Source organism: Erithacus rubecula (assembly GCF_903797595.1).
Source record: "Erithacus rubecula genome assembly, chromosome: 1".
Lineage (NCBI taxonomy): Eukaryota > Metazoa > Chordata > Aves > Passeriformes > Muscicapidae > Erithacus > Erithacus rubecula.
Window position 1 is genome coordinate 99,401,653 of NC_136658.1, and position 58,924 is coordinate 99,460,576.

Below are 58,924 nucleotides of genomic sequence, written 5' to 3' on the forward strand. Positions count from 1 at the left end.
GAGATCACAGGATCAGTCTTTCCCAATCAGGTTGGGAAAGACCTCTGAGGCTGTCAAATCCACCCCGTGACCGAACCCGTATCAACGAGACCGTGGCACTGAGTGCCATGTCCAGTCTTTCTTTAAACAGCTCCTAGGACGGTGACTCCACCAGCAGCCCATTCCAATGTCTACTCACTCTTTCTGTGAAGAACTTCTTCCTAATGTCCAACCTAAACCGTCCCTGGCACATCTTGTGTCCTCTCACCCTGTGGCTGGCGGAACAGGCTGGTCCTGCCCGTGAGCTGCGCAGTGTAAGGGCACCGAGCCTCCTTGTTCCCGGCTGGCCGCCCCGCTCCCTGGCTGCTCCACACGGGAATGGTGCTCCGGACCCTGCCCCACCTGCATTGCTCTGTCTCACTGTTGGGATAGTTAATTCTCCTCACATTGGCTGGTAAGGGGCTGTGTATTGGGTTAGTGCTGAACACAGAGTTGCTAACACAGAAATGTTTCTGTTATTCATGTGTTGAAGACAGAATATGCCTTTCCTCAGCTGGAGTCACCTGTCCCAGCTGTGCCTCCTCCCACACACTCACAGCCCCCTCGCCAGCGTGGCTGTAGGAAAAGCAGAAAAGGCCTTGGCTCTTTGTAAACCCTGCTCAGCAATAACACAAAACATTTCTGTATTATCAACTCTGTGTTCAGCACTAAGCCAATACATAGCAATGTGAAAAGAATTAACTCCACCCCAACCAAACCAGCACAATGGGGCTAGTGTATGGATAGGGTTCTGTGCCTTTCTAATCTCATTATATTAAAAAACAACAACAAACCAAACACCCTTTTCTCAGTATTTTTACACTCTTTGGTCTCTGCATCCCCTGTGGCATCTCCCAGCTCTCATGAGTGAGTTGGACAGTTCAAGTTTTTTCTGCTGACATCTGCAGCAAGTGAGGGTCTGTGTACATCCCACAGAGACTGACTTGTAACTCCTTGGGAGATGAATATCAGAAATGAGGAGTGCTACATTTCTGTCAGAAAATGCACTTGGAACAGGCTGCCCAGGGAGGTGGTAGAATCACCATCCCTGGAGATGTTCAAGAAACATAGTTTTTTGAAAAAAGTTAATATTTATTTTAGAATATGAATAGCAGCATGTTAGTCCTAGAAAGCATTAGTAGAAGAATTTTAATGCAAAAAGGGAATCACCTGAAGAATATGTAGCAAACAGTTCATCAGGAACAGTACTGTGGAAAGACAAAGTATGCACCCTTGTACTATTTTCCTTATGATGATAATTTTTCTTGCTCCCTCCTAAAATTCCTACATTTCTTTACTGCAGATTCTTTATAGACTTAACAGAAGCAGCTATAGCAGGAAGAAGTTTAACCACTGCACTGCTGAACTGGGCAATGCTCCTTAACAGGCAAATTAATGGGACAGCAGATATACCATGAACAAATGGTACACTAATTTCCAGCACCCACAGAAAATACTGATATTTTATTATGGACTTGGTTATAAAGATTATAGCATGGAAGAGTTAAACCTAAAATGTACCTAAGTGACCAATGAATGAAGAACACTAATTGTCCTTTTTCTCCACTGCACCATGCTTTGCACCATGAGTTATATTTGCAGAATATAAGCAGCCAGAGTGAGGTAAATGCTTATGGAAAACTGATTTTTCAGCATTTTGGGAAGGTTTTTTCAGGATGTAGAGTGATGGTGTAGTTTGCAAAGTAATTGCATTTCTTGATGCATTTCATTAATAAATCTCAAGGAGTTTGAGAAAGAAAATGTTCAAAGCTCAAAATTATAGGTGAACCCATAAGAGGAGTGATGACATCAAGGTGAATAATAGTGAATAACTTGCTCTGTTTAGTTCTCAACCAAAGGTAAGTCCATACCATGGGTAGCATCAGCTGTTCCTCAATTCTTGCAGGGGACAGACATAAAAATATTTCAAATATGTTGTCTTTCTTTTTACGTTTGGTACATGAACAGTAAAGAAAATTGCATTTTTTTCTGGACGCAAAATGGTACAAATGTTGCAAATATGTATTTTTGTCATCAATTTAGAGGTATGTTTATATAGCAATTATTAATACAATTATGTAACACAGATATAAATATCTGAAGATGTTTTTTTAAAAAAATGTAATCCAAATAATTATATTAGCATCTTCAGTGCACTTTTCCCATTAATGTGGAAGTTAACCTTTAAAACTATTTATATGACTGATTAAAATAAATAGGAAAACCTTTGTAGATAAGAATACAAATATATTTGCTTTCATGTGAGTGTATTCTTCTCGTATGCTGGAGGAGGTTGTCCCTGCAAAAGGGATAATATATGGATTATATTACAAGGACAAGGATAATAGATGCCATAATAGACAATGCACAGTTCAAAACAGACAGCTTTAAAAAGGAGCTGAATTTTCTGCTGCTGAGGCCACAGAAAAAAGAGATTTGGCATGATTGACTCCTGGCTGTTTCTAACATAAGGACCTCTAGCAAATTTCAGTTTGATTTTGCATGCTTGGTAATTGGCTTTTCTAAATACTTGTGAAAGACACATTTCCTTCAGAAAACTGCAGCTCAGAGAAGCTTGAAAGTGTTGCTACAGTTCATAAACTATGTCATCACAGGCAGAAATAAAATTTAAGAAACTTGATCTCTAATCCTCTGTCTTAGCCATTATGGTCTGAGCTTTCATAATGTTGTATTAGATTGCTTGTTTATTTTTTGATCAGGAAAATAAGATCAGTCCTTTACTACTAATACAATTACAGTTCTTTGCCATAGATTTATAATTGTAGGGGGAAAAATGGATTTGTTGCACATTAATATTAAAATATGAGTGTGTAACATCTGCCCATTAAATACCAATTAAGTTTCCTGCTCACACTGATCACTGGAAAACATAATTCTGGAAGGCTGGTTTATTTTGATATTGTCCTTCATGTCAAATCTTCTTTTCTATTAAAACAAACAACCCCAACACCCCCCATGTTTTTCTATTGTTTTCATTAAAACAATTTTTTTTAAATACCATGACTTGTCACTACAGTTTTGCCAGCCTGTTTAGAATTAGGTTTTGATGTCTTTATAAAATAAACTGCAATTCCACCTCTTAGAGCTTTTTGTTTACGTTGTGTTTTAAGTGGAAAGAATGCTGTTTGGCAGATCTCTTCAAGTTCATTGCAAAGATGTAGTTAATAGGAAATACACAACCACAAGGGCTCCGGTAAATTCAGCCTTGGGCTGTTAAGCAGCTTCACGCAATGCTGTGAGCCTGTTGCTCTAAATGCCCACAAGGCACAGTGGGAGGGGGCATTCGGGCACACAGCTTTGCTGGGTGGGTCTGCAGAGCACATCATCAATTTCCCAGGTTCCTGTCACTTTGAGCACGTATTTGTTAGGCAGCGAATTGAACTGGCTTTTATTGGGTGCAGGATGACAGACTCTCACAATTCCTTTGTGAAGGGGGAGTAGTTTGCATGTCCATAAGAATACTCCTTCATCCTTTCTACTTTATTCACTTCCTAAATAAAAACAAAACAAAATTGAACAGATTTTTGTATTTAATGATACTGTCATATTTAGAGTGAAACTTACCTTGTGCTCTTTCTTTTCATGCTTTAGGTGGGTCGTTCTTTGACGTTTGTCAGAGGGACTTTATTGGCACCTACGAGGTCTGAAGTCATACATTCAGAAAGTAAATTGGGTGTTGAGAACAGATGCCATTGCAGAGCTATTTGTGCTTTCCCACTGACCTACCTTTAATTGCAACAAAGTCTTTACTGCACTCACATGTGAGGTAAACCAGGACTTGAATTTCAGCACCTGTTGTCTCACCAGCTTTGTCACCTTTTGACAGCATCCAAAATACACTCTGTGCTTTCCAAATAAAGATTCTATAATCTAAGACAAGGGACAGGTAGAAGAGAGACATATATAATGCAAAACCCCCAGTGTAATTCAACTGCATCTATTTGACTTTGTATTACTATGGTTAAAAATCCAAACGTTCCTTGCCTAATTCAAATCCTTGGCTTCTCGCTGCAGCCACCTGTAGCTCTGGTTCCACATTTTTCAGCTACTCCTTCAGCTACTGAATAATTCTTCTGTCATTCGATCAACAAGTTGTTGATATCACCAACAGAGATGTGTGGATTGGCTAGTCAAGCACAGATAACAGGCTACCAGTAGCAGTGAGAACACAAAGAGAGCTTTTTGATGCCCTTAAGCACCCATCACAAAAAAGCCCAACTCCTTTCAAAATTCAAATGTACCTTAGATTTCAGTTGAGAAGGACACATTCTGGAAATCAACTGAGGCTAAAAAATTACAGGTCCCGCATCTGTTGCCAATTATTATATATTTTGTGCATTATTTATTTTCCTTAAAAAATTGTTTTCACAGTAATCCCTAATTTCTTAGCAAGATGATGTGAAAAGCTTTATCTCATTTGCTGCAAACTTATTGATTTACATATCTTCATAAATATCTATGTATGCATATTAAATGTAGTACATTATTTATCTAAACGAGTTTCTAGGTCTACTGAATAATTTTCAATTAAAGGCACACATTCCTTCTGGAAGCAAAACACCCTTTTTTGGACATAGTCCAGTTTCTGTGCAGAGTACTCATTAGTCCTTCTGCAGTTCCTTGCTCTCTGGTACCGTGGCATTTGTTAAGGCCGGGTTTGCACCTTTGCTTTCCTTTGCCTCATATTTATTAAAACCCATCATATCTGGTACCTTCCACTACTGCTTTCTTTCTTGGAAGGAGGAGGAAGCATTTGCCACAAAGGAGCAACACCCAACCTTACATAAGCTTAATCCTAAAGTGCATTTAGGAAACTCTAGGACTCCTTCTCCCATCATTAATGAAAATGGTCATTCAGATGGTTTCCCCTAAAGATCCCTTATCTGTTTCACACACATTATCCCCTACTACTTCTCCCAGTGTGATGCTGTTGATGTCAACCCCCACTCTCTCTGGAGAAGGGCTGTGGCTGGCATGATGCAGCTCATGGTGTAGGAACCGAGGGGCACAGAGTAGTGGGGCACAGCCTGACAAGAGTTATTACTTTTATCTGCTTCCATCGAGCACAGCATTTTAAACTATCCCCTCGGGCTCATAAATTAGTACAATATGGTGCTGGCACACCAAAAAAACAATGCCTTAGCTTGCTTTGGCTGTTGTATAGATGAAAAAATGTCACATTTGTCAAGTGTGATTAAATAGGTTCTCCTTCCTCTCTGCATGTAACAATGCAGGGTATTACACAGCCCCAGCAACCGGGTGTTACAAATGGAAGCAACTTCGCTGAACATCAAGAGTGGTAATTTCATGAATTGAAAAGCCTGAGGGATCAATCCATTGTTACAGAAAATGGGAATATGAAACAGGTAAATTGTATGTCTGGTTCCAGACATTCTCTGAAGGATATTGGATGATTTCCATCCACAGCAGATGCATATATCATCAAAAGTTAAAGCACTGGAAAATTGCTAACCCATCCAGTCACTTTAATGTGTTCTGCCTTGCTTTGAACAAGGCTGCAGATCTGAGAGCAGATCTCTCTATGGGTTTCCAACCCAGTTTAACAAGCTTAGCAAAAAATACATTATTGTAATTATGTTTTACCATGGGAAAAATAAAAATCTCTGCACAGCAAAGCTAAGACAAAACTAAAATTGAGAAACTCTGATCACTTTTTAAGGAGCATAAGTTCTGCAGAGTAGCACTGGTTATTATTAGGGTGCTAACAATTTTGTACTGAGATTTCCTTGGCTAAGATAATGAGTTTATTTAACTTGCATAGAGGTCACTCTCACTCCCCTTGTTTTCAGATTTTGGCACTAAGCCAAAATCCACCTCTTTCAGAAAACAGCTAAAACATTTCCAAGAAGGTTGTTAATTGGATCAGTTCCCAACTTTAAGACCATGAAAAGTCATTCAACTAAAAGCTAAGGTTCAGTTAATTATCATCACAATTATTTTCCCTTCAGACTACATAATGCTTCACAGTGCTTTGGATAATCTGTCAGGAGAAAGATTAGGAAAAGTTATTCCTTGACAGTAACTTCTTGATTGCAATAAATGAACTCCAAATCAGGAGGAGAAGAAATATACAGATTTTTTAAAAATACCCAACCCAACACCCCCCCCCAAAAAAAAAACACAAAAAGAAAAAACCCCACCAAAACAAAAACAACAAAACCCACAACTTTTGCCCTCTGAAACATTTTCTTCTGAAAATTTGGTATTTTGGATTTCATTATAGTAAGTTAAAATTCAGTTCTTGGTATCAAGCTGCCACCTGTGTTAGATGAAAAAATCCTTGCAGAACTACCTGTAAGAGCCAGGGAAGAAGTGAGAGCATGTGCGACACAAGGCAAATCCTAAGGAACATCCTCAGCTGACCAAGGACACCTAAGTAACTTGGACTCTTTCTTGGGCATAGATTTGCCAAGAGGGCTTTCAGAGAGGTGGATGATGATAGCAGAGCAATTCCTTGCTTTCTAGGTGTGAAAATAAAGGTCATCACTATACCAGCATAGGGGAAGCATTTAAGCTGTGCCTTCCATTGACATCAGAAGCACAATCCCATGCATTTTGTATGACTTTGGCAATCTGGAAAGGTAAACACAAGAACCCACTGACAACCTTAAAATTTTTACCCTGAAATGACAGAACTTAAACACAGAGAAAATAAATACTTGGTTTCTGTTGGCATTATGTAATTCCTCTGACAAAGAAAGAATGGGAAAGTCAGAAAGTCTCATCAATAGTACTTAAGTACATATAAACATATAAACAGATCCATACTATGAACCACATTCACCATTCATCACAGGAAAGAAAAGATTCTTGCACAGAAAAAATAATTACATGGTGTAACTTAAACTTGTGAGATGAAACGCACAAAAAACTCCAGACAAGCCAATGTTTAGAACATGCCTGAGGACATATTGAAAAGGCTGTGGGAAAGGAAGCTGCCAGTTTAAGCCAAAGACAGACACAGCTGTCTGGTAAAACTAAATAGTGCAATAAAAGGGTTAACCATTAAAGCCTTCTACCTCATTAGAAAAAAGATATTTTATTTAGCACCACTTATTGAACATTTATTTGTAATACAGGAGGAATGCTACCAAGGGTGACACCACCAGGAGGTATTTGAAGACATCAGATATACAGCAGAGAGTATTTTTTTAGTTCCTTTAAATACCACATACCATCAAATGTTTGGTGCACATACCTAAAATGTTTGGTGCTCAGTATATGATGCTTACTGTTGGCTTTAATTGCAATGGATAGATGACTGACCAGTCACTGCAGGCCTAAACAGACACCATGATGAGGTTTATTCTTACCTGTAAATATTGCCCAAAGCATCTGTGCCAATAAACATTGCCCAATAGCACAACTATAGAACTGAACATAGAAGTGGAAGGTGTTAATGAAAACAAAAAACTGAAGCTGCCACATATTCCCAACCTTGTTCCTTGGATGAAGGTGTGGCACATGCCGGAGTACAAGGTGGTTCTTCAGTTAAGGGATGACACTGAACCATCAGCAAGATTTGACAGGCTGGAGGCTGGGTAGGGGATCATGAATGAACTCAGAAGGTACAGAACTGATACACAATCTGTGTAACATCCAAAGCCAACACTCTGCCCTTCTGTATTATGAAGCTAACGGATTAAATAAACAAATAAACAAACAAGAAACCCCAAACACAAAACCCAGATCCCCAAAACCCCAATCTACAAAGGGGCAACAGCTGTTGAAATTAAGAATTTCATGTCAACAAGGATAATTTATAGCAAAGACTACAGAAGGCATTCACCAAATAAGCTCTTTGCCAAAATAACATTTTCATACCATACAAAACAAGTGAACACAGATTACTAACTACTGCCAAAAAATGAGGCCACATAATTTAAAAAAAAAAAAAAAAAAAAAAGTGAAGAATTTGGTATGAATCAGTCAAAATGTGAGAGCTTTTAGTGAAATGAAACAATGGGAACTTTGTTGGAGATGCCTGATGAACTACAGAGGTGCTAGCAAGTAAAGTCAGGCATTGTGACATCTTGGATAAAAGGCATTGCCAAAAATTCAACCTGGCCCACTGACAAGGGAAATTATAAAGGCAAATAAAAAGAAACGTAAGTAATATATACAGTGTGAAAAGATTGTCATCTTCTCTTCAATTGTATCAGTCCAATGCATTTGGTCTCCTTTTGAACTCAAAATGGGGACATATTTCAATTAAAGGTGGCCCTTCCTCCCTTTAATTCATTCACAGCATTCTCTCACTAAACGGTACATTGTGTAGAATGAAGAAAAGTTACTAAAAAGGGAGAGGAAGGAGGGGGGAATAGGGAAAGTTACTTTATTCAAATGAAGTTTAAAATAATTTGAATTATTAAAATAAAATTAAAATGCTATTTTAGAATTCAATATGGGAAAAAAGAAATAAAGACACCACAGTCATTTTCAAACATTCTTGACAGCAGACTTTTAAACCAAGGGCTTTGATCTGAGAGAGACTTGACAAAATAGTGACGAAGAAAGGAAAAGTGTGGCAGTGGACTGACAAGGAAGGCTTTCATTGGACTGCTTGAGAAAATAGGATTATAACCCATTTTACCTGCCCTCCCACCCTGCTCCCCTCCCTGGCACTGAACGCTGATCTCACTTTAAGCCTGCCATGAAGTTTCCCGTTCCTGGCACAGGAAATGATGAGAAGCACAAGCTGGCCCTGTGGCTCTGAGGTGCAGGTGAGTGATGAGCACACTGTTCCGTGTACCCCACAGCAGGGAATGGTCTCTCCCATCTGCTGAGCAGCACCAAGGGCTGCCCTGGTGTTCAGCCGGGGCACTTTCGATTCCCAACTGCACACAGGGGACAAATGCAACAACCGCGTCAACTCCAAACATTCCTTCAAGCTTGACATGCAGAGTAAACAGATAAACACACTACAGCAATTGAGATTGGGAAAACTGCAAAATACTGCTAAAGAGAAGAGCTTGAAGTTGTTTATATAAGCACATCCAACTTGATGGGATAACTTTAACGAGATCTTACATAAATATTGCAGCAAGACAGTTTTGAAGAGCTGTTTAACTGAGTCATTTCTGAAGTCCTAGAGAAAATAATCCAGAACCACTACATTTTTGAGTATTACAAAGTTTACACAAGAGTATTTAAAGATTAAAAATATTTTATTTACACTTTTCTTTATACACATTTTATACATTTTTTCAGCTTGAAACCCAAACAGAGCACAAATGCAAGTCTGAGCATACTGCATCCATAGCAAGGGAAAATTACCTTCTGGGGAAAAAAAAAAAGACAAGAAGAAATGCTTTAAAACAGTTACAAAGAGGCAATTCTTAAATTATTTAGAGAAGTTTATAGCAGCCCTAGAGTAATCGTTAGACAGTTAATCCAAATGTATATATGAGGTCATATACATATAATTTTAATTTTCTATAGGAAAAGTTTTTCCAATAGCTAGACACACAGTACAGTTTGAAAATAACTTTTCCTGTTAACTTATCAAATACATTCTTTTCAATACAAACAATGATATTGTACACTGGAATTGTGGGATATTATAGTGGAATTGCAATCTCCAGCATATAATTTATTTTCAAAAGATCTACAAAAATAACAATATATAGGGAAAAATATTCAAAATAAAAACATAATTCACTTTTCCCTTTACGTGCTCCAACACTGACATAAAAGTTAGGTGGGTCCCACTGAGGTAATAAAAGCCCCCCTAATATAGCCAACTTTACAGTCCTACAGAGCACTTCATTTTCTAAACTTACAGTAAGATTCTTCTACCAGAGCCATAAATAAAAACTATCTGCAAATAGAAATTATTTTTCCTTAGCTACCAATTTAATATTAATCCAAAGGTATTTAAAATTGATTTCTGAAAGTTATTTTTAAAAGATTACATAAATTGAACTTAGAGAAGTGTAAAAAAAATTAGTAGAGGGTCACACAGGAAAGCTGTGCTCAAAAATGAATTAGTTTTTCTGCCACCTGCCACATACAACTATGTTTTAGGAAGTTTACCCATACAAAGGGAAATTTTCAAGTTACTTACCACCTTTCAAAAATAGAATACAGATGCAAAAGTAGTCATTAGTATTTATTCTAAGCAGCTTTAAGTTGTTTAACAAACATGACAATCTCAGAATGTTAGCTACAAGACACCAGCAAGCTCTGTTTAAATAGATGATGTGTTTTCCAGTTATGTTCTTTCCCACTCTCCTTCAGTAAACCCCTTCACTTGTGACAGATGCTTATTCAAGTAACTTCACCATCTATATATATTTTTATTAGCAGGAGGGATATTTTCTCTGATGGCCCCAACCCTATAAACTCTTAAGCACAGGCTTAGTGGTATTTGTGCTTACATGTTTTCCTTTTAAGTACCATACAGTTACCTGTTTCTTTGTATTGGACTATTCACATGTGAAGTCCAGATCTGAAATGTTAAAGGAACCTGGGGGCAAAAAAAATTCACTTTCTTTTTTTTTTTTTTTTTTTAAAGAAAAAAGGCAAAATACCTCTACAAATTCAACTATTCTAAAAAGACTTTGACATATGCAGGCTGACACAAACTAGAAATATATTTTTAAAAACTGTTAGTCTCCCCACAATGCTTACCCTCCCTTTGCTAAAGAATGGACATAATGAGTTAAGCAATGGGGTTTTATAGATTAGTTTGAATGCAGCACTTGGGATTCTAAGGCAGGAGGGCCTCAAGAATACATAGCTGCAAATCTCAGAAATCAGGGAAATACTACAGTCAAACCCTCAGAGCTGGTTCTAACAGGACTGTGATCATACTGCAGGAAGTAGGGCATCCACATTTTTCAAAAGAAATACCATAAAAGTAAGGTTGCCAGACTGCCACTTGCTAGCTGTGCTTTCTGAATCAGCAGGACCTCTGTAAAAGCAACCTCTGCCTTCTACCAGCTGAGTTAAGGGGAAAAAGATTCCTAATATTTCCTTTTGCCAGCTGATGCCTCCCACTTATAAAAAACAATTTGCCCCATAAAAACAGACCTAGGATCATGTGAAATGGGAACCTGCAGTATCCAGTCCCCTTACAGGAACACTGTGCTTTTTGTCCATTGTCTCATTTGAAAAGAAAATTTCCTCCTGAAGTTGGTTGCTAAATTAAGAAATGAAGCTGATAGCTTTTTTCTAGAGATGTAAAAAAAACCCCTAGATTGTAACTCACTATGTCCACCATTCTAAAAAAAGGCAAGTACACTTGCTTTTCAAAGTAAGTCATATGTTGAATTTTAAATATGTGAGTAACATTAGATTTGCTGGTATTCCATTATGGGATGGGAATAGTAGAACCTCCTGCAATCTAATAACCAAAGATCATAACTCAGCTTTTTTTGACAAATGAGAGGGGTTTAAATGTTTTAAATTAAGATTAAACATCTTAATCTGACCATAATGCTCAGAATTTGATAGTAGTAGGCAATTCTCATTAGCCATCTTAACTTGTTTCTATTAAAGTACTAAATTATCTGGAGCTAAATATGAAGAGTAAACATTTTTTTAAAAATTAAATTAAAAAATCCCTCCAAGTAACCAAAGTAACTGTCTCAAAAGTTCCATTGCATATAAAAAAGAAGATAAACTAATTTTTATATTTCAGGTCTGAAACAATGAAAGCACTGTAGATATGTAAATTGACAAAACATTCTCACATATCCCCACCATTCTATTCCCAAGCAAATTCCAACCATTCCCAATGCTGGAAAGGTTACAGCCAGCCTCTCAATGGAGACACAGGTTCAGGGAAACTGAAACCAACAGGTCAATTATAATTTCACAGAACAATTACTACTACAATCCTGAACAAGGTCTTTCAGAACTGTGCACCTTAAGATAAATACAAGTTTAAAAGCAGAGCACCAAAACTGATCTGGTTCTTCATTTTTCAAGTGTCAGCACTCATCAGTGACTTTAGTGGCAGTTGCTGAGTGCACAGAGCTTCAGAAGGCGCTTGAATGCAGACTCAAAAATGTAACTTGAGACACCCCTATCCTGACCATTACTTTTAATAAAGCCTTGGCCAAGTCTCTGAGATATCTGACTCCTGAACACCAGATATCCAGAGCCAGGGCTTCCCCCTACACAGGCACTGGCCCCACACAAAGTCAAGTACTCTATTCTATGTAACATGCCCTTGACAGCTGCCTTACACAGGATTAGCTTGCTGCCCCATTAACTTATTGAGAACTGAACTGGTGACAAAAAAAAATTAAAAAACCAAAAAAACAAAAAAAAACCCCACCCTCATCCCCAATCTTGTTTTTTTTTCATCTTGTGCCCCAATATTCCATAAACTATATACAGTCAGCACAGAGCCAGCACCTACCAGTCAGTTTATCTGTCCCCACATAGGCTGATGTACAAACAAGCCTCACAATGAAACTGAGGTTTTAGTGTAAGCCATATTTGCTTTAAGTTAGGCTATCAAGAAAGTAAATTAGATTTTTAAATCAGTAAACTGTATTCTTAACAAAAAAGACAAATTTAGCTGCAAACTAGTCTGCATCAGAAGGCTGAATAACTATATTTGGTCCAGTCTCTTCTGGTGTAAATAACTTACCACTACAGCTATGATGGCAAACATTCCCTCTTTCTTTTAAAAGATATGAAAATACTCAATTAATAAATCATTTATAACAATAAACAAACCCTAAAAATCTGCTGACTTGCCATATAGCTCCAAATACTCACATTTCAACCCAGAACATAATTCCTGCAAAGATACCGGAACACAATATGAGAAGTTTTACACATTGTTTTAACTTCTATTATTTCAAACTTCATTTACACAAATAGGTGTTATTTTCAACACAGAAAATGTAGGGTGATTTTGGTCCCTTTGTAAGTGCATTCTTTTGAACTCCCTGAGTACTGTACATTCCTTTTCTACAGTGAATTCTGACTGGAAGATGCTGAATAAAGTGGTTTTGCATTGCTGCATATAAAGTAAGCTCTATTGCTTAAAATGAAACACAGCAGCATAAGATTTTACAAAATATGCAGCTCATGTTTCAGCATCTGAACTACGTGTGAGCCTTCAGCTTCCCCAGATCTCTCCTTTGGGTTCTAGAAGTGGCTAATTTACATCCACAAAGACAGTCAAAATGCAGTTACTGTTATTATTTATGTCTTGGCAGATAATTCTTACCAATCTGCTGTCATTTATACCTGCAAGTTAACACAATGGAATAGACAAAGCCCTCTTGGACCAGCCATCTATATTCAGGCACTCCAAGGTCAGTAGCTATAGTCGTGTAGGATTTTATAAAAGAAACAGAAATTATACTAACAAACCAATCACCTAACTCCACATTTTCAACACACAGTAGTTCTTACATTGCTAATAATTAAATAATAATAATAAAAAGATTATACCACTTCAATATGAGTACTCATATTGAAATGTGAGCATAAGCAAAGTATTGTCAATAAACTGTAGCATATCCAGTATCCAGTTCCAAAAATAACTGTGGGTCACAGCAGTGCTGAGCATTTGCTTATCGACGTTTTCTATTTTAACAAGAAAAGAAAACTGGGCAGCACATTGAAAATAAAAAGAAACTCAGGTAAAATGAGTTTACTTTTTAAAAAATAATGTATAAGTTCATTATGTAGCAACAATATAAAGAGTTTAATGTTACTGAATCAATCAGTATATACTAAAAGATACTTTGATACCAAATGAGGCTTCCAGTTTCACTTAAGAACTTTGAATTATTTAGCTCATGAAAGAATACCTTAAATTCAACAGATATGGCTGAATCTGTGCACTAGTTAAAATATTGTAACTGCACATAAAAAGATGCATTTATATACAGTTTTTACAGTGTATGCACATGTGTGAATCCATTTTTTTACTCACCAACTAACACAACACAAACAATAGAAGGCAGCATAGAAATAGTGTTTTGAATATAAAAATGCTTTGTTTTCAATTTAGTAGAAAATGTGTAATTTGCGTTTTGGCAGACTTACTGGTACAACTATACAAAATCAGGAAAAGGGTCATGCAATAGGAATAAAATTATTCTCCAAAGTAAATAAGGGAAAACAAAAATACCTAGTAGATTTGAGACTACTTTGCAGTTAAGGGGAAAAACATCTAAAAGACAACATAAAACACAGGAATGGTTTTGTTACTTTATACCTGGTTGTAGCCAAGTACTGGTGATGAACTGTATTTTGATGCTTAATAAAAAATTAAAATAACATCTTTCTTCTCTTCCTTTCACAAGTATTTTACCAAACTCAACTTATTTCAAAAGTGTAGTGGTATTATGGCCATTAAAATAAAAGAGAACACATTGTGGACATAAACTGCTATAAAAAAAAGCAGACTCAAAAATATATTTTTTTTCCTCATACTTACAATTATGTTTGTTAAAAATAAAAACCAACAAAGCTTTCACAAGGTCAGACCAACTATCACCTTTTCTAACAAACTTGGTAAGTACACTCCCTGTACATCCTGTTTCTCTTGAGCATTTAGCTGTTGTTCTTATACACAAGGAAATGTCTCTGCAGGAATTCAATTGGTTTGCAATTTTTTTCAGCATAGCTCTTTTGTATTTGATTGGGTTGTTCATTCTCTTTTAGCTGCAACGTCTAACATGCTCCAAAACATACTCAGGAAAGTGCAGGCTGCAGACCTGTAAGCCATCCAGCTTGCATGGCATCCTTGGATATTCATCTTCTTTCCATTTGTTTTCCTCTGGATCAAAAGTGAGAATTGAATCACTGTAATGACCATTGTAACAAAGGCCTCCAAGAACCATTATCTGTTTGTCCAGAACAGCTACACCATGACCACTCCTACCTATTGGCATAGAAGCCAATATAGTCCATTGATCAGTATCAGGGTCATAAACCTCTGTAGATGGACATCCTTGAGATTCAAAGGAGGCTCTCAGGATCACACAGACACCACCAAAGACATAAAGCTTACCATTATAAGAAATCATTTTGTGAAAGCATCTCGCATAATTCATTTTGCATTTGTTCTCCCAACAGTTAGTGACCACTTGAGTTCTCCGTGTTCGCTGCTCTACTGTTCCTTCTTTACTGGGATCAAACACACACACTTGTTTAGAAGTTGAAGATGATGTAATTCCACCAGTGATATACAGCTTGTTACCAAGCACAGTTCCTTCGTGTCCATACTTATTGACTGGGTAGGGATCCACAAACTCCCATTTATCTTCAGTGATATCATACCGTTCAGTTGAGTAAAACGTTTCATCCCTGGTTCTCCCAGCCACCGCATAAACATACCTGCCAATCACGCCAACAGCAAACTCAGAACGTGGCACAGACATGTCTGCCATTCGTAACCAAGTGTTCTGCCTTGGGTCATATCTAAACACTTTGGATGAAGCATGGAACTCACCATCTGGCCCCAGTTCTTCCCCACCTAATAAGAACACGAAGTTATTTACAATGGCAAGGCAGTCTGGTCGTAAAGGTACTTGAGGACCCTCTAGTTCCCACCAGACCCTTGGTTTGTGCAAGAGAAGAATTTTACTGTTTACCATACTGTGTCCTATCATTCCTCTAAACACTGCAGTCTGGGGTTTGGCAGAACGAATTTTGTTCGATTTCATTTCCATCAAAGGCTGTTGGTGAACGCTATGAAAGTAATTCATGGCTTGGTCAACCTCATGTCGCAGCTGCCGGGAGTAGCGATAAAACTCTGATGTTTTTACCTATGAATACATTTAAAATATATTAAAATTCTGACCAAGAGAAACAACCCAGAAAATCTAAATCACTATGTGTCATTAGAAGATTATTTTACTTTGTTTCATTCAGGCAATCTTGAGAGCAATTGCATTTATGCATGAAGGTTTAAACTGATGTATTGTTATCCAAAATCCAGAAGGCAATGTAGTGATTAAGAGCAGTGACTAACATTTTCAGCAGAATAATCACATGCAGATTTTATGCTGCAATTAGGTACAAATGAAAACCTCAAGTCTAAAAATCATTATTCCTTCTCACAAAAAAACCTTCTGTTCATCTTGTGCTTAATCCATAAAGTACCCAAATTAAAAAAATCCATCTTTTCCTGGGTTTCTACACACCCATTCTGTGGTTAGCAAGGTCTACTCTAGTCTGTTTTTTTTCCTGAATTCTCACAAATGAAGCCTGAGCTCTCAAATGCTAGGCTCTGCTCACAGGACTATTTAATTGCCATAGGGTGGGAAGGGAAGGTACCCAACCACCTTCCTTCTGAATACGTGCTTGCACCAACCACTCATCATGATAATGACATTATGGTTTCCCCACTTGAGTCTCCACATATTTACACATGCTTTTAACACAAGAAAGAAACATCTCTGCCTATAATCCTTCAGGTGTGCATTTCTTTGGCAAACTGCAGAGGTAGGTTGAACTCCCACTTCCCAGGTGAAAGTTAAAACCTAAGAGCCATCACTGATCAGTTTTCTTGGAGTTGTAGGCAAAGGGGAAAAATAAGAATTCCTTTCTGGGACCCTTCCTAGTATCTAATCCAATTTAAGAGCCTGAGGCTGGTCCTGAGACCATTCCAAAACACATCCCTGTCTTGAATATTTTAATTGATCTAGCCCAAGGCTGTCCTCAGCTCACCGTGGGAACAGTCTGGTATAACACAGCATTTTGAATCACACTTCTAAAACAAATAAAAACCTGCTAGATCTTGCCAAACACACAAATCCTCCATCAGATTTGATCCTGAATCCCAGTTTCTTTCACATGAAATTGGATTGCTTTCAAACAGTCTAAAAGCCTTTAGAACCCATCAGCTCCAAACAAGAAGCAATGCTCTGAAAAAAATCCGAGGTCACTCTGAAATTTCAAGTGATCACAAGGTAACACCAGGAGCTACTATTTTTAAGTATCTTTTACCCCACCTCCTCCTATCCTCTGTCCCAAAGAACAAATGCCTCAGGGGTGGTGATATGAATTTTGACATATATGGAAAGAAATTTATAAACTAATGTTCTTTATGTCTTGTGAATAAAGTAGCTGCTTGTTCCATAAATACATTCCATTAAAATTTTGTTACCCATCTGTTAATCATCTCTTCCTTGTGTAGTAATTAAGATATTCTGCTGTCAAAGAATTTTTTTTTAAATCTTTTGAACTGTTATTATTGAACACAATTTTCACAGTTTTTGAGACAGTTTGAAACACCAGATTTAAAAAAAAAAAAGTCAAATAGTAACCTACCATTTTAAAGCAATGTATAGCTCAAGAGTGACAGTGACTTGATGGTTTTATTTACACTTTTTCTTTCTTCCACTTTAATTTTGACAAGTTCAACTTATCTTTGTTTACAAAAAAAAAAAGGAAGATGCTCACATGCATTATTCTTGCAGCAAGGTCCAGCTTCTTTCTACTGTTTTTACCAGAAGTGACATTGGAGCAAAAAGCTTTACTCAGGTATGGTACTTACAGAAAACCCAGAGTAAGCCCAGCTCTTCTGGGAATAACAGCTCTATTTTCTTGTTGCAAATAAAGAATATATCATACAAAGACAGATCTGCTCATATGGCATTTGTGAGAATAAACCATATACCTTGTCTGACTATAAAGACTGAATATAAATTACAGAAAATATGCTGGCAGAAAAATAGTAACATATAAAGGTTACAAAAAACGAAAAAATATGTTAAAATAACAAAGACTCATGGCTGGGCTACTTTATCCTTAAAAAGAACTTTCAAATTCTAAACCAGTAGGACTACTTCAGTTGTTCTCAAACTGGAGCTACACTCCTTGGAATTCAATAAAAATCTAAATTATCTTTGTTACACCTATATGCAGTTCAGGTTTTCTTGGATAATTATGGAAGACAACAGGATCAACATGCTTACAATGTGAAGCATACCAGTAAAGCCTGGCAGAGACAGAAAATGTTTTTCTTTCTCTCTCAACACTTACAACTCTGTTATTAGATCTAGAAATTAGAATGCCAGCCAGAAAATAGAATTAAAATAAGCCTACAACCTCATCACTCTGCTCCTTCACATAGCTTGAATCTCACCCCATGCTGAAGGAAACAAGAAGTATCTCCAATTCCAAGAGAGACCCTCAAGACTAGGGAATGAATCTATTAGTTTACTACTGCTTATCTCAACAAAGGCACTCATGTCAAAGCAAAGCCTCAACCTCTTACCTTAAATGAAAAAGGCATCAAGGAGCAAATGCAACTCCCAGTTATTAACACCCCTCTGTGACTGAAGTTCACAGGGAAGCTTTGACAAACACAACTTTGAAGAGTTGAACATGAAAATGCACTAGCAATTCTTACAATATGCAGAAATAAAATCCCACAAAACAAGAGTGATCCACTACCTCACTTCTGGTAAGAAAAGGTAATTGGAGCATTCCTAGACTTGGCTGTCAAGGAAAAATATCCCTGTTTTAGCCATCCACCTTTCACCAGCATAGCCTCTGCCATACAGGAGCAGTACCTCTCCTGAGGCTCAAATGACAGTCTAAGGTGAATGTTAGGTTCTGCCTATAGGAAAGTACAGACTGCTCACACTCGTTTGATGCAAATGAAAACAAAGCAAATGTAGGTCACTTGGCCCACTTTCAGTCACACATTATGAAATGTTCCAGAACTATTTGAAAGCCCCGTTCAGCCCCTAGTAAAAAAAGCCCTCTGCCTACACTTTCAAATAACTTTAGAGTCATTTTCATTATTTGTATATATAATCAAAAAAAGAGAAGCATTAAAATTGAGGTAGCCTGGTATTTAAAACAGCTGTAAGTTGTGAATATCAGCAGATGAAAGCCCATGGGCTTTTGTAGGAATTTCTATCTGACACCCAAAACACCCAGAAGGAAAGCCCTCAGCTTTCAAAAGTAGGCTCTGCCACTACCTGTAAGCAGCAACAGGAAGTTAATAAGCAAATATCAAATATCAACAGACCAATTTTCCAGTTATGTTCAAATGGAGAAGCTCTGGAAGAAATAAGTCCATAATTACCAACACTCAAACAGAACACAGGGATTTTGGCAAAACAGATGGAAATGTACAGGAATTGTCACGAACCCTGAAGTAAAACAAATGTGCATTCCTAAAGAGTACATCACTAACTCTGAATTGATAAAAATATATAAATGCTTCAAAGCATTTTCAAAGTTTTTCTTTAAACTGTTCTGTCACCTTGCTGAAGGGTCTCAAAGGCAATTTAAGTTGGACTTCCTTATCAACCCCAGTCATACTGGAAAGGAATTTAATCCAAGTGCTAAAGCTTTGCTCATGTGATTTTTTATTTTTTTTTTACATTTCTTACATGCTTTCCAATTCTTTCTTTAATCTTCTGAAGAAAACCTCCTTAAAGAGGTTATGCTGGGACACAGCCTAATGTAAGATCTCCAGAGATGGAGAATGGAACTATCTCAATGTATGAAGTACCAGTGGTTCACAATCAGACTTTCAGCTACACAGCTACTGAGAACAGCATAAACAAAATCAAATGTGTTATTCCATAATAAAAGATGTAAAATTAATTAAAACATCCACCCCACTACTCGCCTCCTAGGGCATCCCTCCAGTCACAGTAAATTTCAGCTTTAATGCATTTTCTCTTCTTCACTTCAAATCAGTGAAACACAGCATAAAAAATGCTGGCTTTCCAAATTAATGCATTGATTATTCATTGTCCATTTTTCTGCTATATTGAATGCATACTTTCCTAGTTGTAGCAGCTATGGAAATCTCCAGATCTTCCATTTATATTATATGAAGAAGTAAAACAAAATATTAAGTTATTAATTTCTAATTTGAAAAGTCATCCCCACAAAAGACCAGCTGTGTCCCATGTTATGTTCATCAACCTTCCCCCTCCCCAAAAAACAATTATTCTATTTAATAAGAGGCAGGGAGAGCAATGAAATGCAAGGTAAATGTTCTGTAACATATTTGACTTCAGTATACAGCCTTTTAAAAAAAATTTCCTCATAAAACCATTTACAGCTACTGCTCTATTTGTACTCTTGTTACTTAGGTTTATAAGAAAAAGCTTTCAAAACCAGAAAGAAAGGCTTGTTTTGAGCTGCCCAAACTAAACAGGTATTATTTGTGCACTTGGTAATTAAATTTCAGTATGTTATTATATGGGATGGATATTAACTTGCTTCCTTCTGCAGAACAGGTTAAAAAAACCCAAAGACAAACAAAAACAAAAGAAAAATCTCAGTGGCTCATAATGTCATTTTATCATCTCTAGTCACGTAAAGAGAGAACTGTTTTAAAGATTCTAACTTATTGTGCTTAGATTTCATAAACTTGCCAATTCTGAATGTGTGAAGCAATCCAGCTACTAGGAGTACAGAAGCAATGATGAATTCCAATGAACAATGATGGTACCCATATCACACATCTAAAGACCAAATTCTCACTAAAAAAAAAAAAAAACAAAAAACACCAAAAAGCCATATTTTAATAGAGATCAACCTGAATCAACACTGAAGAGCCATCAACTCCACTAACAAGGATCTTTATTATTCTCACATCTACTTATCTCTGGCCATATTCTAATCACAATTATAAGCTGGTATGAGAACTGCTGAGTACCAGTGAAGGGTTCTGAAGGGCTATTCTGCAAGAATAGAAATCACTTAAATGTTTTCAGCCTAATCACAAAAAGGCACAGCCTCTGTGCAGCAAGGTCAATGCCCTCAAATTGATTACTCAGCTGTTCCTTTTTAGAAACTGGAAAGAGAAATTGTCAAGGTCAAGATGGAGTCCAACTCAATCTAACATCTCCTATCAGAGTGGAGTCAACAATCTATATGCCACAATTAAGAAGCTAGGCATATGATAAATACTGCAAACAAATCAATTCAAATCAACAGTAACCTTAACAGCCAAAAACATTAAGTACAGCACCTATTTACAATAAGAGGGGCCCCTAACTTTACTCACACTTCAGCAAACAAAGTTGTGTAAGTAGATACATATGTACTACTAGACATGGAGGCAAATGGGGAAAAAATCAACACATTTATGGAAGGTAAAGTCACAGTAACAAAGTTACAATAACACCTTCTCAAAAATCACTATTTTCTAGGAACAGGACAGCAGATATTCAAAGATAATATGCTATTCATACCCATGCAGCACAAGCTGATGAACCTGGTGATTAGTAATTTTTTTTATTTAAGCTGGCAATTAATAAATCAGCATGGGCTAGTCATAACAAATCTTACACACTGGACATAAAAAACCCTGGGTTTTAAGGACAGAGATTTCAAAACAACATTTTAATCTGAGTAGTACACAAAAACTAAATGGAGCTCAAACAGCCTATTTCAGTGAAATCCTGACATGGTTGCCTCCAGTAACATGGAGATGAACCCAGTGATCCAGGCAAAAGGCACTCATCTTCTATCTCCAAATCTCCTCAAGACTTACAGAGCCATGGATATGTTTCATAAAAGGAACACATAGGAAAGCAATATGTGGATAGAGAAACTTACATTTTTCCCTAAACATTTTGCCTTTACTTTCTAACTATCCCCTAAATCCTTATTTGATTTATCTTTCCATTTTCTCCATATATCTGCATGTACTTTAAGGGCTAAGGAATGAAAGGAATACTTACTAAATAGTTCAGAAGCCATTCTTCCAGGACAGTTTGCAGCAAGCAAACATGCTGTACCTTCATTTGGCACTCTAAATGTACATCAGCCTCCAGATATTAATCTAGACTCACTGATTTAATTTTTAAAACGCACACCTCTCAAAAAAAAAATTGTAAGGAACAGAATGGCTTAAGAGGACAAAAGTATCCTTACCATGACTTGCAAAGTGAAGTTATAGAAGTAATTTTTATCCTACAGTGACAGGCATCTGAGAAATGCGTATTAGAAAGATTACACAAAAGTACATGACAAGCTGGCCAGTGTAGAGCAAATACAGAGTTTGGTGAACTGGAAGAGTCAACCCCAGACTGTCTTTGGTACATTCGTGCATTTAGTATGTGCTGGCTTCAGGAAAAGGGTGGATTCTCTCTGTGGATCTCCAAAAAAGGGAGTTTTACCACTATTTCCCCATTCAATAAAGAGAAAAAAGAGGGTCTCTCCGAGTTACTGCCAGAACAGTGAACAGACATGCTCTTTTATTAAAAAAATAAAGTGTTCTATATTCTGATGTTGGCTCCAACAGCAGTTGTCCTTTGTCACTTGTCCTGATGGATAACTTAATACTCTCTAGCCAGGGTAAAACACAAATGCATTCCTAGCTGCAGTAACAAATGACATAATTAGCTCTGCTTCCCTCTGCTGAGCTGTCTCACTCCATAATCTGCACTGGCTTTTCTCTGCTCCCACATACAATTAACAGAAAGGGTATTACTAGGTAAAGCTTTTACATGTAGATCTAGAACCTGGCATGCTGAAAACAACTTATCTGCTGAATTTTTACCTATTGGGCCATTGGGCAGCTGTCAAGATAAAACTTGAGAAGCACTGTAGGCAGAATTTACACCAATGATATCAAAACTCCAAAAGTTATACCCAAATATAATGCTGAAGGCCAACATACACTTTCACTTACAGAAATTTAACTGAGGACAGCTTGATGCTTGAGCTTGCATCCCCAAAACTCATACAGCTGAAGCAGACTCACACAAACTCTGCTTTAATAGATAAACCTCTAAAAAAATGTTGTGAATTCTGTGGGTTTTATTACTGAAGGGTTTAAATGATGCAATAATATGGTAGAAGTGCTATTTAAAACAACTACACAGTATCTTGCAGAGTTCAGCTCTTACTAGTTAAAAATGTTTTAACCCAATATAAACATTAGTATTCTAAAATATGTTCATGTCTATAGTCCAATATAGCATAATGAATATATTTTATGTATTATTACTTCCTATACTCAGTTCATACACTGAAAAAAATCCAAAATATTAAAATTCACTAGTCTGAAGCAATTAATAGCTCTTATCAACTGAAATACAAATAAGTATCAGAATTACTGCTTGGATGATCCAGTGGCCCTTAAAACCACCAAAACCTATACAACCATGTCTGTATATTCACTAAATACTAAAGTAAAAATATATGGCAGATTAACTTTTAAGAAGCACAACAAAAACATGGAGTCTGAACTCCTATTAATTTCCTGAGAGGTGAAAAATGCAGAAGATGAAGTGGTATCTTGTAACACAAAATTCACATTGTTAAAACACCACAGATAAATAATTCCTAACCTGAACACTGCTAATGGCCTGTAAGAGAATGGCTTACAAAGTATGTAATCCTCTACTGTTAACAAATATTCAGAGATTCTCAAGAGCTAGAAAACAATTTTTTGTCTGTTCTTCAACAGAAAAGTAGAAAAAGGCAAGTTCTCCTTTAACTCTTGCTATATACAATAAAATACATTCAATTATAAGATTGCCTGTTACAAAGAGTCCTCTGCTATTTAAAGTAAATAATTACATTTTATACCATCAATTTTTGATTATATTATGTCTTGTGTACAACCAAGTGTATGTTCAACTTTGCAGGAACCGGGCTTACTTCTAACTGTTGTGTAATACCACAAGTACTGAAGATACAACAACAACTCTGAAGATTTCAGAGCAGATGTTACCTTTCATTTGTAAATAACCCTCCCCTGTACTTAAGCCACATAAGATCTACAGTCACTGTTCTTGATTATATTGATAACCATCATCATTACATACATCCTACATATTATGTGCAGGTCTAAAGCCTCTGGAAAGCAAGAAGTAACTTGCAGAAAACAATTAAGAATGTTTGAAATCAAACTAGATACAAGTGGCCTTATTTCAAAAGGTCTTTTCCATACAGAGTCATATATAAACATGTACTGCAAACATACCTGTTCTCCAGCCACTGTAGGTATTATTGTCTAATAACCAAAGACAACACTTCTAGATATTTGAAAGAACTTCTATGCTTTTCTTTATTAGAAAAAAAATGCTATCATTTTGTTCTCTCTCATAGCTTCTGGAATCTTACCTATTTAATGGCATGCTGCCCTAGCTAAATGATGAATCCTGCCTATTGCTTTTCAAATGCACCAACCTTCTCAAAAACACTGGATGGTGTCATCAAACAAAACCTGATGTTCTGAATGATGGTGTCCGTATGTCTCCAGCGTCTTCTATCATGGCGTAGCCAGGCCTGAACAGCTTCATACAGCTCTATCTCTGGAAACCTGCTCAGATGATCATTATCCAAGTAAGACATGAGCTTCTCAAAGCTCAGATATGAAAGAAAGTCAGGTCTGGACATGAGTGGCACAAAATTCTCTAGCAGAAAAGAATCCAATTTTTCCCTGACTCCTTCGATGTTTACACCAAAATCATCCAGAAGTCTCATAATTTCTGCACAGTTTTCTAAGCAGATTTTAGCTAAGAGAAAAGAGCAGCAAAACTTTACCACTTCTATTAGCTGGACATACATGGCAGCCTGAAGGATTTCATGAACAGTGTTCATACTCAGTTCAATAGTTCCATAGTACATGAATTGGAGGACATGACTGAAGCCTGTAGCTGTCAGGCCTTTCAAATGGATTTTGTCCTGATCTCGTTCTCGCATGTCTGCTGTGAACATAATCCTGAAGTAATCACTCTGGGTGGCAAGCAGTGCTTTATGGGCCTGAAATTGGTGGTCTTCAATGACAAGTGTGACATCAAGAAGCAATCCCTCCTCATACAGTGCTCTGAATCCTGCAGAGACACTGGTGTCGTGGATGGAGGAGCTAAACCCTTCCACGTCCCCTGCCATGAATCACCTGGGGGGGGAAGAAAAAACATAAATAAAAATAAAAATAAATCATAATTTCTAATAACATATTACAAGCCCATCCTGACCAGATAAATTCTAACTAAGATTGCTTTGATTAGGACTTAAAAGTCTTCATCATTCTTTCTATTTTTCTCCAGCTGAAAATCAACTTAAGAAATAACTTAAATCACAAATTTAAAATATTTCTCCCCAAACCAAATATTCTCATTTTAAAGACACGGTAATGACCAAAAATAACTATGCAACGCTGCCAAAATTATTCCTTAACTCCAAGCTAATTCATGGTCATACAATGAAGTAAAAAGGTTGTCATGGATTTTTTCCTCTCCTCTCTGTCAATCTTTCTAAAGAATTTATCTCAGGGGAGCAATAAAACACCCACTCTTGAATATCAAAGGTCTCAAAAAGGAAGCCAAACTTCCTTAACTTCAGAAACAAGCTTCAGTAGATCTGTACATGGTATGATCTTAAAAAATATCATTATGTTTTAAAATTTATGTCAATTTACTCAAAAGTTATCTGTAGGAAAATGAACATTTTCACAGTTATTATCTGAGATTGTGTGCTTCAGTTCTCCTGTAAAAAAACACAGTCCCATCATGTTTTCACCCATTTCTTACTCTAGTGATTAAGTTATGAGATCTATGAAGTGCAAAATACTAAGGCAATAAGAAGCACTAACAAGTATAGGTTACAAAAATTAGTATTCTGTATAGTGGGCTTAATGAAGCCTAATTGCTCATTAAGCATTTGCAGATATAGTGTTACTTATATGCAAGCTATAATTAAACTGTAAATAAACGAAAAAAAAAAATCCAAGAGTAGCAGGATCCTACTCTGTTAAAGTCAATTCAAAAATCAAAACAAAAATCTACTCAAAATCCAAAAATTTCTCAAAATGTTGCTCAACTTCCTTGGGTTTAGGTAGGGCAAACTTGCTCAACACAGCTTGAGCCAATTAACAATTCACCAAAGGACCACAGCACACTCCATCACATTTCTCTTTCACATTCCAGGACCTGAGCTCCTGCTGCCTACTTTGAGCCATTTCTGGGGTTCATTTGGCTTCTCCACAAAGTCAATTCCACTCATAAACATGACTAAAAAATAAACTAAGAGCAGGGAGGGACAGACATGAAAAAGACACGATACAAATATGATCACCCCCTCTTCCCAGCACACATGAAACCTCAAAACTAGAAATTTTTCTGCTTCCCAGTGAGCTGACTACTGACCTGGCACTGTGGGGTTTGGCACAGGAACCAACCTGATGCAGAGGGCAGGACACATACTTGTGCAGGAAGAGAGAGAAAGAGCTTCCCCATTTGGCATTCATTTGCTACTAGAATTTATTCAGCTACTCTTGTCCCACTTCTTCCCACCTTAAATTACACCTCAACTTTCCCTCAGATATTTGTTGCATTTAACTCTGAATTTTCTATAACAAATAAAGCTAATAATGTATTGGTACTGGTAACCCACATGAAAAGCTAAATGATATCAACGGATTAGAAAAACCTGCAGATTCTCAAGATCATAAAGCTCCACACAAGTGTATGGACCCAGAAGTGACTCTAGGCTGGGCCGTGTTTCACAGCCTCAGAGAGCAGTTACCACTTAGCCCCACTTCCCCAGGCACCACATTCTGGCTGCTGCCATTGCAACAGGAATGCATTTTATCAGACTCATCAATGGTTAATCATCTCCTCTCCTTCACTCCTCAGCACACATCCTGGAAAACCAAACTGGAGATACCCTTTGTCTGTGCAAAACTAAACTGGTGAGTGGGTGTTTGTAGCCACACCTCATGAAATTAGCACCACTCCCACACTGCTGAAGCCTGATGATGGGTTCTGTGCACAATAAAGTCAATGCTGGGAGTGTTCATTACAATTAAGGCCTTCTCACAGAATTCAAATTCCTGAAAGTAAGAGCAGGAACAAAAGAACACAGATGACAATCCAATCACTTTCTCACGAGTATCCATGATAGCACTTTCCCTTCAATGTCACCGAAGACAAAGAGAAACATGCAAACTGCTCTGGAACCTCATATTGTCATTCTCTTATTCCTCAACATCAAATGCCTACCAGAAAGAAAAATTACCATCAGATATTTTTTAGTTGTTGCGAATTCTTACACAAAAGCAGATGAGGAAAGAACCACTTCACTAATTCTTACCACCTCAAAAAGAAGCAACCAAGTGAAGAGGAAGCATAATGTCTGACTTCACAGGATTTTGCTTTCTAACTGGATTTCTGATATCAAATAAAAGGTAAGTACCAATATTAGCTTACTTCCTTCTTTCATCAAAGCACTCACAACTCCTCTCCTCCCATCCCCAGTTCTCTGATGTTTAATAACAGCTGAGGTCATACTCGGTCCTTCCTGTTCAAGAGATTTAATGATCACTTGCCTTTAAATGGGCCACTCATTTTCATAAAACATACAGCAACTTAAAACAACTCTCACTGCTGTCTGAAATGGGCCAAGAGGTTCAGTGGTTACAAGGACTCTCAGAGAGTGCAACTGTGTAAGTTACAGTCCTTTAGAAGACAAACTAAGACTTGGCTCAGCCAACGACCAGGGTTAAAAATGGGAAAGAACAGTTGGAATTTGCAAATGTGAGAATGAGTACAGAATAACACAACAATGTATCATACGAGAAAAAGTAAAAAATGAAGGAACATTCCCCAAGTGACAGAAGCAATATATATTCATCTGGAAATAATGGGATTTCACATCATACAGGGGTCAACACTTGGAAATTATTATTTCTGAATGTTTTAAAAATATGAGTGTTTAAATCACTTAATCCCTCCTTTCACATTCCAGCTGATATTACTTTTAGTAAAGCTGTAGTTTTCAACATCAACATATTTTTCCTCCTAAACAGCAGCAAGCATTTATTGGATTACTTAAGAAGACACAAAGCCAGTAAGACTTTTCCTTACACCATCTAAAGAAGCTTCAAAATTCTATGAGTGAAAAGCAAAAGGACTACTTGTCTTCCTGCATTAAATAAAAGCAGTAAATATCCTTTTCTTGGCATAAAGCCATAAACATTATCAGCAGATAAATTTTTCTTTAAAACAGAAAAATGTATTGCCAGTGCAAATACACAAATGGGTTAAAATAGCACAAAAAAACTAGGAAAGCAGATAATTAAATGCATATTATGCTTAACTGGTAAAAATCTTCATTTTGAAAGCTACCATCCTCCGTCAAAAGCAAATACCAATGTGGTAGTTCAAACATTAAAAAATGCAATAGAAAATACTCTCAAACCAAGTAATTTTTCTAAAGCATAGCTATGCCATTCCTCCCACACACACACTTGCAATCTTTGATGTAATTCTAAGCACTATTCAAATGCTGCAGTTATTTCCCAGAGGACAATACATAACGATTTTTTTTTTCATATTTTCAATAAAAATGGAAAATTCAGTTAGATTTTCTTCATGCATGGAAATCACAGCAGCACACTTAATCCAAAGGAAAAACATGGAGACTGCAGTGGCCTATAGGAAAACTGGAACAAAAAAAAAAAAAAAACCTCCAATGTATAAACAATACAGGGAGGTGGGGGGCAATATACATTGACATATGTTATTGTTCTGCACACATTAGAGTTGATCAGGGTAATGCAGCACAGGAAGCAAGACTGCTGAAAAGCCAAAAGAGAAATATATTTAACCATATTAGCTGTTCCTTACATTTTTTCCTCCTTTAGCACATAATGCATTAGATTCTACAGTGCTGTGACTGTAAAACCACTTACTTGGAACACTGATTTCTCATCTTTATTCTGCAGCTGTAATAAAAGTCTGAAAACCCTACTCCAGACTGCTTTTTCTGGCTAAACAAGGAGAACTGTCTTTCCTTAGGGTGTCTGAGGCTCTTAGTCATCAGCAGAAGAAATGGAGTCTAAATGCACTGGCTACTGAGAAGCATGTTATAGCATACTTGCTTTTGACTCATGCCCTCCTGGATTTAAAACCTCTCCAAAAGCAGTACTACCTGAAAAAGGGCCCTTTCAATGTGTGTCTTTATGTAAGATGTAAGCTTATATGCATTTTCTAGGAACAGAAATTTGCTATTCTAGGAAAGTATTGACAATACCAAGTCTAGCACACCAGCTCAAAGGAAAATTTCTGCTTTCATTTACTGCTGTTCCTTAGTAACTCATTTGGGATGCTGAGACAGAACTGGCAAGATTTGTTTTGTTTACTGATTATGGAGTACTTGTTCATTTTACCTACCCCATAGATATTCTAAGAAATCACCTTTGGGGACAAGCTGAACAACAATTTTTCACATAATAAAACACTATTATCTATGAGTTCCACCATAAAGATATTTCACCAGGCACATAGAAGCATGCTTCAGTTACACAAAGTAATAAAATAGAGCTTAGAAACCGATAATCTCTTCCATCCACCACATGCACGCATTTCAATGTAAATTTCAAAGCCATTATGCATGATTTATTTGGGGAGGTGCACAGCAAAGGCTATCCAGAGCAGAATTCTTTGACCCTGGTTTTGTTAATACACTTTTCTGCAGGAAAGGGACATTTCTCCATAATCAAATGTTACACACATGTACGAAAATACAATACAACAAGTATTTGAACACACTAGCAAACATTCCCAACTGCACAAGTGGCTGAACCCTGGGCCTTTGAATGCAGTGTACTGTATTAAGCAAGAATGTAATTATAACATACACAGTATAAATAATTTCTCCCCCAAATTAAACCTCGGTTTATATGGTTCAAAACTAAAACATTAAATTTGTGCACCATTTTTCCTCATAATCCCCCACTAACAGCAACAGAAGGAGTGATGTCATGTGGGATAAATCAATAACCAGTGGCATCAAAACCTTTCATTGCTACAACAATTGCAAACACAGGGAACAAAGAAATACATCCAGTTTCCATGTGTTTTATCTAAAATCCTTTGTAATCAGTACAGTCAATTTGGGAAACAATTTATCTTAAATACATTGGTATGTTCACGTTTAAAACTTCACCCAATCCATCTTGAGAATTCCAAAAGCACTGGATTACTTAAGAAGATGGAAGTTACCAATCACCACTAGTCAAAGGAACCAGAATTTCAGAAATTAAAACTTGGCTACTCCTGAAAGCTGCCACACTCCATTTTTTGGGGGCACAGAGCAGACCAGGACAGCTGCCCTGACTATCTCTGTCCACATTGTTATCTGAGAGCAAGCTGAATCAGCTCTCAGCAACAGTGGCACCTTGTATCATTATGGCTGTGCCAGAAGCATGAGAACTAACTACCAACCCTACTAAAACTGCGTGGATTGTGCCTCAGCTCAGTAGGGTTATTCTTCACTCTAAGTGTGCCAAAACCTGTAACTGCACTTCACAGACACTAAGATAGTTTGAACCATCTGTCTAAAAGGTCACTGCATCACACCACCTGTACGGAAAAACCTGCTCCCAAACACAGCAAACTCAGCTCAATGTTCTTTCAAGGGCATTTACTGATACTAGAACAGGTGCCCTGTACAAAACAGTTGGTACATCCACAAAAATGAGACTTGTCTTAACTGGACAGTGCATTAGTAATTCAAGAAATACTTGTATTATTCATACCTAAAAGGTGAATGATGATAGTGCTGAAAACTACAGATTTGCCACTGCTCTCAAAGTGGACTGGACTGCTCTATCCTGAATTATATCAGTCCTTATACATACGTCTTACAGAATAATCCTTCATTTAGAATATAAGAAAAAGGTATGAATAAGGCACAGTGAAGATTTTTATTAAGTTATAGTGTATTTTACACAGAAAAGAAGCAAGCTAAGTATTTGTTATTAGCAAATCTGATCTTTTTTGACTTATTTTTTCGCATAAGATGGAAATGAGCTACAAGTAGTATTTAAACTATATAAGTAAAAATCTAAATTAGGATTGATAAACTACTCCCTCCATTTGTCTTTTTGCTACCTGTATCTTTCCTGCTAACTTAGTAAGTCCTCCCAGCATCTTCTGAGAACATGCCATTGTGACCTTTGTACAAAACGCACAGGATTTGACCACTGCTAAATGTCAAACTCACTTATCAAAAACACAGAAATCACAAACATATTTAATTTCTATACATATCCCCAAACTGGCAGCTAGATGAATGAGAAAGGTCTGATGTGTCCAGTACAAGCTCAATGGTTATCTGCTGTGCTCTGCTTGCTGAAAGGCAAATCAACACGTGTGTAAATCCAAACCAGCCACAGGGTATAATTAAGGAAAGTGAAAGGAGATGAGCTTCAGTGGGAAAGTTTATAGGACATGTGGTAGAAATTAAATACATTTGCTAGGTGATGGAAGGGAAAAGACAAGAGGTATGTTGGTCCATGGTGGTATTCTCAGAGGATCTGAATGTGAACTGGGGCAATGGTGGTGTAAGAGCTGGGTTATTCTACAGGCAAGTTTATATAACAAGTCCACAGAACTTCAGTACTTCTGTCCTGTTATCCATCAATAGCTTTATGATTACCCTATTCCTCTTCTAAATGGGAGGGGGAAAAACCCAAACCCCAAACAATAAAAAGGCAAGAACTTTCAATTTCTAAGTAACAGTATTCAACCAAATATATCAAAGCTCTAGTACCAACCCTGGGTAACTCTATTCTTTCAGATCACGGATACTTTTTTCGCGACCACCTACGATCGGGATGGGGGTAGAAGTGGCCATTTTCGGGGCAGGAACTCAGATGACCTACTTCAGCCCGCCTGCTCGCACGCCCAGCCCCGCTCCGCTGAGAGCGGAGCTCGCAGGCCGAGCTCCCGGCAAGCGGGGCTGGCAGGCCCGGGCCCCGCAGGAACTGAGGGGCCCGCGAGGCTGCCCCCGCCCCGGCCCCGCCAGGCATTCACCGTGCCCGATCCCCGCTGCCGCCCCCCGGCCCGGGGAGCAGGCTCCCTGAGGGCGGCAGGGCCCCGGGCCGCCCTCGGTGGGGCGGGCGGGCCCGGGGATCCTTCACCCACCTCTCGGCAGCGGCGGCGCTGAGGACGCGGCTCCTCCCGCTGGAGCGGCGGAGAGGGGCCCTGGCTCCGTGTACCATACAGCCGGGGGCGGCGGAGGGAGGCGCCGGGGGGCTGCGGAGAGGGGCAATGGCTGAGGCGAAGCCGGGAGGAGGAGAAGGAGGCGGAGGAAGAAGGGGGGATCCTGGGCTCCCTCCTCCCCGCCGTCCGCGCTCGGGGGGGAGGTGGGAGCCGCCCCCGCCGCGCCGCCCGGGCACCGGCGCTCCCGGCCCGGCCCGGCCTCGCCCCCGGGGTCCCCGCCGCCCTCACGCTTGTTTACCTTCCGCGCTGCCCCGCGCGGCCGCGGGCGCCATGTTCCCCCGGCAGCACCGCGCCGGCCGTCACTTCCGCCGCACCTGCGGCCGCGCGGGCGGGCCCGGGGCGAGCGGCGGCACCGGCACCGCGGCACCGGCACCGCCCCGGGCCGGCCCCCGGAGCCCCGGCACGCCCCGAGCAGCGCGGCCGGAGAAAGCCACACCGAGAAGCATCAGCCGCGTCCGGCCTCCAGGCTGCAGCAAGTTTCTGCGAGGCTATGGCAGTTCCCATCTCCTCTGGCAGCTGCCCGGTGCAGCGCTGCATCCCGCCCCGGGCTACAGCAACCCCGGCCCGCTCCGGCTGAGCTCCGCCCCGACCCCGGCCGGCCTGGGAACCGGGTCACCGGAGCCCCAGGGGTCAGGGCCGGCAGCGAACAAACTTGACACAAGGAGCGCAGCCCTGAGTGGGATGAGCAGGGCTCTGCCTTAGCACAAATAGCCCTTTGCTTTCGCTATTTTGCCTTTGCCTGGCAAACTGATTTTATTGTAAGAGATGAACCTGAACCTTTGGTTTGCCACTACCACCCCCAAAGCATTTGTTACCCTTCTATTTCACTCACTGCTTTAAATAGCAGGCCACAGGCTGCCATCCTCTCTCCCCGTTTATTGCTCTTCCCATTCCCTTCACAGCCTATTTTCAGTCTCACATTACCATCCCCTCCCCATTCTTGATTTATAAAACAAGTGTACCTTCTCTATAGCTGCCACCCCCAAGCTGAATGTCTTTCCCACCTTTCACAGTTTCACACAATGAACCAGCCACTCCATGCTGTGCTTCACAAAGACTTCCCAATGCTATTCCCACCCTGTTCAACTGCCCACCTACTGCTCCCTCTGCTACAATCAACCTCCCATTCACTCCTTCATCCCAATGCCCAAACCTTTCTCAGCTTTGCAACTCCTTACTGTTCCACCTCATTCCCTCATGCAGTAAATTTGCCCCATCTCCCCATCACTGTTTTATAACCTGTTATTTGTGCCCTTATGGTGAAAAAACTGGCCTTTACAGACTGGCCCTGTCAAGGCAGCAAATGTTCCTGCCACCTATGTCTCAAAGGAGAGACATTCCCTCTTTTTCCCCTAAGGTACATCTCCTGCTGCAGCAAGCATGTACACACCCATATCTAATGCTTCAACAAAGAAAAATTAGTAGAAACGAAATTTCTCATATACAAAAATGATACAACCAAAACTTCATGCATCCTTCTGCACCCCTCAGACTTTTGACCTTCATAGGTCAGGAAGAGTGGAAAAAACCAAGCAAGATTTTCATGTTTTACCTGACTGTCATTTTGCTGTCTGCAGTTTGTGTCAAGCTGAGGTGCAAGATGATCTTCAGGAGTTTCCTACACACTGTCACAGAAGGGACCTCAAACCTAGCCACAAAACAAACCACAACAGCTTTGACATTTAAAACAACTCAATATTTCAAAGCACAAAAAACCCTCCCATCCCCTTCTCCTTTATATTGAACAACTTGCTTCTACAAAAAAAATCGAAATATGTTAATAATGTCTCAGTTCTAGTCACCTAAGCAAAAATAAATAATTACAATTAGGCCTCTGACAATGATCACTACTGAATATTAATTTGAGATTTGGGTTGACCCCTCTGATTTAGGCATTTGTACAAAGTCAGTTGTACAAGTAAGTAGTTACCACTGGCTTAAATGAGACTATTGCAATGATTAAAATTCTGGATATAATTTTTTGAGCTATATAAATTCACTAGTTAGGATTTAATTCTAATATTTTTAAACTTTATTTATTCATACATACATGTACAACACACATATATTGACATATGACTCCTAGAAATGTTCTTACCAATTTTAGTTGGGGTTGTTCAGCCTGGACTAGAGAAGGCTCAGAGAAACCTTATAGAAACTTTCAGTGCTTAAAGGAGGCCCAAAACTAGGCTAGAAAATGGACTTCCCACAAGGGCATGTAGTAACAGAACAAGGGGGAATGGCTTCAAACTGGAAGAGGGCAGGCTTAGCTTAAGTGCTAGGAAGAAATTCTTTACTGTGAGGGTGGTGGAGCACTGACACAGGTTGCCCAGAGAAGTTGTGGATGTCCCAGTCCTGGAAGTGTTCAAGGCCAGGCTGGATGAGGCTCTGAGCAACCTGGGATAGTGAAAAGTGCTTCTGCCCACAGCAGGGAGATTTGAATTTAACAATTTTTGAAGTCCCAACCTAAACCATTCTATGATTCCACAATAATGAGACCTTTGCAGACTTTGGACTTTTCTGGGTTTTCTTTATACTACAAGCATTTCCAAATAAGTGCATCAAAATAGCAACAGTATCCCAGAATACGTAAAATGTACAATCTCATTGTTAAAATAGAAGCAACAGTTTGCATATTTTTCATATTCCTGACAGAGTGTTTGACAAGGATTAAGTATTTTTTAAAGGCTGTTTCAAATATGACAAAAACTATTTCCATAATTTTACACTGCACTGCATTTATTGCATAATTTAAACAGCTAAGCAACTACAGAGTCCAGTATTTTCAGTTCATTTTCATAAAAGAGGGATTATACATGCATGAACATTAAGGCAACTACAACCAAGTATTGCATCATGCTCCCACTACACCTCGTGCATCTCAGTTGTTTTTCCCAGAAGTGAGGTATTTAATGCAAAACTGAAAACACCGTGTGGCTGATAAAAGATTAAATGTGAAAATTTATTTTCCAGACTAATGTACAACATGACTGGGTTGCAAGCAAAATACGTTCTGTCATTGGCAATACCATCATAAATAATGGAAAGTTTCTTACAATGTGTTCCTGTTGATTTCTTCAGATCAAGAACACTAGCAACGTGTTTGCTCTAGGAATAGCCAGCAGAGCTCACTCCTAGTTCTTGTATCAGGAAAGCATGGAAATGGTAGCATTTGTGAAAGTGGGAGGTTACAATCATTGTTAAACCAGGCATACCAGTTTCACACAAATTTCCATCATCACATTTCAGTCACGTGGTTGTCTGCCCCAAACCTGCTTTTTTTGACCTGCAAAGCCAGGTAAAAACTGAGAACAAACGTGTTTTCCGACAGACAAAGCCACTGTTGTTGGCACAGCACAGATATTTGAGATAACTGGTTACCTGTATTGAAACCTGTTTCCCTGACCGCGGAGGATACATGACCAGCAACATCCTCTATGCCTTTAAGAGGTTCCCATGAAGAAGTCAGTTTGATTTCCCATAGGGAAAGGTTGGGAATTTGGCCTTTACTCTCTGGTGAATCTCTAAACTGGCTCTCATCCCTGGATTAGGGATTTTATTCAATTTTTAAAGCATTTATGTCACACCCAACTCTGGAAACAGTAAGCGTTTGGTGGGATTTTTACCTGTTTCATACAAAACATTGAGGTTGTTCGTATGTTGGGTCAGCTCTCACGTCCACATGGTCTCCCTAACAATAAGCGCCCAGTCTACAAAAGACAGTAACAAGAAAAAAGGTTGAAATTAGAAAGATCTCCTCATGCCGATGGCCAGCACAGGTTGTAACACATGTATGGTGACACGTTTCTATGGGAGCAGACACGGCGGTCGATGTGCTCATTTCAGTACATACACGGACTGTGTTTCAGTCCCCCCAGGTGCCTTTCTGCATCGCACCGCTCTGCACCCAAATAAATCCGCACAGCCCCAAACCCTGAGCACGGCACGAGCCTCCCGCCTCCGGTGTGCCTTTCACCGAGCCCGGTTCCCTTCCCGCAGCCACGGCGCTGTTCCACGCCCGCGCTGAGCCGCGCTCCCGGGGCGCCCGTCCTGGCGGGCTCCGGGCACGAGCTGCGCGCTCCCGCAGGCGCGCCGTGCCCGCGCCGGGCTCTCCCCGCGCTCCCGCGCTCGTTACCCGCCGGCCGCGCTCCCGCCCCGCGCACGCGCACGCCGTCCCGCCCGCGCACGCTGCGCGGCCCCGCCGCAGGTCCCGGTTGCATCACCCGGCGTGAGGGCGACCAGGGGTCCTTTACAGGGCTGCCCGGTGGAACGCCTGACTCGTGGCCTCCTCGCTGCGGGGCCGATGGCGGCGCCCCGGCGCTGAAAGCGGTTTTTCCTTGAGCTCGCTGTCCGCTCCCGGACCGGCCGGTGCCGCGCCGTGGGCCGGAGGCTGCCGGCCGGCAGCGGCGGTGCCGAGAGGAGCCGGCGGTCAGGCGGCCGCGCGGGACTCCTCACTTCCTACTTGGGCCAAGATGGCGGGGGACGAGGCGGGAGTGACTCTGGGGCAGCCGCACCTCAGCCGGCAGGATCTCGGCACCTTGGTGAGCGCCGCCCGCGGGGCGCCCAGGAGCGAGATCGGACTCCCGGGGCTCGGCGGGGGCGTCCCGGGAGCGGAGGGGGCGGGCGGGCTGTTGTGGGTGGGTGGGTGGGGGTGCGGCCAGAGGGGCTCCGAGCCGCCTGCTGGGCCCCACCGCGGCCGATGCGTTCCGAGGGGCCGCGGGCGGCGGTGACGCCTCGGGAGCCGAGTTCAGCGCGCTGGGGGCGCGGGCGCGGGGCAGAGCGGCGGCGCGGGGAGCAGGTCGTGCCGGTCCTGGTGGGTGTGGGGCGCCCGGGCGAGGCGCTTCTCCTCCCCGTGGGTGCGAGCCTCAGAGGGTCGCTGTCCTGCCGGTGCACCTGAAGCTTTTATGGCTCACTGGTGGGTGCAGTTTTCCTCATGTAAGGTTTGCCCCGTTCTGTGATATTAAAGACTCTTTCCTTTCCAAGTAGAACCATTCATTTGAGATGTGTTCCTCCAGCAAGCTCGGGGGATTGGCTACCAGCCCTGTCTTGGTTGGTTTGCCAAGAAAATTTTCTTGACTATTAACAATTACCGAGAAATACCAGTTCTACCTACCGCTGCAACTATCACTGCAACCAGTTGCAGTGGTCTCCTGCTGTGGCATCCTTGCCTATTAAATATTTCGCCTGGGCTGCCTCACTTATTACACTTACATGTTAGTCTAAGTATGTAATGTATATTTCATATTAAGGTGTATTATAATGTACATGGTCAAAAATCTGGATGCTGTGTCCCCGGTGTGTAAACTGGAACAGCTTATTTGTCTTTACAGTACTAAGGTTCGATGTTCCTCGGGCTTGGGCACAGGGATTCCCTCGTGTTACGGCGAGCGTGTCAATTACTTCAGATAGTTTCTTTACTTCCTGTCGTTGTTGAGCACGGCATTTTCTAGTCGGGACAGGCACAGATAGAGACTAGCTGGAAAGCCAGCAGGAATTACCTTTAAGGTCCGTTCTGCCAGCCCTTGAGTGCTTATGGCTGAGTGGAGCTTCTTGCTGAGCAACAGCCTTAGAGCAGTCTTGAGGAAAAAAGTCCATGCGTGCATGATTGTGTGCACCAGGAAGAATTCTCCTGGTGGCAGGAATTGCATCACGCTGAAATTCTGGTCGCCCGGCCACATGGTGCCATCTGCAGGTCACGTTCCCATCTCTGGGAAGTCATTTTTAGTTTGATATACGAGAAATATAAATTTAATTGTGCATCTTAGGTGTTCAAAACTTGCTTTGTATTGAAGATGAACATTTTATTCATGCCATACTTAAGAAGAGAATGAGTGAGCTTATGTTTTTACATGGATGTGTTTGATCATTTTGCACAGAACCTTCATGCAACAGTGTAAACAATATATGATTTAATGTTTGTGTTAGTTGTGTCTTAAATTTTGTCCTACACCAAGGACTCTTCTGGCATCATGCATCTTTGCTTGAACAGAGTGGCTCATCCATATGAATTTAATGCAGGTTGGATATTAGCTTTACACAGGAACATTTCAATGCACTTCAACACTTGTCCATTATTTGGATAAACATCTTTAAAAAAACCTAAACAACTCTTTCAGAGTTGTTTCTTTATCTATATAGAGTGAATTTGTGCTTTTTTTTTTTTGCCAGTGGCTACCAATAAGTTCACACAACAGACAATTTAGGACAGCAGAATTTCTGTCTGGTACCTAAAGCAACAATAACAGTATCTGAGAGAAAAAATAACCATTAAAAAGAACAAAAAGCCATACTGCTAATCAAACCTCTGGACCCACTGACTCAAAAGCATTAGTTCTATTTGCTGTAATGGAACCTTACACCAATTAAAAATATTTATTGACAAAGCTTTGCTTTAAAATATTAGTGCAATATCATGTTAACTGTTGAAAATGAATTTGCCTGTTATGTGCAATTTAGATTCAGGGGTAGGTAAGGGCTTGGGGTGTTTTGTTGGAAGATTCTTTTGAGGTTTCTTGTTTTGTTTACTCCCATCTTTAGCACTTTGCAGCCAAGACTGAGTTACACTCAGGGTTTTGAATTGTAGCATGTATTGGTTCACAAGTAGGACTTGGTTCACTTTTGGTCATATTTCACACACTTAAAAGACTGGAATGCACATAATCTAACTGGATTTTGATGAATAGGGCTATCAGCTAAATTTTTAACTTTCTAAACATTTATGAAGAACAAAATGAATAAATTCTAAAATCTCCCTTATACAGGATGTCACCAAGTTGACGCCTCTTTCACCAGAAGTCATCAGCAGACAAGCAACAATTAATATAGGTAAAAACAAACTTATTAAAAGGAGGGGTGGTGCATTAAGGTGGCTCTTTTTGGTACTTGTGCAGCAGCAGATGGTGCCTATGTTGTAACACTTTCAAGAAATTTGTACAGAAACAACTACATAGTAGTTTTAGGGACTTTTCAAGCCCTTTTGACTCGAAAAGCACTAATTTTACTTCAGGAACACAGTTGAGTGGTGTGGGGAATAGTTGCTAAAGCAAGATTTTTTACTGTGAAATAAGGCATTGAAATGAGTTTCATTAAAATAAAATGATCTGTCCATTGGGAGGACAATTTCTGATCTTGTTTATTTAAAACAAAAATTATTACAAATTCCATATAGACTTACTCTGTGGAGAATTTGGGTAATTGTGTATTGATTGTAGTGGAACATTGCACAAAATTAAAATGTAGTTTATTGACAAACATTGCTTTTAAAACACAGGTACAATTGGTCATGTAGCCCATGGAAAATCGACAGTAGTCAAAGCTATATCTGGAGTTCATACTGTCAGATTTAAAAATGAACTGGAAAGAAATATCACAATCAAGCTGGGTTATGCTAATGCAAAGGTGAGTCATCACTAAATGTAGCAGCTATGCTGCTAATATATTTCGGGGGGATGTAAGATTACCAGTAACTAACCCTTAAGGAATTAAACCTTTTTTCAATTTTAAAAAAATCTCAGATTTACAAGCTGGATGACCCAAGCTGCTCTCGACCAGAGTGTTACCGATCCTGTGGAAGTAGCACCCCGGATGAGTTCCCTACAGATATTCCTGGCACCAAAGGGAACTTTAAACTAGTCAGGTAACTGCTTTAAATTACTGGAATGAATTGTGTTTACTTCCCTTTGTGTGAATACAGAATTGGACTGTGAACTCAATAGGTTCTGGCAGACTATACATTCTTAGATGGGGCACCCCTGGGCTAAGGCATTGTCTAAACTGTCCTGAAGTCATTGGTGGTGATGAGAACTCCATGGTACTGGACAGCTGTATCTGCTGTCCTCAGCTACTTGCAGGACTTTGAAGTTAAATATTTCTGCTATTATTACAAGTATATTTTAAACCAGCCATATTGAGAACTGACGTGGGCCTCACAAACACATCTTTAAAATCCCTTTTGGAAGGGTGATCTTTGTTAAACTTTTTCTTCCTAATGGCAGAGTTTCCAAAGTATTTTAAATGAATGTATGAAAGCCTGATGCTTAATGTGAGATCACTGGAGACCAAGTGTTCTTTACTTGATTTCTGATAAAGTATAGCATTCTCTTCATGCAGTGGTTACATGGGTCTACACAATGATTGCTCAAATGAGAGTAGTCATGAAGACTGTTGTACAAGATTTTTAGTTTGTGTTTATGATAAAATACATGTGGGCCTGTAACTGATCTTCCCTTTTCTCAGATTCCCAGCAGAGCACTTGTACTAAGTATTAACTTCTGTTGGATTGTGACAGGCAGGCAGCCATTGTGAAACAACTGGTTAAAAACTTTGCATTCTTTATCCTACTGGTTATTTGCTTGTAGTAGATTTCTAACATAATCAGCAAAGCACCAAATTAGTCCCTGGCTTTTTGGTGGCCTGCCACTGAGAGCAAGGATTCTTCACTAGATAGGTTCAGGAAATAATATAGTGAATCAACTATCTTGGTCTGCACAGTAAAATCAAAGTTGGAATAGTAACATCATGTCTGTAGATAAATCTTTGAAGTGCAGATATGACCATGTAATTAAACATGTATCATTTCCTAAAATTGAAGAATGATGGGTGCCTTTTAAAAGAGATAAGAGAAATCCCATGTGTTGTATTGGGGTTTAGGTTAGTGGTCGTGGGTTGGTTTGATTTCAGGTTTTTATCCTGGTGCATTTAACTCTAATTTATGAGTAGATTGGTGAAATATTGAAGAAGTGCTTAATGTGGATATGTGGTATTAAATCTTCAAACTCAGAAAAAGTTTTCAGTAGCTGTTCAGTAGTGTTTGTGTTCTTTTAGAACTTTTTTGAAAATACAGTTTTAAGGATATTTTTAACTTGCGTGTCTGCCTAATCACTGCCATAAATCAGTCAGAGGAATTGTTGATAATGGGCTTTTGGATTTCTCTTTCACCTTCTCCCACAACAGGCATGTCTCTTTTGTGGATTGTCCTGGCCACGATATTTTGATGGCTACTATGTTGAACGGTGCAGCAGTAATGGATGCAGCTTTACTGTTGATAGGTAACAATTGCTACCCAAAAGCACAGCTCCATTTCATAGTAGCATGAACAGCTTTATATGGGCTTTAAAATCTCCTAGGGTTTGGGGACAATTTAAACAAGTGAATGCTTTTGAGATGTGTTGAAGAAAATAAAGTGCTGCTCAATGGCAATGTACTCAAGCAGGCTTGTTTTAAACACAGCTATCCATACTCATCAGTCTAGTAGCTGGCCCCCTTGATAGAAGATAGGTAATATAAAACCTGGTAGTAGTATAGTACTGTAAAATTTTTATCACTTGATGGAAACAGATAACCTGCATTTTGAGTTTCTCTGAAGGTTTAATTTTCTTAAATATGCATTTAGTCTTTGCCATGCTGTAGAGTTCACAGACAACAGTACAAACAGTAAGCCCAGATAAATAAAGACAAAATTTAAGTACAGGAGATTTAATGTAATCCAGACAACTTTGGTTCTGATTTGCAAGCATTAGAAAGTGAGTAAAACTGATTTTTCTATGTCTGTAGAGCACTCTAGTGTTCTGTAGTGATACACAGCAATTATCTTACCCTGATAGGATATGTCAGAAAAAACAGCTTCAGATACTTTAGTTTAAAGTCTGAGATAAATGATGAGCTATGATTTCTACTTTCTGTTCATCTTAGAAAGTGTGATAGACCAAACTTCAGACAAGATTAACCAGTGTAATGGCACATCAGCCAACTCTGGCTTCTTAGCTGAAATTTAAACCATTCTGATAACAGCCCTATTCACACACTTGATAGAATTATAACAGAGTTTGGGGATCTTGACACTTTTATGACTTTACTGATAAGAAAATGTTAAATACTTATTGAAAGTTAATTTGTCTATTATGCTACAATCAGCACTGAGGTATCTGAAGAACTAAAGAATGGAGTAAACCAAGCTAGGTGTTGGTATCTTTGGATATTTTAGGTGGGTGCTCTAGTGGGAGCAGGTAGAATGGGGGAACCTCTCTGGCAGCCCCTTATCTGTCCTGCATTGTGTGGAGGCTACAGCCAGCAGAGATGGGGGAGAATGGGTGCTTATTGATGTGATTGTTTCATGTGTGCATTACTGAGAGACAACTGTCTTTTTCTTTTTTCTTACATAGTGATAGTAGATGGAAGCATATATCCTAACTGTAGGAGTTCTGTCTGTCTTTGTAGTTTCTATATTCCTGTCACTTCTCTTCTTTCAGCTGGTAATGAGTCATGCCCTCAACCTCAGACCTCAGAACATCTAGCTGCTATAGAAATCATGAAACTGAAGCACATTTTGATTCTACAGAATAAGATTGACTTGGTGAAAGAGAGCCAGGCTAAAGAACAGTATGAACAGATTCTTGCATTTGTACAAGGTAGGTTTTCAAGAGCAGAAATCCAGTGTGTGGTGGAAATTCACTGTTGAGACATGGACATAGTGGTTTTCTGTATGTTCATAGAAAAGCTTATCTTAGACAATGCTGGTGTACATGATCTGTTCATGTGAAAAGTAGACCCAGGGAGTTGTGCTTCCTGCCTATTTGAGCCTGCTTGCATACAGTAGTGATACGGCTCTGGGTCAGAGCTCTAGATGTAAAACTAACATCAATCACTCTTATGTAGTAGCTTTCAGTGGATTTGTGATTTCTTCCTGGAGTACTTCTTTGGTAGAGATTTCACTGCAATTTTACTGCAGTGCAGGAGAGAAGGATGATGTACTTGTTAGGAACACTCTGTAGATTTAAGTATATTAATTTTTTTTTATCAGTGACAAAAGATTGCTCTTTCATCTGTCTGTGTAAATCCAGTTCGGGCAGTGTTATCCTACTCTGTAAAGTTCTGCTCACCTTTATAGTGCTTTATCTTTCCCAGGAGCTTCCACTGTTTTCCTTGATTATCTCCAGTAGGTGGGTTATGTGACAAGCTGCAGAGCTAGATTGTCATCATCAGAAGTTGCCAATGGGACCTTTTCTCTTCTCTTCTCTTCTCTTCTCTTCTCTTCTCTTCTCTTCTCTTCTCTTCTCTTCTCTTCTCTTCTCTTCTCTTCTCTTCTCTTCTCTTCTCTTCTCCTTCCTTTTTTTAAAATTCATAATTGTTGCCTTGCAGAAGCTGTTCATTACTGTCAGAGTGGCTTGATGTGTAAATTTGGAGTCTGAAAACTGGAGTTACCACAAGAAACATAGACACAATTAAAACTAATGATGTCTAACAAACCTGGATTACTAAATGCAATCTTCTGTGAAATAAAAATTTTTCTAAAATACGTATTTGTATTGCAAAATTTGAAAAATATAAATCATTAAATTAACAGGAAATTTAGTTTGTCATAATGAAATCTGACTGTAAAATTAACACTGCTGTATCCAATACTGAGATACTGATCTCTCTTAGGAAATTTACAAATGTTTCTGATCACAATGTAGGAAGTGAATTCTCCCTTAGAGTAGAAGCTTGTCTTGCACACTTTCAAAATGTCTCAAAAAGTAGGTGTGGCTGATGTGAGTGAAAATGTTGAAGGGAAGGATAGATACTGTGATATTGCTTTGGGAAATACACGTAGAGCATGCCACGAAATTAATTAGTATTTTTAACAAGGACAGAACACTTGGTCATATTAAGGTTTAATGTTGAACTTGGTTTTGTTTTAGGTACAGTTGCAGAAGGAGCTCCAATAATTCCAATCTCAGCACAGTTGAAATACAACATTGAGGTGGTGTGTGAGTACATAGTGAAGAAAATCCCAGTCCCTTTGCGAGACTTCACATCTGAACCAAGGCTCATTGGTATGTAAATGCTCAGGCCTTTGTGGCTGTGGCCAAACATTTTCTGAATGTGCCTGCACTTAGAATAGCACATGCTGAGTGCCCTAAACAGAGGTGGGTTTAAAAGGAATATTTAGGATGCTCTTATTTTAACTTGCATGTTTTTTAAGGGCTGTATTGTTTGCTCAGTATTAATTGTTGTTGGTTTTGTGTATATTCTGTGCATATGACAGCACTAAAATTCAATAAAAGTGAGATATTTATATCTTAAAAATATCCCTTCAGTTGCTATGAATTTAGTTTTGATTCAACAAAATATTGGCAAACTGATTAATTTGATAATTAAAATTATTTCCATGGAAATATTTTTGGGTAGCTTAGTTAAATCTTTTGTGTTAGTCTCCTGTTTCCTGATTATAATTGTCAAAGTTTCAGTTCTTTTCCAGCATACTATGAAATGCAGTTCCTAATGTGCTTGCCTTTTTTTTCCAAATAATCCAAGGGAGTCCTACATTGCATAAATGCATAAAATTGATCACATTTCATCATGGTTACAGTGTTCAACTAAGAGTACATTAAAATAAAGTTTTGGTATTTGCAATTAACATTGTGTATATTGAAGGAGTTTTGTAAGATGGTTGATCACTGCTGTTTTTCAGACCTTGAAGTTAATTTCTGCTTTATAGAAGTCTTGAAACATTTATATATATGAGCAGTTTAAATGGTTTTGAGAATAAAAATTTTAAAATAAATAAAATAAAATTATATCTGCCTAAAAATTTGCAATAAAATATTGGTTCTTCCGGTTTTGTAATATTTATAAATATGTGTATCCTTTCTTAAGAACAGAGAAGCAGTCAAAGTTGCTAAATAAAGACATTGTTTAAAAATCTGATAGTAAATATAAACCTGGTTATGATCTTTTCAGTAATTAGATCTTTTGATGTCAACAAGCCTGGCTGTGAAGTTGATGACCTTAAGGGAGGTGTTGCTGGTGGCAGTATTCTGAAGGGTGTTTTGAAGGTAACCCTTTATCTTTCTTCTCTGAATCTTGTATGACAATGAATACAGTTTTTCCATGCTTGCTACAAAATGTATCTATGTAATTGATTTTTTTTTAAACTTGGAATACAGTCACATGGCACTTATTCTTTCTGTCTGTATTTCATTTTCACTTTACAGTTTTAAAATACCAGAACAAGAAGAAGCACTGGTTTTAATTTTTAAAATATATTATTATGGTCTTAACTTCTTGCTAATAATGATAACAGATTTAATCCCTCACAAAAATGGAAGTAGCTATTTTTTTCCTGTCATACCACTTCCACTTGTGGAATTATTATGAGGAAGAGGAGAGCAAAAGAACTTTAAAAGCACCTTGGAAGTGTGTATGGGTTCTCACAGGCCCCACTTCCCCATTTAAGTGTTCTGTATGTATTGCATTTTTTATTTTGCTTGCCAGCAATAGACAAACTTTAAAGGATTACTTTGCTAGGCTGGAAAGCAAACTGTATCTTAGAACATCCATGCAGCTTGTACTGTCTATGCTTTGCAATGTATTGATGTTGATCAGTTACACTGATGGAATTAACTCAATTTTTCTCAGTGCTGAAATATTTCTAAATTAAATACAGTGTTTAAAAATTAAACTGAAATATAATTGCTGGAATTATTTCTGATAAAGATCCTTTGCTAAAGCAGTTTTACAAATTGTATTGAAAAGAAAATCAGTTGCTACATTTGCTGTAAGCATTCTTCAATTTGCAGCAAATGGAGAAACAGAAATTCTTCAAGTTCTACAGTAGCCCAAAACACAGGACTTTTATGAAAAGTAGATCTTGGGATATGTGAGTCTTATCTGTGACTAGTCAGCTTTGTGTTCCTGTGAAATAATCAGTTAAACACTTTCTCCCTTCTGTCATTAGGTGGGCCAGGAAATTGAGGTGCGGCCTGGTATTGTGTCCAAGGACAGTGAAGGCAAGCTCATGTGCAAGCCAATCTTCTCCAAAATTGTGTCACTCTTTGCTGAACACAACGATCTACAGTATGCTGCTCCAGGAGGCCTTATAGGTAACAATATTCTCTCATGAAAGGGTTAATTTCTTCATGCTTATTGAAAACACTTTGTTTCATTCAACAATGAATTTCAGTGTAATTAGCAAGAATACCATGAGCATTTTTAGATAATTCATATATGTAGAGAGGGACAGGGTTGGTGTGAAAAATGGATATTTAAGAATTAAATAGTTTTTCTGAATGTCACTGGCCAATGCAGATCAGCTTGCACTGTTAATTGTACCAGCTTTAACAGCAGAATACTTTTTCATCTGTTTAGACAGATCTCACAGTCTTGCTGGTATTCTGAAAGTGCTGTCCAGGTAATAGGGAATTCCCAGCACATTCTCTGTTTTTTTAGATCATCTTCAAATATTTAGCACACAAAAATGACAGCTACCTTTCATTTATTCCTTCTGACTTCCCATGTTGTGTTGTAGGTGTTGGCACTAAGATTGATCCCACTTTATGCCGGGCTGACCGCATGGTGGGCCAAGTTCTCGGTGCAGTTGGGGCACTGCCAGAAATATTTACAGAGCTAGAAATTTCCTACTTCTTGCTGAGACGACTCTTAGGTGTGCGCACTGAAGGAGACAAGAAAGCTGCAAAGGTCTGTGCCCCTTCTTTTTTTTGTTCCTGATTTTGCTTCCTGGGCTAATTTTCATTAATGAATATATTTTTTTGGTCATGTATAGAAACTTTGTCTCGGTGTTGATATGAACTTCTCACAAAACTTACCTGCTTGTTTTAATACTGTCGAATGGTTTTCAGAGGAGTCGAAATTCGTATCAGTAATTTAAAGTAGCATAAAGTATTTATTTGTTATGTATATATTTTTCTAAATATGCTGGTAGTTGTTTTCTTTTGCTGTCACCCTATTTATTTGTGCAATAATTAGTTTTACAGTGGTACTGATTTACTTCCTACTGACATGCTTTTTGTAGTTTTTTCACTGAAGAATTTTTTAAAGTCTAAATATGTTTTAAATACTCTGGTTAAAAAAAAACTTGAGGCACAGCACAAACTTATCTAACATGATCTATTTTACACAAATCAACTAAAACATCATAATTTCCCCTGTTAGAATTTAAATCTATAAACTGTTTCATGCAATTGTGAGTAAAGTGCTTCAGCGCTATCTTATCCTGTGAGATGAACTATTTTTGATTTTTTTTGTATGTAGACGTAAGGGAAATGAGAATACCCCATCCTAGCAAATAATCTGTATAACATCACAGTTTGTAACAGTATCTCTGACTGTGTAGTTTATAGAAAATGTACATAAATACCAAGAACCTCAGACCTACATGTACTACATTGTTATGTATTTGTCCTTTTACATACAAAACTTTTATCTGCTGACGCTGCTACCTGTAGCTTGTGTGTGTTATTTATAGTATTTCTCGGCTGTATATTTTTTGGGGGCAAGAAGGTAACAGTAGATGCTTGGTACTGTCTGTGCTATTTGTGCTGTTTGTATTATAAGCATAAAGCTTATGTTTCAGAGTTCTGTATGTCTGTCTTCAGGTGCAAAAATTATCGAAGAATGAAGTTCTAATGGTAAACATAGGATCTTTATCTACTGGAGGGAGAGTCAGTGCTGTAAAGGCTGATTTGGGGAAGATTGTGCTGACTAACCCTGTATGCACAGAAGTGGGAGAAAAAATTGCTCTGAGTCGAAGAGTTGAGAAACACTGGCGGTAAGTTGCTGCAAAGTTGGCAGAGTCTGTGGTTGCTACATTGTTAACAAAAAAAATACATGGATCTGATTTTGTACTAGAATAGGTAAGTGTATGTCTGTTTTAAAATTTCTTCTGGATTCTTCTAAGACATTGGCACCATATTTGAAATGCTTCATTTCATTGCTATCCCATTTTTTAAACAAACACTATGATTGGGAGAATATGTATTAGTAACAGAGAAGGGAACATCTGAGGTTCGTGTTTGTTGCCCAAACTGCCAAGCTGTAAATTGAGCACAGTAGGGAATCTTGGCAGAAGGGTTGGGAAATTCTCATAATGTTAAGCCAAATAGCCATCCTTATGCACACCTCAGTGGCTTTTTACCTGTGGAGCTGCATGTGATTTCTTCTGTAACCTGGAAGTAACAGCAGGGCAAAAGAGGAGGGATGTTTGAGTGTTTTATGTATTATGAGCACAGAGGAAAGAATAAAGTATCAACTGGATTGACCAATTGAGATTATAAATATAAAATGTCTGACTGTACAGAAGCATCTGGAGGCTGAAAATGATGAACAGAATTGGTTGGTGATTTATTTGATCACAGTGCCAGACTCTCTTTAGGTGATTACACATACTGTATCTGCCATGTGTTTTGTAAGACTGGATTGATAAGAACATAAGATTATTTAGATTTGTTTGGTCTGCACAGTCCTTGTAGTATGAGAGAGCACAGCCATTTTTACAAGAAGTCTGTACTGTGTGGAAAGGAACTGAGCTTTAAATATCCATGGATGCATGTTTCTTTTTCAGATGACAAGAAAATGTAGACAGAAATTTAGTGCTTGCTGTCTCAGAGCAAGATGACAAATTAGGGAAGAGATTATTCTTTGAAAAAAAAAAATCCAAGGCAAGAGATAACATGTCTTGAACAGGAGGAAAAAAAAAAAAAAAGGCAGGACCCAAATTAAGTCAGGTAAAGCAGAAGGAAGAAGAGAAACTATATTAGAAATTATTTTCTTTTTTCTTTAAGCTGTAGACTTATAGCCTGCGCAAATTGTAATGTCTTTTGTTGCTTCTGTAGATTCCTTCCCAGTTAAAAAACTTGACCAAATTTTTCCAAAAGCTCACCCGTCTCTGGATTATTAGGTGGGCAAATAGTGGTTGCCTGCTATGAAAATAACTATTGAAAAGTTGATTCCTATGCTGTATTAAAAAGATAAAGACAATGTAAGGAGACTGAAAGGTGAGAAAATGGAAAGAAGGCAAACTAGGGAAACCAGCATAATAAAATTACTTGGAGTAAAATAATATATAGTAGGTACAGTGAAAAGGAACTTGCAGCCCAAGACAACAGAGTACTGAAAATACAGAAGAAGGTTCATAAAGCGAGACAAAAAAGGGGTATAAAATATAAAGGAAATATACAGAGGCATAGAGAGAGGTTAAACAGCAAATGAGATATACCAATGATTCCAAGGATCAGTGAATTCAAAGGTGGTCAAGTTATGACCTATGAGTATGGTACTAAAAAGTGGGAAGTGCTGCTCTGATAAACTTCAGAACTTTTCTGGTGTTCCAAGACAGGCTCTACTGCTTAGCAAGGGAAATTGAGATGTACCTGTGGTTTCTCACCAGAAACTGGAAAAGTTTTGGACACAGTCCTAGTAATTATATGAAATACCTGCTGACTGTGGAAATGGATGTATTCTGAATTTCTTTTCACAAGCATATTTTTCTGAGGCAATAGTGGCCTATAATAAAGGCCTTCATTTTCCTTAGTGTAAATAGCAGTGCTTACCCAAGAGCTGAGTTCCCGTCACAGGCTGCCTGTTCATTGAGAGTTACAGCTGTTCGTAAGGTTACGGAATTTTCCCTCTTTTTTAAAATAATGCAACACTTCAGACACAGGTGAAAGAGATCAAGCTGTGAATAGATTTACCATCCAACAGTACAACATAAGTTACAATATTTTCAGATTTTCACCTTCTGTTCAGGAGAACACCCTTAGCTGATTAAAATGTCCTCAATCCTTCACCCTTTTCTCTTCTGTGTTTCCACTAAGCAGGTTTAGTTCTTGTAGAATATTTTGGGTGGGAGACAAGTGTAGAAAATTCAAAATATAAGAACTGAGGGCAGGAGAAGGAAAGAAGGATGTGGACTTATACAGGGTATTTTTGATTACTAGTAAAAATAATATAAACCTTTTTTTTTTTTTTTTTTTTTTCCAGTTTAATTGGTTGGGGTCAGATCAGAAGAGGAGTGACAATCAAGCCAACTGTTGATGATGACTGAAGAACAAAAGAGTGCTTCATTTTTAAAGATGAAGTGCCTATTTCTATTTTGGAGGGGGTGTATTTTCACAGTGGAATTGGAAGCTGTGCAAACAGTATCTTTGGGTTGTATGGCTGTCCTCATATGTTTTATTGAATTTTACCCTCTTACTAAAATACTAGTCACTATCACCATTAAAAGTGTAAAAGAATTGGCATAGAAGTGGGTTTCATTATCCACGTTTTAGTAGAAATTAATTGTACATGTCTCATGGCATGTCTAATTTATGTTACTTTGTGTTTCAGACATATCTGTTTAATATCAGTGAAACCAGGCCCAGTGTAACACACAAACCATAAATCTGGTATTGAAATAAAATATTGCTTATTTTCATTAATTCATACAGTTCTTCTGAGTAACAAAAGACTGCAGTGGTTGTTCAAGTACAAAAATTAAAAGCAAGCAGCCAAACTCTTCTTGGAAGACTAGTACCTTTACTGCACAATTTGTTTTGTTTAGACAACTGTTACCAACAAAAAACTTTATTCCTTTGTTTCTATGGTTCTGACTTTAGGATTCTAAAGTATTATGCTTTGTAATTAGGATGGCAACATTGACTGACTTGAATTTGTCATTTCTGATACTACTACATGTTTTCTTATATCCCCAAAGAAAAAACACAAGTAAACTGGATCTGAACTGGCAGTACTGGTTTTGGCCTATTTTAGTATGGATTTATGAAAAGAATGTGATTAATTGGAACATAACTTTGTCATCTTGGAACTCTTTTGAGGGGGTGACCTGGGAGTTCTTTTTCAGTAGGAGTAAACGACTTCAAAATTATGTTGAGCAAATATAAAATGTTGGAAAGAGGCTGTAGAAAGGAATTATTTGGGGTGGGGGGCAGATTAATGGTGATGGAATTGTGAATAGGATGAGGAAATCAGATGTAAAACCACTTTTGTTTAGCTACTCTGAATCACATACCTCAGGATAAAACATAATATAATAAACTTACTGTAGGGTGCTAATACTTTATTCCATTTAGATTTCACTCCTTCATTTGTACTAATATACATAGTTCTAGCTGTTTTATGTATTATTTAGCAAGTCATGCTACTTAACCTATTTTGGTACAAAGTACTGTGTTTTTTCAAAGCTTGGTTTTGGTTTTATTCAATATCTTGAAGGGCTTTATAAAGGTGAATACCGTTTCACTCATCAAATTGGACTTTGATGAAACAGCTTGCTTTTCTTTTTTTTTATTTTGCACTGTACTGTGTTCACTTACTCTGTCTACATTCCTGTACTCAGTTTTTCCATTTGTAAAGTACTACCTCACATGGTGTTGAGAGTAAATACATTAGTTTTTGAATAGTGCTTTTCCATTTTAAAAGCAAGAGTCAGCTGTAGTTGTCACTGACTCTCCAGGTGCTTGACCAATCTACAATCATAAACGTGTCTATTTCAAGGATTTCATCTTCCATACTTTGGCAGCTCCCTTCTGTTACTGAATTCTGGGAACTTGGATAAACGTAAACCTTGCTCAGTCTGGTGAGCATAAAAGAGTATGTTAAGCTACAGCAGAGTGCTTGGATGGCACCAGCTCCAGGGTCAAATTTGGTGCAGAGTCGTTTCTCAGTGCACTGCAGCTGTGGGTCTAATGAAACACATGTGGAAAAGCTTCTGAGAAACTGGTTAAGCACCCACAGACATTTTTAGACATTCAGATATTTTGGAGGTTGTGTCTCTCTTGATCTGCGATGTAAAGAACACCGGTGCCATAATCTTGCTGAAGTTGTGCATCGACCTGCTTTCCCAGTGGCTTTTCCAGGCAGGGTGAGGCTCTCACAAGGATCACTTCTTTCAACACTGCTGTCTATCCTGTCACATCAGGATGAGGGCCTGGGGGGCAGATCAAGTACATAGCTCTTTTTCTGCCACCAAAATGTTAAATTTCCTCTAATGGAAAGCTTTGACTGCTGACGTGAGTGATGAGTAATGGGATTTTGAGACTGCTGAATACATGGAACGTGTCTCTGCAGCACTGGAGAGCCAAGTGTGAACAGTGTAAGTGCAAATACACTGTGTGCTGATGCATGTACCACCCCCTCCTCAGGCACTGAACTGTGGTGCTGAGATGTTGAATGGCAAGAGAAAGCATTATCATGTACAGCTAAGGAAGTTGAAAATTATTTTGATTTTCTTGGCCAGGACGAAAATAGTAACAGATGCATTTGTGAGCTTACTCACTTTACCAATTATTTGATTCAGAGTGATTTGATTTCTTTACCCTTTTTAGGTCATATTTAGCTACTTGAACATAGGTGTGTATTTGCATTTGAAATGGGTTGGGTACACAAATATGTAGATATCATGTGCAGTGATACAAAGTTGAAGTGTTGTGTCAGTAGCTATTTCTGAGACTTCGGTGTGTATTTGGGAAATGCCATTTCCAGCCAAATACCAGAATTTGTTCTGAAAAGGTGAAAACCTTTCAGTTAATACCTTTGCTGGTTTGGCCCTAGTATACACAAAATCCAAAAACATTTTAAAATTATGTTTTTATTGCATTTGTTTTGTGGCACTTTAAAAAGTGCTTCCTTCTCGCTCACTGCTGCAGAAAGGGTTCCTGCTGTTTTTCCACGCTGAGTCATGTGGATGAGCCCCAGACTGCCTGCAGGAAAGGTTTAAACTTCTGTCCCAGCCCAGTTTCCCATCAGTGCTTCTGCAGTGTGAAGTCCCAGCCCCGCTGCCCCTGCCGTTCTGGGTCACTTCTTGCTGCCAGACTGGGGCTAAACATTTATAAAGTTTCAAATGCCTGCCTCCCTTAAGCACCCCCCAAAGAACCGGCGGCCGGTTCCCAGCTGCCGCCCCTCCCGGCCGTGGCACGGCCCATGGACATCCACAAGGTCCAGTTGCCTTCTACTGCCATCACCAGACCCTGTGGGCACCACTCCTTACTCATCAGCTCTTCCACTGCCACTGTTCTTTTGGCACAGTTGGCTTAATGGCTGATGTTCACTTACCATAGTACTAAAATCACTAATGTGCTCTGGCTTCATGGTGCTGCTTTTGTTTCTGTAAAGCTCCACCTATATGTGCTCACTGAATGTTCCATACATCTCCAGTCCATCCCAGTGCTGTAGTAAAAGTGAATGTTTCATATTTCTCCAGACTAAAAACTCTGCTAGAATAACCATTTTTACAGAAATTTTGGTTTATAGTGAATAACATAGCAACTGTAACAGTCAAAAACTGTATGAGTGATACAAGTATGTAAATAAATTCTCCATTCTTATCCTGAAAGGATTAAAAACCAAACAAACAAGTCTAACATGGGCACTACATATGCAATGAAGAAAAAACATATAAGCAAGAGAATTGGTTATCAAGGAACATCTTGTTCAAAGAATTACCTCAAATATTTAAATAAATACATGTTCTTCAATGTCTTTTCTAAAACTTCTATAAAACAAGGGACAAGAACACTGTGCTCAAACACAGATGAAAACTGTTGAAATATTTTCGTTGAAGTAATGTCAATATACATGATATTTACTTGTGTTGAGGAAGGCTTCATTAAGAAATTGCAGGCTATGTATTCATAAAAAACCAAACTTCTCCATTCAAACAGTTTCTTTCTAAAGCCTAGTATACTACTTTTTTGAGTATTTCATACAGTTGGGGGGGAAAATAATCAAGATGCACTTAATTAAGTCTCGTGTTACACAATCCTAAAGATGCAAATGAATCAGGGCACCAGCTCTCCCTTTTTGCCTCTGTGTGGGCATTTGTAAAGAAATCCAACATGCTAGAGTGGAAAGCCTCTTCCCCTGCCAAACATTACATTTTTCTATGTTTAGTTATTTTTGTTTATTTGGTGTTCAAATTTCCTCCCGCAAATGCACCTTAAGGTTCTCTGAACTAATTTCTCTTCCCAGTTTTGCTTAATCATCTATTTGATTAGGTAATCTATTATGCATCTCAAAATGCTTCATTTGCAACATTATCCTAACTACCACACAACAGAGTTAAGTCTCAGCTTTTGCAAGTTTTCATTCAAGCAGCTTTTTTTAACCTTGGTGACTGCCTCTGGGCATACAGAAACAGAACAATTTTTGGTACTTTTTCTTGACTACAGCCAAAATGCCTTTGATAACGAAGTTTAGCAACAATTACTTTTATTTCCTTAAATTGTCTCCCATTTATTGTGTTTGCACTAATTGTATACAACTTAATCCTTTAAAAATCTAACATGGAGTCATGCTTCACACCAGAAAGAGGTATGGGGGTGTCATTAGTCCTTCCACAGCAATCACAAGCGTTCACATATTCTCCATATGGTTTTGGCTCCTTGCCTCGTCTGTTAGCACACGTTAAACACTGGTACAGCTCCATAAGCCATGTACTTGTGTGCTTCAGGCACACAGATTGTCCTGTTAACACTGCTGGGACCATTGTGCACTTGAAGGTGAGCTTGTGCTGTAAGTGTTTTGGGAACTGGGATATTAAATTACTTCCATTTTTCTGAAAGCTTAATTCCTCCTTTAAATTTCTTGCTACTTCACACTGTTGCTGTTCTACCAATCTGTGTGTTCATGCTGGGAATTTATTTTTGCAGTTAAAAGCTGACATTTTGTCTTTGAAAGCATTTTGAGCCTTATGGGAAGGTGTCTGTTTTGACACATAACATCACAGGAAAGCGGACTCTTGGTGCATTCCAGAGCAACCTGGCTGCTTTATGGGCTGGTGAAAACTGCTCCGGGCAGAAGCTGATCACCAGCTCCCATCCATTCAAGGGGAGTGCAGTTAATGTAGCTACAGAAGTTTTGCTGGAAAGAGACCAAGTAACACAGCTTTGAGCTGACAAACACTGAAAGTCAATGTTGTCCCATTAAAGTCTCCCCGAAAAGAAGGTTGGTCCCTCAGTGCAATGGTTTGGTTTGTAATGTCCTGCTCTCTTGTTAAACGGTTTACTAGAGAAACAGGGAGGGGCTGTTTCTATTTCAAAATACAATGCTTATGTAGTCCCCGATAACCCTCAGGGCCATCTACAACTGTATTAGCCGAGAAAAGGAACTCTTTACACTTCCAATCTTCTCTACCCTTTCTTTTTCAAGACCCGGCAGTGCTGATTTCTAACAATGTATCAGGTTGAACATTTACCAGTTCTTTTCTAACCTTTGTTACATGTACTCAGCAACATCTCTAGGTCTATCTTTGATTCCTGGGCAAAACCGGAAAATGGTATGTGAGTTTACAGAATTATGGAGGAAAACACGGATTTTTTTTTACGTCTAAGCCCCGCCCCACCCCCAAAACCAATGAGAGTTCAAACTAAGAGATGTTATTTGAAATTGTAGAATAAATAATTAACCGCCCTACTGAATTAAAAATTCCTTTAAGCTTGCACAGAACTTAATCTGTGTAATAAAATTGCCTGTGAAAGTCTTCCTTTAACAGATAAGTACAATTGAGTATTAAGAAGTCTACTGAATATTGGTAAACCAAGACATGTCAGAGTTTTTAATGCAGACAAATAACTTACCAGTTCTCCTCAGGATGCAAGGGACTCCTGCTCAACACAAGGACCACCCTGATGTTTAAATGTAAGATCTGTTTTCAACTTTTTTAAATTTAGCTTTTCAATTAAAAAAACCCAAACAAACAAAAACTTTTCTCTTTTTTCCTTTCCTTCTTTTCTTTCCTTCTTACTTTTTCTCCTTCTACTTTTTCTTTCCTTTTCATTTCCTTTATTTTTCTTCTTTCCTTTTCTTCTTATATTTTCTTTTTTCTCTTTCTTATTTTTCTTTCCTTTTCTTCTTCTTTTTCTTTTTTCCACAAGGGCAAATAATCTTCATTTTCATCTGAGGCAGCTGAAAAAACTGTGTCTGGAATCTTCACAAAAAATTCAGTTTGAAGCCAACATCCCTTAGGGAAAATTTCAGACTTGTGAAAGCTGGCAAAGTTTTACGAGCAACTGAAAACCCATACAATGCAAAATGTCAGACAGCTTCAAAGTAAGTGACACTACACTGCACATTGCTGGTATTTTTAAGTAGAGAGGTTATCTGAGATATATGCAGCTGTAGAGATTTTATACTGGCCTTACAATATTTTCACCAATTTAAACCTATTAGGACAGTTCCAACCCACTGATTTTGCATAACAGAAACTGAAAAGACAGACTGAATATCTGGAGCCTCTTCTGATCTTTCTCTACGACTGTCCTGTGTAGCACAGCACAGACAGACCAAATACAAGAGCCTTGCATTCCTCTTCTGGGTTCCAATACCATGGGACTCTTTACATTGGACACGGTTCTCTAAGATACATGATAATATTGGAATAAAAAGCAGGTCAGTCAGTCATCAGCCTGGTATATCTGAACACATTTTTAAAATACTCTTCTTTTATAAATAGGAGGCATTAGAAAGTTTAAGTTCAAATACAGTTTCAGACCCTAAGCAACAACTAAGATTCTCTGATGTTTCACTGTTCAGTTTGTGTTTCCCACTCCTTTGCTATCAGATATTCCAGTCTTATCATGATGAAATTTCTCCAAATGAACATTGCCATACTTGTTTCACAGATATTCCTCCAATACCTTATTTTTCAGGGTTACACAGATCCTAGCAATGTCTATGTTGAGGCTTAGTAAATTATGTCTTATAATGCCATGAAAACCTTATTTGAAAGGTTTTTTCTTTATTTAATGAGCATTTTTAATGTCAATTTCTTCAAAAGAATTTTGAAACACACAATTCTAAAGGTCAATCTTTCATTACTTCATTTGTTGCAACTAGTTTTCCCATCAAAGAAAATATTTCTTACAGCTTCATTAATCTTTCTATTCCCTCAAGCCTTTGGCCCCCCAAGCATTGTGGCTGCTTGTCTGCACAGGCAGTTCAGTGCACATCCCAACTGGCTGTCTAAATTCACCCTAGAATTGGTGACAAGTGTGTATGGCACTTTTGTCCCTGTGCATCATGGGCTGAAGTGAGTTGGTGGCTTTGTCTGCTCGTGCAGTGTTGGCTGTAACACGTCTCAGTGGCCAGCCATTTGTTCCAACAGACATCAGGCCAGATGCTACCCAAAACACAGGCCCTGTGACAGCCTGGGCCCCTTTCCAAGCCTTGTTTCCCAGAAACTATATGAAGCTTCCTGCCAACACCAAGCCGGTTCTTTCTTCAGCTCTCTCAGGGAGTACCCTGAACACCAGCAGTAACTGGAAAAGTGCAGATGGATGGGTCAAAGCCCCTTCACAGGCTCCCAGGGACAGTGAGGGGCAGCACACCAAGCTGCAGCAGTCTCATGCTCGAGCTCTGTGGAGAGGATGCTGCCTGATGGGAGCAGATCTTGCAGCAAACCCAGGACTGGCAGTTGCTGAAGCCAGGGAATACAGCAGGTGACTGTCCTGGAGTTCTGTGTCTTCAATAAGGGAGGTAACTAACAGAAAAGGCTGGGAACAGGGAAGCCCCTACTTGTGAGCAGCTTGCCACCAATAATGACAAGCAACCTGGTGTAGTGAAAGGTTCCCTGCCCATTGCAGGAGGTTGCATCTAGATGATCTTTAAGGGCTCTTCCAAACCAAACCACTCTGTGATTCTGAGAACTGTGCCTTTGGAGAACACAAGGTTATAAAGCACTTGCCACTTGGTGCCTATGGATCACATACACTGATCAAGACCTGGGCAGTTTTGGATCTCCTACCCACCAGAAAGATGAATCATGTACACCTCTCATTCCCCCATCCAGCATGAAAGCCAAGCCCTGACTCCTCATAACATCACAGCTTGGAGCACCTCGTGTTCTTCTGCTCTGACTGTGCCTCTCCTATGCTGTGGTTTTGCTTAATTCCATGATGTTGGTTCCTTGGCCATAAGATGGTGCAACACTTCATACAATGGACAAAAAACCCTGTGAAATCCAGATAACTTGGCCAGTCTTCACTTTTCTGCAGGGAATGCCAAGGGGTTCTGCTTCATCCACTGAGATTTTCTGCACAGCCACATTCCTCTGTCACAGAGGACAGCAATAACCAGTGCTGGTTTGGAAGGTTCCACCAACTCTTTTCTCACCATGATTTTTGCCCCAGGTCAGAGGAGTTAAGAAACATTCTTTTCAGAGGCATTTTAGGCACAGAGGCCCTGATTCAATTATTCCTGCTGCATTTCCTTCTGTAGGTCACAGCCCATTCTTCACTGGTCTTGCATGGAAACTCTTGAAACCATCTCCTGGGACATTTTTTGTGAAGGACCAAATGGTTGCTAAGAGATAATGCAGGACTAGTGATAGCAAGATGTGCTTGTGATAGCCATAGAAAGACCCCTTCTTAAACCAGCAGCAAAACCAACCAGGAATAGGATGCCAGTCTGCCATTGAAGGCTTGCCAATTATCTGGAAATATCAATTCTGTAATAGCTGAGAATGAAAAGAGAAGGGAGAAACAGGTATTGCTGTTTGAGAGCAAGCACCTCAGCATGGACTTTAGAGGACTCTACAGCATTCACTGTCTCCACAGGTTTGTATAGTATAATTACAGTAATTTAACTTACAAATACAAATTAATGTCTGGATGATTCTTGAGAAATTCTAAACAGTGCTACAAAGACTACAAAATGGACAAGAAAATCAGTTGTCTATTAAAAGTAACTAGGCCTGGGCATGTCTTGACAGAGCAAAAAAAAAAAAAAAAAAAAAAAGAAACTATTCTTAGATAGAAAACATCAGTCTACTCAAAAATAGAACTCCAAGAAATTATATTCTTCTAGATACCTCTACCTGCTTCCACTTGTGAAAGGGCAGGGGAGGATTCTAAAAGATAGCCTAATATCAATTTCTCTATGGCACAAGCCATTACATTTCACTTACTCATTTGTAAAGCAAAGGACTTGGGCAGAAATGCCAGGAAGTGCCATCCAATCTGGAGGTGAAGGCATTGAGGGGAAAACCCATCCCATTGATTATGTTTTGCTTGTGGTTGATTGTCATTTATCATTTAGGAAGCCAGGGTTGTTTCTTTCTTTTCAAATCTATTTTGTTTAAACTCCAGCTACCCATGTCTCTCTTTAGAGTGAGGTAAATTCCTAGTACCAGGAAAGCACAATATGATTCATGTCTACTTCTTTTGTTC

General features: G+C 38.9%; 2 protein-coding genes across 6 annotated transcripts; one reads left to right on the forward strand and one right to left on the reverse strand.

Annotated features, from left to right (window-relative positions):
* Window positions 1-9,208: 9,208 nt before the first annotated feature.
* Window positions 9,209-36,039, reverse strand: KLHL15 (kelch like family member 15). Of its 5 annotated transcripts, XM_079301115.1 has the most exons (6): window positions 35,919-36,039; window positions 35,612-35,695; window positions 35,201-35,527; window positions 33,538-33,633; window positions 24,163-24,874; window positions 11,182-15,806 (listed from the first exon to the last, which is right to left on the reverse strand). In XM_079301115.1, the coding sequence occupies exons 5-6, from the start codon at window positions 24,865-24,867 to the stop codon at window positions 14,697-14,699; spliced, it is 1,815 nt and encodes a 604-aa protein (XP_079157241.1). In that variant the 5' UTR covers window positions 24,868-24,874; window positions 33,538-33,633; window positions 35,201-35,527; window positions 35,612-35,695; window positions 35,919-36,039; the 3' UTR covers window positions 11,182-14,696. The 5 variants fall into 5 exon arrangements, with proteins under 5 accessions (XP_079157239.1, XP_079157242.1, XP_079157241.1 ...); XM_079301114.1 differs by lacking the exon at window positions 35,201-35,527; XM_079301117.1 differs by lacking the exons at window positions 33,538-33,633; window positions 35,201-35,527; window positions 35,612-35,695; window positions 35,919-36,039 and adding exons at window positions 31,908-32,018; window positions 32,224-32,365 and having other exon boundaries at window positions 11,182-14,815; window positions 15,050-15,806.
* A 109-nt stretch (window positions 36,040-36,148) lies between these two features.
* On the forward strand, window positions 36,149-50,490 carry EIF2S3 (eukaryotic translation initiation factor 2 subunit gamma). The gene is made up of 12 exons (XM_079301164.1): window positions 36,149-36,526; window positions 38,747-38,810; window positions 39,256-39,383; window positions 39,500-39,621; window positions 40,938-41,032; window positions 42,233-42,391; window positions 43,664-43,798; window positions 44,706-44,800; window positions 45,703-45,847; window positions 46,273-46,442; window positions 47,360-47,532; window positions 49,743-50,490. The coding sequence occupies exons 1-12, from the start codon at window positions 36,458-36,460 to the stop codon at window positions 49,804-49,806; spliced, it is 1,419 nt and encodes a 472-aa protein (XP_079157290.1). The 5' UTR covers window positions 36,149-36,457; the 3' UTR covers window positions 49,807-50,490.
* The last annotated feature ends 8,434 nt before the right edge of the window (window positions 50,491-58,924 follow it).

Excerpts from the sequence above, each read along its gene's own strand:
- KLHL15 (XM_079301116.1), bottom strand. The coding sequence starts at position 24,867 with ATGGCAGGGGACGTGGAAGGGTTTAGCTCCTCCATCCACGACACCAGT. Across the intron at positions 15,807-24,162 it reads CATCCAGTGTTTTTGAGAAG|GTAAAAACATCAGAGTTTTA; the intron begins GTTGGTGCATTT and ends ATGTATTCATAG.
- EIF2S3 (XM_079301164.1), top strand. The coding sequence starts at position 36,458 with ATGGCGGGGGACGAGGCGGGAGTGACTCTGGGGCAGCCGCACCTCAGC. Across the intron at positions 39,384-39,499 it reads TGGGTTATGCTAATGCAAAG|ATTTACAAGCTGGATGACCC; the intron begins GTGAGTCATCAC and ends AAAAAATCTCAG. Across the intron at positions 45,848-46,272 it reads TGCTCCAGGAGGCCTTATAG|GTGTTGGCACTAAGATTGAT; the intron begins GTAACAATATTC and ends GTTGTGTTGTAG.